This window comes from Acipenser ruthenus, chromosome 3 (genome assembly GCF_902713425.1).
Source record: "Acipenser ruthenus chromosome 3, fAciRut3.2 maternal haplotype, whole genome shotgun sequence".
Lineage (NCBI taxonomy): Eukaryota > Metazoa > Chordata > Actinopteri > Acipenseriformes > Acipenseridae > Acipenser > Acipenser ruthenus.
Window position 1 is genome coordinate 104,317,477 of NC_081191.1, and position 72,089 is coordinate 104,389,565.

Sequence of the window (72,089 nt, forward strand, 5' to 3'; positions counted from 1 at the left end):
AAAATTAAGTGTGACATACAGACAGAGACACGTTTTACCATAATTGGGTAAGTGTGTCTATAGATGTTAAAATGTCAGTGTGACATCTCGTGTTTACACATACAACTCTGATTTGAGCAGCCTTGGAGCCGATTGGATTAAACTATTCTCATCAATTGGGGCCACATGTTTACACTTGTGCTGTTCTCCAAGCTGTCTCTGGACCGGTATGTGCGAGCGTAGCCCCTGAACTAAAATGTGTGACATCAGACGTCATGTTTCCATGGTGACCTCACTACACCCAGGGCAAAAAGTATTTAGTTCCATGAGTTTACAAATTATTTAGACATTACTTTGTTTATTTTCCAGTTAGCACATCCCCTTATTTGGCCACTAATAAAACATATGTTACACAATTGTCTTTCTGATTAGCTATAACCTGATGCGTTTAATAGAAGAGCAAGAAAAAAGAGCTCCAAGCTTTCAATGTGGTCTAGAGTAGGTCACTTCTTAGATGGCTATAACTTGTATGGCTGGGTTTCCACTATGAACAAAAGGTATTCTAACAGACTGACACAATCATACAGCATCCATTTACTCGTTGATTATGATTATGACAAACCATTATATAAACTGGCATATAGAAAGACAGTTGGATGGATGAACAGACATACAGCCTCCTTACACCCATGAGTATGCATATTATTAATCTCCCAGCTGCTTCTGTTGTCCTAGTCAAGGGGTATTTTCAATCTGTTGTGTTTCATTTCTTAGTTTTTAATCACTGTAACGAGGGAGGTAAGCATATGAATAATTCAACTATATGATCAATATGCAGCAATAATGGAAAATAAAGGGTAGATGTAAAAACAAAAAGGCTTATCTGATCTATTTTCTTCTTTCTTGGACTGGGTGAAAAGCCACTCTGTCAGGAACAAAAAAAGACAATAAATTCATATACTAAGGGTTTTGAGAAAAAGAAAAGCTAGCTTTATCAAGCTGCCTGTTTAACCTCGGCCAGCCAATGACTTCAGTCCATTCAAGTCATTGATCCAGAGGTTGCTTCAAGTCAATGCAATTAAGACCCATCCCCCTGGGTTAAGAAATGTCATCTTCCTTTGATTTCAACCCAAGTTATGCAGAAAATAGAACTGAATAAGAAAAACATGTAAGGATCAGATTGCAACAATATTTTGACCTGCTCATTCTCCTACAAACCCAAGGGGGTTAAACATTGGGTAAGATATAGTGTGTGCTACTGTAATGGCATTATGGGGCAAATGTGAGCCATGACCATACCGCCCTATAACGTGTATTATTGGCATTTCTTTTAATGAAATAGATATACTTGCAGCTTCCTATCATCCTAGAACCTCAAACATTTATCTTCTTGGCATTCTTAATGCGATTGCTTCAGAGTTTATGGTTGAGTGTTTGAAGTGATAGATCAAATAATTAAAAATAAATAAATAAATAAATATTTCCCCCCATGGCTGCTTATGAATTTGGTGAATTTAGATATGCACAGTTGCTTCCATTACAAGCGTAAATAGCTGCCAGTGTATCAATGATGTGTTACTCTACAAAGAAATAAATGAGAGAAATCCTTGAGGTCTGCATTACATGGATGGCTCACTTTTTTAACCATCGTTTTTCTTTTTGGTTTCTCCCAGTGGATGTTACTGTAGCAATTGCTACTTGGAAAACATCCTGATCTTCAGTGCCAAAATAAATCCACCATGGATATTTGGAAGCAAAATGTAGGCTATTTAAAAACGGTAAACCTTTTACAATGCAATCCTCATAGATTATATAAACGTTTTTATAGTGCAGTTAAAACTGCTTTTATAATAATTGAGTTCACATCCAAATATAACATAAAGCTCTTTTGCATAGCTGTACAATACTTTCCCCAAGTATTACGTAATTATTTATTTTATGTGAAGGTAACACTATATTAATAACTTACAAAAAAACTGTAGTCTCTTTAAAAAAGCACACTGCCTCTATCTGGCTGTTTTGCTCTCATAGGAAAGATGAAATCTTGTAGATGTTATATCCAACTGAGTTTAATGGAGTTCAAAATGGTTCAATGCAACAGCTCATCTGAGGATTACTTTCCTACTATCGTCTTAAGAAAATACCTAAAAAGTAGTAGATCCATTATATTAATGTTTTAAATACACTTTAAAAATCGTTCTTACAATGTAATTTTTTTAAATACATATCAATCAGCATTGACCAGTAAAAATGTACAGCTTCACTGCCATGTTGTTCTAACCTCTGACCTTATCAATGATACAGTCCACACACACAATGAAACAGACTTGAAATAGTGTCTTCAGAGCTGTATAATGATTATCTCAATAATAATACAAAGTAATCCAAATTAACTGCTTTATTATTTCAAAAGGCTTGATAGCGCCTTCCAGTTAAGAGTCATTTAATTTTCAGAAAAGCTTATCGTAGCCGTTTGTATGTGGAAGAAAAATGTGATGGGTAGCACACCTTCCAAAATTAATTGATACCATTTTAAATCTAATTCCAGTAACAAGTCATGTATATTTCTCATACGATAGGTACTGAATGCTAGTCCAGTATTGGTGTTAATCAGGGAATGTGAAACCAGTGCTTTGTGTTTATTGTATCACTTTTAGGAGGAAGTGATCACATGCTATTTATCCCAGCATTTAGCAAGTGTAGCAAGTGCAATAAATACCTGGACAAGAGAATTTGCAATCCCACGCTGGTTCAGAAGGAGAGTGTCAGGAAAATGCTGCATTCTGCCTTAGTTTCTAAATAAATGAATAATGTATGTCCCATGTGGATTGACAGTTGAGTCTTCTTACTCTTTTTGCTTTCAAAGCACACTGTTAATTAAACTGGAAAATTCAGCGCTGTTACTGTAACTAACAGCAACACTTACCGATGCCATTGTATTATTGATTGGGATATGTACGTATGTATTTATTTATTTATTTGTTTGTTTTAAAGTAATCCTTGTGTAAAACACCTTCTCATACCTTCAGCAGTAAGTGGCTCCCCAATGCATTTTCATTTATTATTGAATATTTCACTCTATCTTATTTTAATGTTAGTACCTAAACCTTTACAACTGATTCTAGATGCTACCTACAGTATGTCATGTAATACAAAGGCAAGCCTTGTTGATCTCTATTCTGCAGTCTGGATATCTCAAGTTCACAAATTATTAAAAAAAAAAGAAATATATATATTCATTAAGTATATGGTATATATTTTTAGACTTTAAATGAATGTACTGCTTAAGGCATAAATGTATGACCGTGGCATACAATGTAATGATTTCCATGATTTAAAAAGTAGAGTTGAGAGTGAATAGTCACTGGTAAAAATAAGGAATGATATGACATACAAAGAAATTGATCTTCAAACTAGATTTAGAAGTGTCTTCTTATTAAATAGAAGAAATTCTGAAAATTGAATGTGTTTTCTATGTTATATCCAAACCTCCAGCAAAGATACCATGTTTTATTTGTTCATTTTTATATTTAAATTTTATTCACAATATGTGCCATTCAAAAACAGAAAGAAACCTGGTCAAATGTGTCATGAAAAACCAAACAATATTTATGTCAAAAGCAGACTCAGCGATAACGACTGAGCCTCTGGGCGAGTGTTATCCTTCCACTGCACATCACACATGTCATTGTTTTTCATATCTTTTTTATGATTATATGTTTATAAGTGTTTGGTGGCTACCCATCTCCTTGCTGGTTAGTGTGAAAATAGTAGACACTTGACATGCATGCACAGCATGAGGAGATCAATTACAGGGTGATTTCATGAAAACTGCAGTTCAGTCTGAAAGATAATGGAAGATAGAGCCTCAGGAACACACAGCCACCTACTATTATGAGGTGTAAAATAAGTGTCTAAGTTCAGATCAGTGTGCAGTGTCAGTATTGATTTTCTGTACCTGTATTTTGAAATGGATTTACATTTGAAAAGAAAACTGAATCAGTGGAAAGAAATTAAAGCTGATTTCTGCTATATATTTGTTACTAAAAAAACTTGAATGGTGGCGGTTTTGAAGGATTAATAGTCTGGGGATAATGTAGGCAAAACAAAGCTTTGATCTTTAACATCTATGGAGCCAATTGTTTTTCTTTTGTAACTTTAAACATTTTTGTGAATTCTACACATTTTCTAACTAAAGGTGGCTGTGTGGCTTTAGAGAGAATTTGTTTTTCATCCTCTGGGTCTACGAAATAAGTCCCAATCTAAGATCATTATTGGTTAACACAACAAAGGCCAAATATCTTCAACCAAGTACTTCACTGTCACATTTACAGTCCTCTCTTAGATGATTGAAAACCTCAGGTAACCAGTGTTTTAACTATTACTGTCACAGAGATTATTTGGATATCCAAGGAACCATATAAAGCACTTGTCTGATTCCAAGGATCCAAATGCAAGTCTCCTGAAGAGACTGATATCTCCAGAAAAGCAATGTTTCTAAGGGTCTTCCAAGAACCTATTATTAGCCCTGTCTGTCAGAACAGATGTCTTGTCCATCATAGATTCAACTTTCATATTACAAATGTCAGTATTACATGCCAAATAAAGTAATATGAGGGAGAGCACAGGCATTTCAATTTTTTTTACCAAACCCCTGTACATCACACAATCAATCAATCAATCAATCAATCTTTATTTTATATAGTGCCTTTCATAGTGGACCACCATCACAAAGCGCTTTACAAGATGCAGTAACAAAAAACAATGCATAATACATGAAATACAGTGAAAAATGCATGATACATGAAATACAGTGAAAAACAATGGATAATACATGAAATATTATTATTATTATTATTATTATTATTATTATTATTATTCAAATTATTATTATTTATTTATTAGCAGACGCCCTTATCCAGGGCGACTTACAATCGCAAGCTAATACAAATACATTCAAGTGTTACAATACAAGTCATACAATAAGAGCAAGAAATACAATATATATATATATATTTTTTTCAAGTGTGACAAACCACAATTCAATAATACAGCAGATAATAGTGAAAGTTACATCAGGATATGATTAAGTACAAAATACTACAGGTTAAACACTTGGCAGATTACAATATTCTGAAGTACAGGATTAAATGCAGTAAAATAGGGGGCAGATAAGAGCAAAATAAAGCATAATTAAATGAAGGGTGATAGTGTCCCAGGATACAACAGAGGAGTTCTACAGGTGCTGTTTGAAGAGGTGAGTCTTAAGGAGGCGCCGGAATGTGGTCAGGGACTGGGCAGTCCTGACATCTGTAGGAAGGTCATTCCACCACTGCGGAGCAAGGGTGGAGAAGGAGCGGGCTCGGGAGGCAGGGGAGCGTAGCGGAGGTAGAGCCAGTCTTCTAGTGCAGGCGGAGCGGAGCGGTCGAGTGGGGGTGTAGGGAGAGATGAGGGTCTGGAGGTAGCTGGGTGCAGTCTAGTCAAGGCATCTGTAGGCTAGTACAAGAGTCTTGAACTGGATGCGAGCGGTGATCGGGAGCCAGTGGAGTGAGCGGAGTAGTGGAGTAGCGTGGGCGAAGCGAGGCAGAGAGAACACCAGGCGGGCAGCAGAGTTCTGGATGAGCTGGAGCGGACGGGTGGCGGACGCAGGGAGGCCAGCCAGGAGTGAGTTGCAGTAGTCTAGGCGGGAGAGTACCATGAAATACAATGAAAAACAATGCATAATACATGAAATACAAGGCTAGGATGTAAAAAGAATTCTAAAACATTGTGGATGTGAGAGTAAAATAAAAGTAGCAACAACACAACAGCTAATAACAGATATCAGGCTTAAAGAGCATGGAAAGCAAGAGAGAACAGGTGGGTCTTGAGAGTTGATTTAAAGCAAGTGACGGTGGGAGCATCACGCACCAAAGCTGGGGGAGAGTTCCAAAGAGTCAGAGCCATGAAGCTAAATGAGCGTTCTCCAAGTGTGGTGCACTTTTGCTTGGCCTGTGCCTGCAAATCAGTGGAGGTTGGCCTAAATTAAGATAATAATTAAGTAACACCATAAAGGAGCAGGCCTGTATTCTCCTTGGTTACCAAAGCCCCATGCATTTCCAGTGGTCTCTAGCAGTGCCTGAGTAAAAAGATTTTAAATCTTTATACGTACACTGTTTTTTTTTTTTTAAATTCATAATGTGTGAGATAAGCTTAGGAATGCGTGACAGTGAGATAGCATGCTAATCTGTTAGTCATGCTGAATGCGGGAGAATTGACATGTCTGAAGCATACAAGCCTTTTTGCAGTTGTGGATAGACTATAGACTAGATTGCTTTTACATTTTTGAATAATAATATTTGTTTTCCTATATTACATTTCTTTCGAAAAAATTAACACAAAATATTCCAATATAAATATAAAAATATAAATAAATAAATCTATGAACACTAACAATTAATATCTCAATAAATATGTTTATATGAAATATTTCATACAAAGCCTACAAACTGTAAAATATGTTGCATGCAGTCTCTCAACAAAGGAGCATTTGTAAAACGTATTACAGAATTTGTGGCATCCAATAGTATACAGTAAAACCTGTCTAACCGGTCATCACATGGGACCAGAACAGTGTGCTCGTTCATAGAGGTAGCTGCTGTAAAATCTAACACAGTACCTAAATGTATGTATGACAAACAATCTGAACATGTTGTATTACAGAACATACAGTACTCTCCAGGTATAACCTGGAATTAAATCATTTTTAAATGTACTCTCCATTATGTAAACAATCATTTCAGAGGCACCATGCCCACAGGACATGTGCGCATTTACACAATATACTTGATTATAAACTTAGACTTCATGCTGGACAGCACAGTCAGATTTACATTGTTTTAGACAGACAAGACTTAAGATTCCATAATAGAGAAGTTCCGGATTGTAGACAGTATCACACCATTCATTTCAACTGGGATTTTGTTGGAAACCCAAAATGACGCCAACACAGAATACTGGTATGCAGAGTGACAGGGTTTAATTTTTAAAAGTACAAAAATCTATGTAGTTTTGTGCCTTGTACACTTGTATAGTTGTGTTCGGTGTACTTTGGTATGATGTAATGCCCATTTTATATTCACTTAGAAAATTGGCTTTTTTTTTTTTATTTCCTGGCATCTCACTGGCTAGCACCCTTGGCAGGGGCGTACATTCACTTGTAATAGATAACCAGGAATTAAAATGACCAGTTTAAGTGCCTTTTCACCTGGACAGATATCTTTGAACTACCCACTCATCAAATTTTAAACCACAAAACTTGTTTCTGTCTTTTTTTTGGGGTGGGGGGACGGTATTGGGAACTACTGGAACTTCTGGGGACTCTAAGGTCCTTCCTCTGCGATGTCGGCCCTTTGGCGGTCCGATATTGCCCAACACCACCCACCCTGTCGGGTCTCTTTGCTTACTTATATGTTGTGTTATTTTTTTTAAAACCTGAATCTTCAAATGGCTGTATTAGAGCAACTCCGAAGCTGTCTTTAAATAAGGACCTAAGTGACCTAATGCAGGTTCTACAATGCTACAATACCAAACAGCTGAGCAGCATTGTGAATTGTTATTTAAATACCAACATTTATCCCAATTTAGCTGAGGTACCGCACAGAACTTAGATTTAATCTGCCCTCACGTTGCAGCAAGATTGACTGTTAAACTGCGTAATTATTTTTTAAGATGCATTGCATAATTATATAAAACATGCATGTCAATTGCTTAATTCAAACTCATAAATATAACCTTGGTGTGCAATTGGAAACACACAGATGGGTTTGGTTTTGTGAACATTTGAAATTAGCAAGCAAATAATAAGACAACATTTTGTCAGGTATGCATGGCACTGTAGATTAGTTAATTTCACCCTCTACATTTTTTTTTTTTTAAGTAGCAATACAGAAATACAATGCAAGTCATAGCTGGTCCTGGAAAGAGTTGTGAACAGGAGTGAATTAATGTCTTGGCAATGCAACATATGTTTTTTACCAACTTCACCCTTAACATTGATACTGTACAACTATGGCCAAAACTTTTGCCTCACCTAGAATTTTAGGATTGAGACATATATATATATATATATATATATATATATATATATATATATATATATATATATATATATATAATGAACATGTCACATTTTTCAATTGATCAGTTTTATCAAGTATATGGAAAACTACAACGTGCTATGTAATTAAATATGTTAACGTAACATTATTCTGCAGGTTTAATTCGACTTTATGAAGCAAAATTAGTTCACTATATAGGCTGATGCTTTTGGCCATAACTGTATCTGTGGCGGCCACATCCCTTCATATAATTGACCCTGGTTTTGGATCGTTGCACCTAACTGTCACCATGGTCAAAAACAGTATGTACCAGGGTATGACCATTGCACCATTGCACCAGGACAGCCTAAATAACAATACGAAAATACTGCTCTTTTTAAAAATATATGCAATTATTATTAGGCTGCTCTCATTTGAATTTCAAACTCAATTCATCTGTTTTATCACCATAACGTTGCCTACATCCAACATCTGTTTTATTGTAGATACTGTATGTCTGTATTTGTTTTCTTACAGTAGGTTTCAGATGTTGGATTGATAAAGATTGTGTGAGACCCATTATAAAATGCAAATGTTGTAGCTTTGCTTCAAAGGTATTTTCCAGAAAAGCAATCTCTGTTGGAAATATATTTCTAGCCTGGTACAGTTTAACAGCCTGCAATTTTTTTTGTTGTTGTATAATAAATAATCTTGCACTGATAAATTGACTTTAATAGAACTCTGCAGTGGTGAAGAATATATTGTGTATTTTGTTTTTTTGAGAACTTCTGAATTATTATCTGTAAGGTCTGGATGTCTTAATCGAGATACGCACACAAGTCACTTTGTTTGCATGGTTATGAATTGATGGCAATATCATCTGCAGTCATCCTTATTGATCCACATTACACAAAAATGGGAAATGCAAGCTCCCCAACAGCTTGGGCCTACCCTGGAGATACCACTATCTTAAAGTAATTGTAACAAATATTAGCTACAGTAGGCCTCAAATGTGTGGTTTTCAAAGAAACACTTGCTTTAGCAAGCATGTCTTTTCTGTTTAATACTAGATATCTTGTTCTACTGAAACCAAGTTCTCCATGTATATGCCGAACTCCCAGATATCTGTTACACTGCACTTCCTGGGAAATTTGAAGTCATTAAAAGAGGCTGGGACAATTTCACATTCCAGGAGCACAGACCAAACAAGGGCAACAATAACTGGAATCATGTTTTGCAAACATATTTCTTTAACCAAGTGTAGTACCATATATCATGTTTAAAAAATAAATAAATAAATAAATAAAAAAATAAAAACATTGCAACGTGTTTGTTTCTTTCAAAAGTGGACATTTGAGACATACATAATGAATGGAAGTGCACAAGAAGGTTTACTGTTATTTTCTTAGCTAGTCACCAAGTAGCGATGGGAGTCTATGAATCCATTGGGCAATGGATAGGAGTGGCCAGCACCAATTGTGCCAAATGTTGCTGTGGCTTTGTAATGTTCTATATTTGAAAGGCACAGTATAAAAGAAAACCAGTTTTTGCAATGTTCATATAAGTGTGCTAGAAGGTAACTATTCCTGTTTGTTATAAGAGCATCAAAAATGTTATGCAAGGTAATCCAATACAAGCAAGCCAAAAAACAAAAACAAAACACACTATCTGAGTGAGATTGCCCATCGACCGTATACTATTAGGTGTCATTGATGTCTCCCATTGCAACCTCCAATAGGTCCCTATTTTGAAGTGTAAAGGTAAAAGCGAGTTGCTGTGAGAAATTCAACAGTGCAACATAATAGGCTTTTTTTCCCCAATTGTTAAAAAACTATTACTCTATGAAAAAAAAAGGCTTCAAAATAGGGAACAAAGAATTTCTGCTATGGCACAAAACTGCCTTACTAGGCGACAACAAAGTTATACACTAGTAGCTGTAAATTTAACCTTCCTGTGCTCCTTCCTGCAGATGAGATGTTAAATCAATGTCCTATTGGAAGTGACTCCGCATATAATGCACAGTTCACAGCCTACCTCTGTAAAGCGCTTTGTGATGGTGGTCCACTATGAAAGGTGCTCTCTATATAAGCATCAGACAAAACACGCTGGACCTCACTTAGTACTTTAATATCCTGTTTTCCATGACATCTTTATAGTAAATATAAATACAATTTTATTCTTTTTTATGGTATTTGTAATTGTGAGTTTAGCTAGATCTGAACCCAAGAAAAGGTCAATGAAGGTTGAAAAAAAAGTTTTAAGGTTAAATTTTGGACTGGATCACTTTGTCTGCTTGAAATTTGTCAGATGCTAAGAGTGCCCAACCCCTAATTTCTCAAGATTATGCAACTGCCATATATTTATATTTTACTATATTCAAATTAAAGACAAATTGTCAAATTAAAACTCTAAATTTTCCACGATTAGAAAAAAAATTGAAAATCAACATGCTTTCCCAGAGGCGTAAATAGATGCCTGCTTCGTTATTAAAACAACAGCACCAAAGACATATTACTAAAGAGAAATCATTTCATATAAAATTATTTATATATTATGAAAACTTACTGGGAAAAGGGTTGAAGTGATAAACAAGTAGATGGACTTATTGAAAGAGAGGTTGTGTGGCTAATACAGCGGCAGTCAAGCAGACATTAAACCCAAAGATGAGATCAGGGCTGGACTTTCAAACAGGCGAGCAAGTGAGAACAGTATGGGAGATGGATAAGGACATGTACAAAGAACAGTTGCTATCAAGTTATCCCTACGATGGTACCACATGTGCTTTAATGTGTTGGTAAAGGTTCCCTCACAATGTATTGTTCCCGTCAGCATCACGCTTAAATATAAAAATGGGAATAACTTCTTTTTTTTTTCAATCCGATAAAGAAAAACAGTTTGCTGCACCGGCAGCAATGTGGAGTAGTGGTTAGGGCTCTGTACTCTTGACCGGAGGGTCGTGGGTTCAATCCCAGGTGGGGGTCTGCTGCTGTACCCTTGAGCAAGGTACTTTACCTAGATTGCTCCAGTAAAAACCCAACTATATAAATGGGTAATTGTATGTAAAAATAATGTGATATCTTGTAACAATTGTAAGTCACCCTGGATAAGGGCATCTACTAAGAAATAAATAATAATAAATTCAAATACAAACCATAAATAGTGCTGCAAAACATTGTACAGTATATTCTTTATTCATACCTCTCGTCAAATGCTCCTTATGATAGGGAAATATTAGAAATCTGTTACTGCAGTAAAGTTGTAAGGTCATCTAGATATTTGGTGTGCAGTCTAATGGGGTTTAAACCTCAAAACTAGGATCTACTTTCAACCCAGATTCGAGAAGAGCTTTGTTTCCCTTTACTTTTCATGCTTTATCCCTACAAGAGGGTAATACCCAATCATCAGCTTTCCACTGATGAAACAGACTATTTAATTCATAAGAACATAAGAAAGTTTACAAACGAGAGGAGGCCATTCAGCCCATCTTGCTTGTTTGGTTGTTAGTAGCTTATTGATCCCAGAATCTCATCAAGCAGCTTCTTGAAGGATCCCAGGATGTCAGCTTCAACAACCAATGAATGACAACACAGTAACACACTTTCACTTTATTTAATATATAAACCAAAGGCTTGGATTGTATTTAGTGCTAACACAATAAAAAGGGGCTAGAATAATAATGCTAAAAAAATATGTTAGTTTCTCTTGTACAGGTAAAAGGCAAAAATGTCTCAAGCCACTTATTATTTAGTAAATTGTAAGAACAGGAGAATAAAAAAAGTTGAGCAACTGATGCGAGAAAAGTAGCAGAATATATACATACATACATCATGCCTTACAAGGAAAAAACATTTTTAAAAAATGTGTTTACTGTCACCTGATTTAACTATATTGACTACTGATTTGACTATATCTCACAGCTGCAGAAATACTGCAAAATAACCACTTAGTAACAAACCATTCAGTCTTCTGCCATCTACTAAAATACTTTACTACCCAGATCAAAGACTTTCTGAAAAAATAAATAAATAAAAAATAACCTCTCACACTCCTCGGTTGTATAGTACCAAACAACAATCACAAACAAATATGCTAGCCTTGGTAACTCAACATCCACCTATAAACTGGCTGTTAATTACCTGTAATAATTATAGGTAGTGATTTCAACTGAAAAAAAATGAAAAAAACAGAACATTTTAGCTGCTTCAGACTTTTTTTTTTTTTTTTAAAGAAATGTGACTTTAACTGTAGAGTGGCATGCAAGGTCAATAACAACAACAAGCATTTCCAGTATGTTTTAAAAACATCAAAAGCTGTCTGACCAAAACAACGCTTTTTCTTGTTCTTGCAATTCCAGAAGAAATGCATATAAAAATAGATCTACTTTATTTATAATGAATATCTTTGCCTGTATTGATGCAAAGAACAAGCCTCAGCAAGTGGCTGAAAAAACATTTTGGTGAATACAATCAAGGTTTAAACCAGTGCATGGAACATAGTATTACAGCCCTTGCAACAGACCAGCATGTTTTCTGTGTCTCAGCAGCACTATGCAGTTAAAAGAAATGTACTTCCAATTAGAGCGTCGATGCCTGGATGTTGAAGCTTTATAACATTAGGCTACTAGCGCTGACTAATACCACAAAGACTGATAAAGGTCTGTAAAAGTTATTCAGACACACCAATACTTGTTAAAAGCAACATTAACACTCAAAATGAAAACTGCAAAAGCCATGTAAACTTGTAACTTGTTATTATATTTAATGAACTTCACGCCAGTGTAATGCTTCCCTACACATTTACTATTTAATCCAGCGAAACTTTGCTTTGGTCCAAAAGTAGATGCTTGTTTGGTGGCTTAATAACCAATACCCCCCATCCCCTCCCTCCCTACTAATCCTCAATTTCAACAACACTCTGGAAACTCAGCTAACTTGCACCCCTAAAGAACATCACAGTTTCTTTCTCTTTACTTTCTTCTGAAATGTAAATATATTCAAATTGTTACACTGCATATTTTGTGACAAGATTAAATGCATAGTACTATTTGCTGTTTTTAACTGAAGTGTTTGGTCTAATTGCAGCCAGTGCCCTTTTTAAATCTCGTTGCAGACTACAGTGTCTAACGGGTTCACAAACACGTACCCATCCTCATTGTGTTAATATAGACCAACTGCTGAAAACATTAGTATTCACTTTCCATTTCACAGATATTATTGTAGTTCCTCTTGGCAACCCCTCATGGAAAGATGGAAGGTACATTTAAACACAGTATGTACAGTATTTAAAATGAACAGCATCACTGATGTGCTTTCTCAGAGCCCCTAAAAGCGCAGGATGTTGGAGGAAAAAAGGTTAAAATATACGACATCAAAATAGTAAAGGATATTTGAAGGCAAGGTGAAGAGTCACAATAGGAAATATTGCACCTGTCTCTAAGTTTCAGAATAACATTCCTAATTCAACAGTCTAGCACTTGAGTGGTCAAATGTACATCCAGGGCTTAAAGTTCAATAGTTAGAGAGAATGACCGAATGGTCAGTCTTGTTGACCAATAATCTGACAGCCATGGAAAAAAATTGTAACATTAACTAACAATTTTACTTTAAGCTGCACCATCTTGATAGCTGCATTATGGTACATGCATTTGTCTCCAGTTATATTATTTATTTTTCTTTTTTAAACATTAACCTTACTATTTCTGTAACAGGCAAGTAAATACACATCGACAAAGTTACTGGACCAATCTTTGTCGGTCTTTACTGAATCCTGATTGATATTGAATATATAAATAAATTAGCCTTTCAATTTAAAAAGAAAATCCTAGGGGGCGTTGTTTGGTTAATCAGTTTTCTTTTCTGTTGAGGTTTTTTCTTCACACTCCTCATCGCTGTACTCAGCTCCACTCTCTGGCTGCTGTTCGTCATTGCCATCTTCAAGTTCCTCCTCACTTCCCTCGTCTGTCAGTTCTTGATCTCTGCCTTCCCTCTTCAAGAGCTCTACTTCCTCCGAGCCGTCATCCGAATCGGCTGTACAGATTCCATAGCACATGATGCTGATGACACCCAGAGGCAGACCAAAGAGAAAGCATCCGAGAAGAGGAGAGCTCTTGATGACAGACTGTGGGGGAGGGTGGGGGGAGGATTTTTTAAAAATTTATGTTGGCATGTAAATATTTGGGTGGTTCACATAACGATGAAAACTCTGTAGCAAATATATTGTGAATGTTATTTTCTGAACAATTATCTTGCAGCAAAGAGAAATCAATATCACGGAACTAAAAAACTGTATGAAACTCAAAATGAAACCTTCTACTTTATTACGGTGCAAGGATTTACTACTGAGAAAATCATGAAAGCCATTTAAAAAATGGTGAAAGGCTGATTTGGAAATGAGGGAGATTAGCTTGTACTTACAACTACTGTGGACTTTGCATCATAAATAACTCTTTTGATGCGCTGAAGAATGCCATCACCACCTTGTGCCTGACAAAAAAAACAAAAGAATATTTAATTGGGTCGCCCAGAGCTGCGTTGTCCTCCGACGCTGTAGTTCTGAGGCGGCTGCATGGTGAGTCTGCAGTGTGAAAAGAAGCGGTCAGCTGACGCCACACGCGGAGGACAGAGTGTGTTCATCTTCGAGCTGAGCCTAAAAATAATTGGATATTCTAAATTGGGAGAAAATACAAAAAAGAATTGGTGACTACTAAATTAAATAAAAAGTAAAATAAATAAATAAATAAATAAATAATAAAGAAAGTTTATACTCTGCTGTGCAATTATTTAAATACAACAATACATATGGCATGATTTAAAAAATCTGATCATGGCACTAGATGTAGGCCTACCTGTGCTGTGCCATCTAGGACTTCGTTTATAAACTGAACTAGGTCCTCAATGTGTTCAATCGGCTGACTCGGAAGGAAGTACTGCTGGTTGGATGTATTGAGCACAATGATTGTTGGCACAGTCACTTCACTGAAAATGAAATAAAGGGTTTCAAATTAGTTCTATTAATATATGTGTGTGTGTGTATATATATATATTTTACACAAACACACACGATACATTCCTTATTAACATCTTAAATGAAGGAATAATATGTACTGCTAACTCATTTCAATAGCAACAACAAATGCAAATCCCACTTCAATTAAAAAGATGTCAGCTGTGTTGGCATGGCAACATGTGGTCTCCGATCTCAACTTTCTGAATTAAAAAAATCAGGTAAAGCATCACGAATTTCTCACTAGATACATTTTTAAAATGTAGGTCTACAACTTAAGGAGAAAATAAACCTCCCAAAACACATGTGCGAATATCTGTTTATAGACCTAATAAAAATCACCAGGTCAACAGGTTAAATTGGACATGTGGCTTTGCATAATACTACAGGGCTTTTCCAGGTATTTACTTAGATTGATGCAGAGATTGTGGGTGGGGAGTTTTTTCTCTTCTAAACCAACTTTATCCACAACACAAATAACACAGAAGAGCATTCAAAAGTAAACATAGTTGATAGTACCAAAGATTATAGTTTTCACAAAACACAAACAAAAATTTTTGCGGTCATTCCAGTCCAAGTGTAACAATGTGGGTTACACATTCTTACGTCAATGTATTTTTTGTTTGTTGATAAAAACCTTACAACGTGATTGAAATGATGATGTTATTCTTTACAACATGCTGTTTGTTTCAGAATCGTGGAAAACCCTATTAAAGCCTGGTTCATACAGTACTTCTATTTCAGATGAACGCAGTATGTCAGGCGCAGACAGCTAAAAGCTGTGCAGCTGCACTATTTTCTATAAAAGGACGCATCGCAGTCCTTTTGACTGCACAAAGTGGTCGCAGCTATTGTTCATACTGTAAATACAGACTGCATTTGCGAAATTGGATACATTTACATTGAAGTACTGTAGATGTGCTGAGTTTGTACCTCAATACAAGACGATTAAAAAACATCTTAAACAACGCTGTTGGTACATCCGTCCTCTCAACCAACAGAGAACCCAAAAGAGAGAGATTTTAGGTATGAAAAAGACACACGTCACAAGATTGTAGATGACGTAATTCCGACTTTTCAAAATCGGGTAAAAAATTGGCGACGACTAAATTAAAAAAAAAAAAAAAAAAAAGCAATAGCCTTTATATTATTGTTTTTGGTGTACTATTTAAAAGCTCTTGTGTATATTAATGTAGCTAAAACTACATTATTTGGTAAACTTTCTGTAAATTCTTGTTTTTTTGTCGCACCTCGCCCATGAAATGTACTAAAATAACCGTGTCAAAAAGTCACGTTTGTACCCCAATGTATTAAATTAGCATAGCTGGGAATTCGTTGTCAGTGGCTTTATTAAGGCTGTGGGCTATTGGCACCACCAGCCGTGTCCACCTACAGCTGAAGTAAAATCTCTTAACCCTTTAAGGACCAAGCGTTTTTCAGTAGGATGCTCCCCAGGACTAGGTTTTTTTTTTTTTTTTTTTTTTTTTTTACTGTAGTCGACTCTTCCTATAACAAAAAAAAAAAAAAAAAAATCACTATTTTTTTTTTTTTACAGCAGCATCTTAAATTGGTGTCCTTTTTTCAGAACACTGGGGAGGATTATAATGCATTTCAGAACCCATAAACTTTTTTTTTTATTTTTTTTTTAATTCTTCTTATTTATTCTGCTTTGAGATACATGTATAAAAACGTGTTATTCTATGACCCGATGGACCTTGCAATACTTCCTGAAAGTTTTATTGAAAAATATTGATGTTTGGGCAAATTACAAGACATTGTTTCACCTGAGTGATTGCAATGACATAATAAACATTTGTTCTCAGGGTCTTTATAATAATGGACACTACTCGATTGTTTTCTCAAAATAAATTCTTATAAATAAATAAGAACATAAGAAAGTTTACAAAGGAGAGGAGGCCATTCAGCCCATCTTGCTTGTTTGGTTGTTAGTAGCTTATTGATCCTAGAATCTCATCAAGCAGCTTCTTGAAGGATCCCAGGGTGTCAGCTTCAACAACACTACTGGGGAGTTGGTTCCAGGCCCTCACAATTCTCTGTGTAAAAAAGTGCCTCCTATCTTCTGTTCTGAATGCCCCTTTATCTAATCTCCATTTGTGACCCCTGGTCCTTGTTTCTTTTTTCAGGTCAAAAAAGTCCCCTGGGTCGACATTGTCTATACCTTTTAGGATTTTGAATGTTTGAATCAGATCGCCGCATAGTCTTCTTTGTTCAAGACTGAATAGATTCAATTCTTTTAGCCTGTCTGCATACGACACGCCTTTTAAACCCGGGATAATTCTGGTTGCTCTTCTTTGCACTCTTTCTAGAGCAGCAATATCCTTTTTGTAACGAGGTGACTAGAACTGAACACAATATTCTAGGTGAGGTCTTACTAATGCATTATTTATATTCAGTAATAAGGAAACAATATATACAGTTTGTTGTGTTACAACCTGAAATCTTGATGCATTTAAATGGGATTTTTTTCCCTTTGATTTACACAACATACTCAACACAGAGTATTCACCCCCGAGTCAATACTTGGTAGAACCACCTTTGGCAGTAATTACAGCTGTAAGTCTTTTGGGGTAAGTCTCTACCAGGTTTGCACATCTGGATCGTGCAATATTCGCCCATTCTTCTTGGCAAAATTGTTCAAGCTCTGTCAAGTTGGATGGGGATCGTTGGTGGACAGCAATCTTCAAGTCTTGCCACAGATTCTCAATCAGATTCAAGTCCGGGCTTTGACTGGGCCACTCTAGGACATTCACTTTCTTGTTTTTAAGCCACTCATGTCGCTTTGGCTGTGTGTTTGGGGTCATTGTCCTGCTGAAAGGTGAATCTCCGTCCCAGTCTTAGGTCTTTTGCAGACTGAAGCAGGTTTTCCTCAAGGATTTGCCTGTATTTAGCGCCATCCATTTTGCCCTCTACCCTGACAAGCTTCCCAGTTCCTGCTGATGAAAAGCAACCGCATAGCATGATGCTGCCACCACCATGCTTCACAGAAGGGATGGTGTTACCTGGGTGATGTGCTGTGTTGGGTTTGTGCCAGACATAATGCTTTGCATTTAGGTCAAATAGTTCAACTTTTGTTTCATCGGACCACAGAATCTTTTGCCACATCTTTTCTGTCTCCCACATGCCTTTTTGCAAATTCCAAGCAGGATTTTACATGGGCTTTTTCAAAAATGTGTTTATGTGCATGGTTGGTTTTGAAAATAACTGATGTTTTGATGATAAAAATACCGTTTGTATAACAAAGGTGTCTTTGCCAATACATATTTCTATATTCAGTCCAAAAATATATCAATAACAGAAAGAACAAAAAACTTCAATGTCTTACGTTTCTTGTGATATATATAGGTTTCATATAATATATATATTTTTGGGTGTAAAATTAAGTAATTTGCTACGCTATCTCAAGCGCTGTTATTTGAGTGTGACAACTGTGGCGTAGAGCACTCGTCGTGACGTAGTACTCTGAGGGTTAAATATATCCTGTTGCATTTTAATATTAATTAGGTTATTTGCATTGGGAAGGAGAATTTTTCTAACAAAAAGAAAGGTACATGGAAACACACACACAACCTGAAAGTACTACCAAAACAGTGAGAAAAAAAGATGAGGCATTTTTCTTTTTTCACAAACAGAACATTTATACATTTCTTTTATAGCACTTACTCCATAATTAGGCTGTTAATGTAATCATTCCCATCCATATGGCCAAACTGGAAGTCCCTGGAAATAACAAGAAATCTGCTTACAGTATTTGTATGTTTTTAGTCTGAAACAGCAATAATTGTAAAATACTAAATTCTTAAACCAACACGAAATCCAACTAAATGATCAGAAAGTCTATCCCATGAACCACTTTGATAAAATCAAACAAGTAGGACAACAAAGCAAGAAGTGGCAATGTACTGTACTGTACTGCATATTGAATTAACATTTAATGACAACTGAACAATTCAAGAGCACATCTCATTGTAGGGCAGCAGTGTGGAGTAGTGGTTAGGGCTCTGCTTGCAGCTGTGTGACGACAAGCACATACATCTGAGCTCCACGTACTTCTGACTCCAGTGGCTGCTTCAGGCAAAACATATATGCACAAAACAAGATCCTTGTGTAGGGAAAATCTTTTGAAAAAAAGTAAATCAGGAGATGTTCTGAACCTTTGCCAACTAGCTCTAGTGATATAAATACACTGAAAAACAATGTCTGTAGCTAACCCAACTCGGAAACTACAATGCCAGTAAATCAAATACAACCAAGTCAAGCTGCTAAAACTACAGGGGTGGTTTTATTAGATGTATTTTACTGTTCAACTGCAAAATGACTAATGTGCTTACAAGCTATGTCTTATGAGCAGTTCCTCTTACCTATTGAAGTGCTCCCTGTAGTCCTTAGCTACTGTTTGAATTAGTGATTTCAATCTGCAAAACAAAAAAAACACTGTTGTCGTTCAATAGAAACAACTCTTTCAAACGTAAACGTGTTAATACACCCTAAAGACATTTCATAACACTGGCTTTTATCTACACTAAAAGGGCTCATCTCCTTTAAAATAATGTCTTCCATGTGGTTCTTGTTGCATACATTCCAGACCACTGCAATATAGAGCTATACAGTTACCAAAATACACACACACATATATATATATACATTATATATATATATATATATATACATTATATATATATATATATATATATATATATATATATATATATATATATATACACACACACACATATATATATATAAATAGCTAGCTAGCATACAGTACTTCTATTATTAACAATTTACCTAATGCTCTCCTCAGATGGATTTTTATCATCAATGACTGCAATTCCCACCAATTTCCCTGTAATGGACAGATCAACAATAATTGAAAAATTACTTAAACAAAACAAAAAGTCTACTCTAACCTATTTTAGATTACATAATAAAACAGAGTTCCTATATTACTTTCACTGTATGTGGTACTCCTTCTGCATATGAGTTACAATAACATAATTTGACTATAGACAAGGTGTGCCACCTTGAGGCGGCATACCACATTATAGGGTTTACAATAATTGAATGGGCATTCAGAACAGAAAATAGGAGGCACGCGGTGATCTGATTCAAGCATTCAAAATTCTAAAAGGTATTGACAAAGGTATTGTGAATAAATGTTAAACTGTGAATCATCATGTAAATCAACATTGAATTCTGGGAAATTGAAACCACAGTCCTTCCTGTACCAGCTACTGATAATATGCAAACTCATTAAGCATACCACTGGTTAAACTAAGTTGGCACATTTTTGCTTAACATGTATCTAATACATAAACATGGATAATTAAACAGGATAACTGCATTGGAAATAGATGTCTACAGCTACACAAGAGATTACTTGTATCGGTACTGAAAGCAGGTGTGGGATATGTAAGTAAATCCTAATCATGTTCTGGTTTCAATTTGTGTGCAACCAAATGTGTATCTACCAGAAAACCATGCTACTGTATACAGTGTACTAGAATGCCAATTATTCTTATTGCACACAAATCAGTTTGTTTTAATGGATTATGTACTCCATACCTGTATCTTCAAGTTCATATAAAGTAAAGCCATCAATGTGTAGATATCCTTGAAATCTCTCCTTATTTATCCAGGAAGATAAATCACCATCTTCATATTCTGAAAAATAAATGGTTTGCAGGTATTTAATAAAAATAAATAATAATAATAATAATAATAATAATAAAAATCTTTATACGTTTTCATAGGAATGAAAGAAAAAGTATATGTTTCTGCGCTCTGACCATGCCTTTAAGACCAGTTTGTGTATGGATGTTAACTACAGACCAATAGCAATAGTTGTCCTTACCTGAAAAGGCAGTCCATATTAAACCCTTTCAATCTTAATGATCCTCGTGTTTTATTTTATATAAGTTTTAGCACCAATGCAACACTCCTGTAACTTTCTGAAATCAGACTGTATTTATAAATACTGATCAAGGAATAAAATTATGAACACCAATTTATTTACAAAAGGCATTTGATCTTGCTTGTCATAATCCATTAGGTTTAAAACTCTCATTACAGTTTCCACAACAGTGAATTAAATTCATATGCCTTACGTTTCCAACAGAAACACAAGGTAGAAGGTCGGATGTACTTTTAGCGAGTTATGGTGTTCCCCAGGTTCCGATACCTGGTCCGTTGTTACTTATGTTGTTCCTTAATGACCTTACAAATTTCCTCCTGCATGACAAAGCTTTTCCTGTGCTAAAAGAATAAGTTATGATTTTAACAATTCCTGGTTGAAAAGCAACAGGTTTCTTTTAAATGTGAAAACTAAAATGTCAACTGAATTCCGAATTTCATGTCTTGAACCAGGCAACTGTACTGAACAGGTGTCTTGTTTTAAATACCAGGGAGTTGCTTTCTTCTCTGTTATTTTTTATCCTTAACAGCTAATATAGTTATTTGCAGGCTTAGTACACTGGAGAGCATACCACAGTCTTGGTTATAAAGAATGTTTACAGCTGGTTTCAAAGGTTTTACCTCACTTTGTTTTGGCAGAAGAGATTTACCATGCCGCATCTGGGTTAACCATGAATGTGTTTTATAATAAAGTGTCAAGGTTTGCCACATTGTCCCAGACACTTGCCTATCACTGCTCTTTTTATGCCAAATTAATACTAGATACCACTATTTTTTTTTTAAGGGGGCAATATAATCATGATCTTGATCCGGAAAAATGTTATCTAAACTTAACCTCATGGTATCTAAAAAGCTCTCCACTTCCTCTGCTGTTGCTTTCAACAGCCTCACTCCCCCTCCCCCCTCCCCTCTGACTGTCGGTCCCTCAGGGCTCTGTCCTGGGACCCTTGTTATTCTCCATATACACCTCACCCCTTGAAGCTCTTATTTCCTCCTTTAACTTCCCCCATCATTTCTTTGCTGATGACACCCAGATTTTCTTTTCGTTCCCCTCCTTTACCCCTGACCTTGCTGCCCGTATATCAGCTTCCTTGGCTGCTATCCAATTTTGGATGGTGCACCGATACCTCCTCATCAATCCATTAAAAACTGAAATCCTTTTCTTCCCTTCCCACTCCTCACCCCCACCCTGTCCCACTATCTCATTCCCTCCCTTGTCCCTCATTCCATCCCCCTCTGCTCGTAACCTCGGCGTCATCTTCGACTCCACCCTCTCCCTCTCTGATCATATCTCGGCCATAACACGCACCTGCCATTTCCATCTATTCAACATCTGCCTCTCCATTTCCCTTCCTGCTATTAAACTCCTGGTCCACTCTCTCATCTTCACCTGTCTTGACTACTGTAATTCCCTCCTCCTCAGCCTTCCCTCTTACGCTTTTACACCATTACAACAAATTCAAAACGCCTCTGCCCGTATCATATTTAACCTCCCCCACTCCTTTCATACTTCCCCTCTCCTCCTCCAGCTTCACTGGTTTCCTGTCTATTATTGTTGCCTGTTCAAATTCCTTACCCTTGTGTATAAATCTCTCCAAGGTCTTGCTCCACCTTATTTGGCTGCATTGATTACCTACTATATTCCCTCACGTCCCTTACGCTCCCAATCACTATTGTTCCTCTCTGTCCCACCCTCGCCCTGTGCCCAATCTGTTTCCGTTCCTTTTCCCTTCTTGCTCCCCTTCATTGGAATAGACTCCCACTTATCATAAAACAGTCATCCACACTGCGTAGTTTCTGCTCCTCCCTCAAAACGCATCTCTTCTCCCAAGCCCATCCTACTGCTACTTCTGGCCCCTGATCTCCTGTTATGACCCTGCTTTCCTGACCCTGACCTAGCCTCTCGCCCTCTGCTTTCATTCAAGCAACTATTCTGTCTCCCCACCTTAGCCCAATAAACTTACATTCTTTTCACCCATTTTCCTGATTGTATCGCTTTGTTTAAACTTGTAAAGCGCCTTGGCTAAAGGCGCTATAAAAATGTAACTAAATAAAAATAAATAAATGTGTTATCAATGAATGCTTTGTGAAATTCTCAAAAAGAACTCGACACACAAAATTAAGTGTGGCACTCGGCAATGTGCTTACATGCTGGTCCTTCACTGTGGCATGGCGTGCCTCTAGATTTCAGGTAAGTTTGTTTGACCATTACACTGTCCCTAGTAAATGCAATCACAGACTGGACTGCGTATACAGGCATTTGTTTTTCAATTTGTGTTTTTGTATCTGAACTTATTGTTTTATCAGGGGCTACCGTACATGTCATGCACTCTTAAAAACATTTTCCTGTTTGCATAGTACACGATTTGCACTCTGTATTTGTTCATGTTTTGTATATTATAAGCTCTTCACCGCACACCTTTGTAATCTACTAGCATTAGTATTATTTACTAAGGAAGCGTACGTGCCTGTTCTCAAAGATTGCACACAGATGAAGCTGCATAGTGATGGCCTGATCCAAGAGACAGGTTTCAAGACCAACCGAAGGTAGACAATTCTGCTTTTTACCACTAAAATGAGTTTGTCTTTTGATTAAAAAAAAAAAAATGCTAAATAGGATTTTAAACTGAATGTAATGCTATCAAACAATAAAAGCCAACACATTATATATATATATACAGTGCCTTGCGAAAGTATTCGGCCCCCTTGAACTTTGCGACCTTTTGCCACATTTCAGGCTTCAAACATAAAGATATGAAACTGTAATTTTTTGTGAAGAATCAACAACAAGTGGGACACAATCATGAAGTGGAATGAAATTTATTGGATATTTCAAACTTTTTTAACAAATAAAAAACTGAAAAATTGGGCGTGCAAAATTATTCAGCCCCCTTAAGTTAATACTTTGTAGCGCCACCTTTTGCTGCGATTACAGCTGTAAGTCGCTTGGGGTATGTCTCTATCAGTTTTGCACATCGAGAGACTGAAATTTTTGCCCATTCCTCCTTGCAAAACAGCTCGAGCTCAGTGGGGTTGGATGAAGAGCATTTGTGAACAGCAGTTTTCAGTTCTTTCCACAGATTCTCGATTGGATTCAGGTCTGGACTTTGAATTGGCCATTCTAACACCTGGATATGTTTATTTGTGAACCATTCCATTGTAGATTTTGCTTTATGTTTTGGATCATTGTCTTGTTGGAAGACAAATCTCCGTCCCAGTCTCAGGTCTTTTGCAGACTCCATCAGGTTTTCTTCCAGAATGGTCCTGTATTTGGCTCCATCCATCTTCCCATCAATTTTAACCATCTTCCCTGTCCCTGCTGAAGAAAAGCAGGCCCAAACCATGATGCTGCCACCACCATGTTTGACAGTGGGGATGGTGTGTTCAGGGTGATGAGCTGTGTTGCTTTTACGCCAAACATAACGTTTTGCATTGTTGCCAAAAAGTTCGATTTTGGTTTCATCTGACCAGAGCACCTTCTTCCACATGTTTGGTGTGTCTCCCAGGTGGCTTGTGGCAAACTGTAAACGACACTTTTTATGGATATCTTTAAGAAATGGCTTTCTTCTTGCCACTCTTCCATAAAGGCCAGATTTGTGCAGTATACGACTGATTGTTGTCCTATGGACAGAGTCTCCCACCTCAGCTGTAGATCTCTGCAGTTCATCCAGAGTGATCATGGGCCTCTTGGCTGCATCTCTGATCAGTCTTCTCCTTGTATGAGCTGAAAGTTTAGAGGGACGGCCAGGTCTTGGTAGATTTGCAGTGGTCCGATACTCCTTCCATTTCAATATTATCGCTTGCACAGTGCTCCTTGGGATGTTTAAAGCTTGGGAAATATTTTTGTATCCAAATCCGGCTTTAAACTTCTCCACAACAGTATCTTGGACCTGCCTGGTGTGTTCCTTGTTCTTCATGATGCTCTCTGCGCTTTAAACGGACCTCTGAGACTATCACAGTGCAGGTGCATTTATACGGAGACTTGATTACACACAGGTGGATTCTATTTATCATCATTAGTCACTTAGGTCAACATTGGATCATTCAGAGATCCTCACTGAACTTCTGGAGAGAGTTTGCTGCACTGAAAGTAAAGGGGCTGAATAATTTTGCACGCCCAATTTTTCAGTTTTTTATTTGTTAAAAAAGTTTGAAATATCCAATAAATTTCGTTCCACTTCATGATTGTGTCCCACTTGTTGATTCTTCACAAAAAATTACAGTTTCATATCTTTATGTTTGAAGCCTGAAATGTGGCAAAAGGTCACAAAGTTCAAGGGGGCCGAATACTTTCGCAAGGCACTGTATATATATATATATATATACATACAGTGCCTTGCGAAAGTATTCGGCCCCCTTGCACTTTGCGACCTTTTGCCACATTTCAGGCTTCAAACATAAAGATATGAAACTGTAATTTTTTGTGAAGAATCAACAACAAGTGGGACACAATCATGAAGTGGAACGAAATTTATTGGATATTTCAAACTTTAACAAATAAAAAACTGAAAAATTGGGCGTGCAAAATTATTCAGCCCCTTTACTTTCAGTGCAGCAAACTCTCTCCAGAAGTTCAGTGAGGATCTCTGAATGATCCAATGTTGACCTAAATGACTAATGATGATAAATAGAATCCACCTGTGTGTAATCAAGTCTCCGTATAAATGCACCTGCACTGTGATAGTCTCAGAGGTCCGTTTAAAGCGCAGAGAGCATCATGAAGAACAAGGAACACACCAGGAGGTCCAAGATACTGTTGTGGAGAAGCCGGATTTGGATACAAAAAGATTTCCCAAGCTTTAAACATCCCAAGGAGCACTGTGCAAGCGATGATATTGAAATGGAAGGAGTATCAGACCACTGCAAATCTACCAAGACCTGGCCGTCCCTCTAAACTTTCAGCTCATACAAGGAGAAGGCTGATCAGAGATGCAGCCAAGAGGCCCATGATCACTCTGGATGAACTGCAGAGATCTACAGCTGAGGTGGGAGACTCTGTCCATAGGACAACAATCAGTCGTATACTGCACAAATCTGGCCTTTATGGAAGAGTTTCAAGAAGAAAGCCATTTCTTAAAGATATCCATAAAAAGTGTCGTTTACAGTTTGCCACAAGCCACCTGGGAGACACACCAAACATGTGGAAGAAGGTGCTCTGGTCAGATGAAACCAAAATCGAACTTTTTGGCAACAATGCAAAACGTTATGTTTGGCGTAAAAGCAACACAGCTCATCACCCTGAACACACCATCCCCACTGTCAAACATGGTGGTGGCAGCATCATGGTTTGGGCCTGCTTTTCTTCAGCAGGGACAGGGAAGATGGTTAAAATTGATGGAAAGATGGATGGAGCCAAATACAGGACCATTCTGGAAGAAAACCTGATGGAGTCTGCAAAAGACCTGAGACTGGGACGGAGATTTGTCTTCCAACAAGACAATGATCCAAAACATAAAGCAAAATCTACAATGGAATGGTTCACAAATAAACATATCCAGGTGTTAGAATGGCCAAGTCAAAGTCCAGACCTGAATCCAATCGAGAATCTGTGGAAAGAACTGAAAACTGCTGTTCACAAATGCTCTCCATCCACCTCACTGAGCTCGAGCTGTTTTGCAAGGAGGAATGGGCAAAAATTTCAGTCTCTCGATGTGCAAAACTGATAGAGACATACCCCAAGCGACTTACAGCTGTAATCGCAGCAAAAGGTGGCGCTACAAAGTATTAACTTAAGGGGGCTGAATAATTTTGCACGCCCAATTTTTCAGTTTTTTATTTGTTAAAAAAGTTTGAAATATCCAATAAATTTCGTTCCACTTCATGATTGTGTCCCACTTGTTGTTGATTCTTCACAAAAAATTACAGTTTCATATCTTTATGTTTGAAGCCTGAAATGTGGCAAAAGGTCGCAAAGTTCAAGGGGGCCGAATACTTTCGCAAGGCACTGTATATATATATATATAGTGGTAGTATTGCACAGTAAACAGAGTATACTGCTTGCCTTGTGCACAATGGGCAACCTTTATTTCTTCAAATCAAAATTCTTATTGTGCAAATTTACTTTACACCAATTGTCACAATAGAGTAAATATGTGATTTGTGTTACTACTTTTATTCAAGTATGTCTTCTAGAGCAGCACATTTGTTCCTTTGAATAAAATATATATAGTTCTTTTGTATGTCTAAACCAGCTATTTGTGTATATTTAAGTACTCTGTGGTCACTACATCTTTACCCATCTGTCTGGGAATGTCAAAAGCAGAGGCGGGTCCACCACTATCCCACACAAAAGTTCTCAATAATCATTGTAGCCTACAGAGGGGTACCTGTTTGCCAGATATCTATTTTTCAGGATGCTTATTTGTTGTTTAAATAATATATATATTTTTTTTAATTATTATTATTCATTTCTTAGCAGACACCCTTATCCAGGGCGACTTACAATTGTTACAAGATATCACATTATTTTTTACATACAATTACCCATTTATACAGTTGGGTTTTTACTGGTGCAATCTAGGTAAAGTACCTAGCTCAAGGGTACAGCAGCAATGTCCCCTACCAGGGATTGAACCCACGACCCTCCGGTCAAGAGTCCAGAGCCCTAACCACTACTTCACACTGCTAATATTAAATTTCTGAGGTTTTAGAATTGTATTCCCTTATACAATATAATATACACATCAATTATTACAATATACTGAATATGTAACAGTTTTTTCTTAATATTATGCAATTCTGTGCTTTAAAATTTGACGTATCTCTCCTGAAGGAGAGGTTAATCACAAGCTTTTAAGACCTCAGGAGGTCTCTTCAAGTGAAAGTAGAAGAGAGGAGATGTTTACATTCAAAAGGTGGCATCAGAACTTTAACAAAACTAAATCATTTTGAATCACTACAATTCTAATACCGTAAGGAAAAATGCTGTACCGAAAACAGGACATGTGGCCACACAAACAACAACAACAAACACAAAAATATAAATTATATATATATATATATATATATATATATATATATATATATATATATATATATGAATAAAATGCAAATAAGCAAAAGATTGTAACAGTACCCACTAAAAAATGGAATGAAATACTAGGTTATCTGTGAATGTTAATATTTTAAATAAAGTTGTTATAGGCAGAGTTAAGATCCTTGCTGAAGAAAATGTAACCCCTTCAGAACCTAGTCATGTCTGAAGCTTTAATCCAAAACGGTCCTGTTACTAAAAGAAGAAACTAGAGTACATGTGCGCTACGGTACAGCCTAAATCAAAGGTGCCAAACCATTTTGTCAAGAGCCATACCAATGACGAAGTATATTTCAACAAAATAAATTACATCATATATTAAATAGTAGCAAATAAATAGCCAAGTAGCTAAAGACATTGTCCTTGTAGTATCTTTCAGTTTCAAACTCGTTAGAGCCTTCATTTCTAAATAAAAAGAGTGACATTTTGAGCTCAACGAGCCAGTGCACAGCCATGGTCAACAACTCAGTTAAAATAAACAGTGGAAAAAAGCTGTAATGAAATATTCAAAATGAAACAGCGATACGAGATATGAATCTCTGAAAGCAGCTGATGCCTTTGTAATAATGCAAGCACTGTCTACCAACAGCATATGCAAATGAAAGTACCAATATATATACGGCAATGTTCAGCAATGAAACACCAAATACATTTTACTTTCCACAGCTGATATTTTTTCCTGGTTAACACTGCTGCTTGAAGTACACTGTATAAAAGGTAAGGGTGTTATTACAGATGACAATTTAAAATGCACAACAATTCATACAGAGTTCATAAAACACAGAGCTAAACCTCTCTGTGTTAAACATATTGTTAGATTTATTGTGCTTTATTAATGTATTACTGTTTCAAAACTACTGTATACACGCAATGTGGCAAAGCTGATAATTGGGGGGAAGAATGCATTTTAAATGTATGTTGTCGGTGCCTAAAATCATATACAACTTATTTCTAGAAAATTTAGTAAGCTATTTTTTCCTTAAATCACACATGCCAGGTTTACAGTAAAATAGTGTAAAAATCAGAATTTTTTTTCAATGTAGTTTTCGGTTCTAAACACATACAATAACATTCAGTGTTATTAAAACTAGAAATTCTGCATCGAACTGTGCATTCACAGTAAACTGGCAAGTGTGCGTAATGCAGTGCTGCAATGTTAACAGCGTTTTGCACAAGGCTGTAAGTTAATACGCTGCGAGACATTCTTGCTGTTCAAACTGCGCAAAATGATGTTTCTTATAATAATGTCAGACTCATGGTGTCTTCCAAATGACTTTCCATTTTTTTTGTATTACATTTTAAACCGTTTAAAACATCCCCAGTCCTGGGGACCCACTGTGTCTGCTGGTTTCCATTCCAAATGAGCTCTAAGTTACTTAACTAGACCCTTAATTGAACTGATAATTTGCTCAATTAGACCTTTTTAATTGTTATCAGATGTTAAACAGTTGCAGAGTTCAAGTTACTTATAAAATAGTACAGCTAACTTGAAATATGCAACTGTTAAGAGCTGAAAACAAATAAAAAGATCTAATTCAGGAAATTATCAGTTTAATTAAGGGTCTAGTTAAGTAATTGAGAGCTCAGTTGGAATGAAAACCAGCAGACATAGCGGGTCCCCAGGACCAGTTTGTGAACCACTGCGCTACAGTATTACAAGGTGTGCTAGAAATTTTACTCTTTGGCTATGATTGATTTCTTATCCTTGACTTACCATTCCGAGTACAAGAAGTGTTTGAAATGGCAATACAACACACTTAAAAAAAGTTGTGCATCACAAAACTGTATCTAGGACTAACCTATTGAAGCTACTATTGTGGCAGCTGAGTAATTTGCACTTTTATATTTTGCAGTATGTACAACACATTTCAGATTTTTGGTATTTAAACTAAAAAAGACAAACAATTAAAATAACCTTTTAGTTAGACTAAATAATGTAACTAACACTGCCTCCCACTTTGTTTTTCTTTCTCATTTTAGCATTAGACGGCTGCCGTCCATCTCATGTCTATTACGCAAGGCTTGGATATTTTGTCCATCAAGGTGCTTGAGGACGACGCAAAAAGCACAGTATTTGTTATTCAAATCAAATGTCAAAACCATGTCCTGTTGGATTACTGGCGAAGAAAAACCTTTTTTCATAACGGCCAGGTGCAACAAACAGATATAATATGTTCTGACCCCATGGACAGTATAGAGTTTGTACTGAGAGTGCTACATCGCTCAGTAACACTTTCTAACAGTGACTACTGGAGTCCCTTTGTCATTGGACTGGTGCTGGATGCCCTGTATTTTAACTACCAACTTCCACCCCACATAATGTGGAATGGAAATATCACTGAAGTGATGAAGGAAAACACCCTACTTATGAGTAAATGAAGCAGTGAGCTTCTTTTAAAAGAAGTACTGGGAAGTGTTGCAGTTTTAGTTGGCATGGATGCCACCATTACTAATACACAGATAAAAGACAAGTCCATGCTATTTACAGTATCAATGCCCGTCACACCACAAATGATATCTGACTATTCAATGTTGAACTCAGCTGGTAAACAACAGTAATCTGGAGGAAAGACAACCCTTTCAATAGCTAAGATGTAGGTCACTTCACCTTGGAGCACAGGTATTCACTTTTCTAGTAGTTCTGGATTATGAAGCACAAAGACTCAAATGCAAATATTTATTATTTTTCAAAAACTTAACAGGGTGTTTCAGAAGTCCTGGCCCAGTGTTTTTATGTTTCTTTTGCTTTGTTCCAGGTGAGATTCTAATGTGCAGTATACTATGGCCAGGATTTTGGAACCCCCTGTATTTTACACAATATACTGAACAGAGTATTTTCAAAACAAAGTGTTGGTTTGTCTTATTGGATATTTAAATGAGATTCAAATCAATTTGATGATCAGCTAATGACTGACACACAATTAATTGTTGGCATATTTGTTTTTGTTGCAATTAATAATTAAACATGGAAATAAATATATATATATATATATATATCTATATATATATATATATATATATATATATATATATATATATATATATATATATATATATATATATATATATATATATATATATATTGGATTCTGCCAAGTAAATGCCTGATTTGAACGATCCCACCCCACCCCCCCCCCCCCCCCCCCAGTGACTCCGCAGTATTTTCAGACACTTCAAGAGTTTTTTGTATTGAACATTTTAATGCTAAAGTGCTACTTTGGGTGTTAATGTATTATTTCGTGTTGTGGTTCCACACTGGACACTGCAATTTCTTACTTGCAGAGATGATGTAAAGCCTTTTATTTTATTGGACTGAAAACGTCATGTGTTTATATATTTTTTTTTTTAAATGCAGTGACTTATTTTAGCTTTTTTCACCTACAAATGTTTTTTTTCATGATATGGGTTTGCACTAGACACTGTAGCTTTTAAGTTTAATGTCTGTAATGCGAAACGATTTGAAATGACAAAACAGTTGACATACTGCAGCAGCTTTGAATTGTATTTCACCAGTCAGTAAATATGTTAACTGCACTTTTTGATTCTTTATCGTGACTGTGTGCTGAATTTTAAGCATGCCTAACTGTAAATGTATTCTATCTACTGAATGTTAAAAATACTCCCTCTGCAATAATGGCTGTAATTTCACCCATCTGAATCACTGCCCCACCTCCCCTTATGACAACTTTACGCCCCCCTGGGCGTTGACTCGGCAGAATCCAGTATATATTTTTATTACATGGAAGTCCATCATGACCAGCACAAGTATCACATGTATATTATATCAATTGTGTTGTGATCTGTGTATTGTATAGCATTGTGTCCAGTGTATTGTTCCGCGTTTGGTGAGATGACATTACCTAGGTATAAAGTCTGCTGCTTGGTTGCTTCTGTATAGTGACATGCAATATAGAGGCACTTACAGTAGTATTGAAAGAAACCTAGTGACACAATTGAAGAAACTCAATTCTATGTCAGTGTCCTGTGTAACATGTATACACATTTGTTTTTAAATCTAGTTCATTCACTCAAGAGATTATATTACAAGTTTATTGTTTCATCACCAAACCATGGTGTACTTGGAACAAAATTATAACCGTCTAGTTCTGTAAAAATGTTCCCCATACTAAAATGAAGTAATTAAAGTAATTTCTTTCATAAACTTTTTTGTACTAATGTTACTGTTAAGACCGTAATCAACTGTTGCATTTTTTCTTGTGTTAAACAAGTAGTATTTTTTTTAAATATATAAAACATTAATATGACAATCCTGTCTGTGTTTATATGCACAGGCTGCTGTTGTTGTCTTCTAACATCTTTAAATGACGTGGAACTTAGATTTTGCACTTATCATCCCCATCACCAAACTGGTACAAGTATGCAGTAAGGCCCGCCAGGGTGTTCGTATATGTCTAATATACAGACGCCTCGGGATGTTGTGCAGCATGAGACAAAGTCGAGTGCCTCCAACCCCCGAGAAGTCCATACATTTAACGTTTACGGACACCCTGAAGGGCCTTATTCCATTTATAATCCAAGTAAAACAGTGGATTTGAAGAAAAAAAAAAAGGATAAATCATACTTTTTTTTTTTTTATTTCCTTATGCCAATAACTCTGAACTACACACTAAAGTAATCTGAGGAAACTGATTTTATTAAAACATGCAAAAGAAAGTACATCTATTTTTTATATTGTGTACATTGCCATTGAAAATATACACCAGGGGTTGAGACGGCGCAGACTTATTTTTTTTCGTGTCACTGACAGTGCAGGCACACTGTTTGAGCAGAACAGACGGGAGGAATAAAAATATATTCAACAACGTCTCAGATTTCAGGAATTTGTTCAAGGTCTGTGTCAGAGGGGTGGATAATGTGCAGAACTGTCTTTTTGTGTTTTTTCTGTAGCGTTTACAAACCGCTAAAAATACATTACTTGAAGTGACAAAGTCGGGGTGAGCGAGTATAAAGACAGCAAAAAAAAAAAAATGTTGGTATTTTTTTTTCTTCCATTTCATTGAATTGTTCTTCATCCAAATCAGCATGTCTACTTACTACTTTGGGATTTGCAGGTAGTTGGTCACTCAGTTTCATAGTTATTGTGTACATCTGTAACTAAGAAAGATGGCTACTGATACTTTAAATTCTGTGAGGCAGCGCAGTAATTTAGCATATGTGACAAGGCTCCAACTGTCTGTATCCATCAAATATACGGACAGCTGGAACCTTGCTCGACCAATCACATTGCTTGTTTCACATTCCATGCCAGCCCTGGATTATAAAGTAATATAAACTCACCATCATAAACAAAGTATGTTCCATCCTTGAAGACCAACACAGCAGGTAACTCTTGTAATGTCACATGCTAGAACACAACATTAAAAGAATTAGCAAACTCTTCCTCCTTTCTGTTAAAATGATTAAAAGTTGGGAGAGTTGTAATGGCACCATTTTAAATCATTTAAAAAAAAAATCAACCTTCCTGCACATTTCACACGGCAAAATGTAATGCTCACTGAAACTGCAAGAGTTTTAGAACACATTCGAATATAAACCGTAAAAACAGACATTAACAAGAAAACAAAATGAATGCTCTGTTTCTTAAGATAAATAAACAACAGAAAGGATGTGAGGATGTGTTGTCAAACACAACACTGGAAGACTTCAACTGTGGCGAGATTACTGAGGTCAGTGCTTTTTGTATATGGACATACATACCTTAGGCAAAACTTCCTCTAAAGCAGAAAAGAAATATGTGTACACAATCAACTCTGATGCCACTTCAATGTACTTCTCCTAAAAAAAGAGGTGCAGCATCATTTGGCACATTTCATTCAGTTCTGAAAAAAGTTATTTTAAACATAGCAAAAACTAACACACAGTTGTTTTGATAGGGATTCAGCAACAATGACACATTAAGCTATTCACCCAAAGGGGCAAACGCAGCAGTTTAGTTTCTTCTACTTATTATTGGTAAAATCGAGTCCAGCTTTTAAAAAAATATTGTTGACTACCAATTATATTATTTTAGGAAGGACCGTTTCATATACACATTGATGCAGAAATGAAAAAAAAAAAACACACACAACTCAAACCTTTAATGGTGATTCTCCACCAACATAAAGAAAAAGCACATTGTGTCTCTTTTGCACATGTTCAAACATCTGTTGGCTGGGAAGTGAACGAACAACTGGCCTGAAAAGGGAACAGAATTAAGATTATTTTTTTTTTTTTAAATATAAAATGTATTGAAATAATACTGGTTGCAATGATGAGGCTAATGTGATCAAAATGCTTATGGTTGTACTGACAGAGCATAAGATGTAATTTCAGGTAAGAAATGTGATTTTGCAGTATTGGTGAGCACCCCTTTAAATGCATTTTAGTTCATTTACAGCAGCTGAATATCCATTTGAATGAATAAAAAACAAATCTTCCTAGGACTAGGCTTAATGTTGATAACACCAATTTATGTAATTCCATAGTAACATTTTACATTAAAATAAATATTTTTTTAAAGTTCACTCGTCAATATTCATATTACATGTGATTAGCACCCACTTGTGGGCAAACAAGTGAAATACATCAAAAATATGTAGATTCAGTATATATTATGCAACAGATTATACAATAGATTACTACTGAGCGCCACAAACTTTTTTTTTTTTTTTTTTTTTTTTTTTTTAATATTAATTAGGGTTAAATCAGATTTCACCTCAAAATTGAGTCACTAATACCTGACAAAAACTGTTCCTGAACATGCTATATCTTTTTCAACATCACAGCTGTTACATTTATATTGACAAATCTATGTTCATAAATTACTATTGACCCATTTTCTCTGTATGAAGGGAATATATGTAATTTCTTTGAGTATTTCCTGTTTATTTATTGTCTCGTCTGGCTCAACTATTACCATGTTCATTAACACTTTTAAAACAAGAAAAAAAAAAGTTAGATTGGCAATAAAGAAAGAAAGAAAGAAAGAAAGAAAGAAAGAAAGAAAGAAAGAAAGAAAGATCCTTTTCAAAGCTGCTTTATCAGCATGAAACACACATTGTGGTCTTCTTGTAGGGCAGAATCAATTTCAGGATTTAAGATTTCTTAAATACTCTTCAAAATGTAATGTAAAATTGATGTATTGCCCCCTATCCCCATCCTCCGTGTAAAAATAAAACCTTTACTTATTTTAATTCAACATTTTTTTTAACCAAATATCTGTATAGAAATAACAAAATCAGAATCAGTATTCATAGTTCAGTGTCCAGTTACATTCAAATGTATATTCTACGCAGGAGGGAGAACTTACCCTGCTACTCTATTAGCAAATTCTATTATGTCGTCTTTGGTTCTTGGTCCTCTGTAATTGTAAGCCAAGTCTCCCTTCAACCTTTGGGATTGAATAAAAAAAAAAAAGTCCAACTTGTCAGTTTTAAAGGATAAACCTTCAATCACTTATTAAATAAAATAGAGATATATAACAAGCAAAATATATGGGATTTTTTTAAAAACAAATTAAACAACTTTGCAGTTTCTGGTGTTGCTTTCATTATACCAACTACCACAGAACAGGGTGATTTGCCCAGTCATTCTATTACTGGATTTTAATTAATCCAATTCCAAACTTCGATCCAGAGCTGATTCTGTTTATTAAAATAACTGATAGAGATTACCTATCTATAATCTATGTCTATATCTGTATCTACACACACACACACACACACTAGCTTTCCTCTTCAGGTGTAACACAAATTTTACATAAGAAATAAACAACCAACAAACACCTACTTTTAAAAAAAATAAATAAATCACTACATAGCGAATACAGGAACGTTTTTCATGCTTTAACTCTCAACACTTGTGGTGCGATTATACCTACAGTTTTATAGTTGGATAACCACGTACTCCAAGTTCTGAGGCAACACCTAGAAAACAAATGTATAACCATTACAGAATGTTTCCATGCTGGTATGATCACATCGTTTTTCACATAGGAAAGGCTATTATAATTGTCTACTCATTTTTGCACAGCATGTGCATGTATACTTTCACCTTTCTGTGCGTTTGCTGGTAAAATGGGAAGACGAAAAGTAGTGCGTGTTAGTTAACTGCTTATTGGTTATCTGCTAAAATGGCGTACAAGGTGGATTAACACACATGACCTGAGCGAGGCAAGTGACGCGAAAAGCAAAAACAATATTGCTTACCACGTATTTCAATGTGAGCGCCAAACACTGCTGTGAAGAGACAGCAGTGAAATACAGGCAAGGCCTTTTTAGATTATTTTTCGTGTCACACGCCTCATTCAATCGTGTGTAAAAATCCCCCTTAACACCGGATTTCAGCACCTTGGAGCTGGAAACACTACAGAGCGACTGTGCTGAAAATGTAGCAAAATGCCCTGACTGATGGTGAATATCCAGTTTTGAGAATTAACACTCAGCAATCACTCTGATCAAGTAAAAAATACCACCCGCAACTGCTGGACACAAACCTAGAAGATGCACTAAGATGTGTGTGTCTGATATGTTCATGCCCAAATTACAAACTCTGTTGAAAGAGAAAGACTGCAAAGTTTCATACTGAATGGTAATAGATGTTTGTTAAGTAATTATACATGTAAACACAGACTTCGACACAGAAAAAAAAAAAAAAAAAAAAAAAACAACATTGGTGTTGTTGCATGTTGATTTTGCCAAAAACTTGTGTTGTCCCTGTTTGAACACCAGAATTGTGTTACATAGAACACATTTTTTATTTTACAGTGGTGAAGTACATTTATCTGCATTGTGTAAGTGTATGCAAGGTGTTTTCTACTAAATGTGCACGCGGCTAAAACGGCATTGCCATATCCAGTTGACAGCTTCTATTGGACAACAATGGTCTAGATACAAGGAGTCCTCAATGACTCCCTTAGTAAAAGCACTACTGCCTGCAGTGGTGGGCGAGTCATGCAAAGTTGGTTTGAATCCCGCTCACACCTTCTCGATCTTGGCTGTGGACCCACAGGGAGTGCTGCATTGGTCTTTCAGCTCCCGAGGGGTTAAGGGGGAGAATCGGCTGGGGGCAGTTCACATCATCATGTGTTAGTGAACCCTTCTGGTCAGACAGACACTTCTGTATCAGTGTCTTAACTTTTCACTCCAGATTTTTCATAGAATATCCTCTTTTTTGAAGACACGTGTATTCAGAATGTTTAAGTCACATGAAATAGAGGTTTCATTATACTTGCACTTATAAGGGTGTCCCCTTAAGAAACAGGCAAGTCTTTATTATCGTGTAAACAATGAGAATGGTAAGGGAATATTTCCAACTTACTAAAGACTGGATGAATAAACGTGTCACTGGTACAAAATATGCTGATGTATGTTTTTCATATTATTTATGTCCAAATTGAGCTGGAAACCTTGTTTTCCTGCACCCAGTCAGTCTAAGCAGGGTTTATCTGTTTACCAGCAACAGTCAAACATTTGGACGGACAAGTGCTTCCAACATATTCAGTGGTCTGTAGGACAAGTGCTTCATAAATATAATTTAACAAAGTCTTGTATAATGAAAGCTGATGCTTCCTGTATTGCTGTGAGCCGGCATCTATGCAGTGGTACGGTAGGTAAAGGTCATAAATGTTGGGAGCCAGCAAATGTCACTTATGCAGTGTGCATAGCAATATATCTCTTATGTCTTACCAATCAAATTGCAGTTTCAGTCAGCTGTATTTCATGTTTGAAATGTTAAACAGAAATGCAATATGAAAAAGGCAATACAATCTGTAAACATGGCAAGCTTAAACACAGATTTATAAATTCAGGTTTTATCTCTAATATCACTATTTAGTAAATACACCCATCAGTGAATGTTGATTGTGAATTAAGTTAGTAAGTTACCAGTGTTTTGCTAAATTAACTTCTGGAAGAATGTACCAAAATGCATACAGTAAAATAATCTGCGTTGAAAATCAGTGTCTGCCATTTACTGATATGCAATATTGATAATATGAATCAGCCCCCAAAAAACACAATCTGTGCATCCCTAGCTAAAACTGCCACGCAAGATAGGTGATGTGCAGTACTACATATACTGTAGTATACTACTGTACATCTGCCAAATGTAAAGCGCTTTGTGATGGTGAAAGGCGCTATATAAAATAAAGATTGATTGATTGAAATGTAACCTTCAATTTTAATGACCAGTAGATTTTACCATAAAGTCGCCACGTTGATGACTAAGCATTTACAGCAATAAAGGCTTTCTACTTCACTGTCAGAATCTGCACCGCCCTGTTGATCTCTCCGAGCCAATCCTTTTGTGGAACAGGAGTTAAAATAACTACACAGCTTAAAAAAAAAAAAAAAAAAAAAAAAAGAGATCTGTGCTGCAGCGCTACAGGCCATTGAATTTCCCTGATTCGCTCGGTTGATCAGCTTAGACGCCACAGGAAATTAAAGAAAAAAAAAAAAAAAACTCTCAAAATATCTCTTAATTACCCTAAATAAAATGTCACAGAAACTGAAGCAACAGTAAAATTTATTTGCATCTGGATTTGGAAAATCCACATCTGCCAAATCCTTGAAAATGACAATGTAAAAAGATGAAGAGGCGGAGTTAACAGTGTTAGTATTTTAGCCAGCTTGTCTATGACAGTAACTGAAAAATAAAGAAATATGTTCACTTCCTTGGAGTTTTTATTTAGTTATCTTCCTGGCATCTGATTAATATAGTTATATCTCCTGGCATTTTATGTATATACATCACTCACTGGCATTTTATGCACATAGAAAATAGTTCCCTGGCATTTCATGTAAATATTTCCCTTGCATTTAATGTAAATAGTTCACTGGCATTTCATGTATACAGTTACCTGGCATTTTATACACAAATATAGTTCCCTGGAATTGTATGGAATTAGTTCCCTGGCACATCAAGTGTATATAGGTTCCCTCGCACAATTTGAAGATAGTAAATAAACACCTACTACATGAAAACAAAGCGTGCATATACATATACATGTCTCCTTTTATTGTCCTCGTTTGAAAATGTTGGCCACCATAAAAGTTCACTTGGCCACTAGGTTTTGAAAGCTAGTGGCCAAATGGCCATTAGCTTACAAAGTGATTTGTCCTACCCTGAATGTGCATACCAGGCACCATATGTTTCATCAGGAAACGATTTTGACTATGTTTACAGTCTCATTAAAAGGATTTAACCCCTTCCATATGTTCCACTATATCAAGCAAGTCTCATCCTTTATTACACAACAGGGACCTTACCTTAGTCAAGCCATTTAATTAATTCCCTGGAGGAATACTGGCTTAGAAATGGATATGCTAGAGCATAGATGTTTCCAAGCAAAAATATATTAAAGAAATGAGCCCAGTGACTACTTCATGGAACATAAATTCACACGTGACATTTAGTCAAATCTACTTTTTTAAAATAAAGGCACTTACCGGTGTAAGAGAACTGCTGATAAATATTTTTTTTTTTTTCCATCTAAAATAATTAATTTTATTTAAACAAACTGTAAAACTAGAGATTCTCCAACTATTAAGATTTTTTTTAAAAATTATTTGCACCATGTCACAATTATTTATTATAAATCAGTGTACTTAATTATAAATTTTTAGAGAATTAATAAATTTATGTATCTAAATATATTGTCACCAAATAAATAATTCATTTTCAATTATAAAACCTCCATGGGCCTGGATTTAAATTGAAATAATAAAACGAATACAATCCCCATGTATTTTATCCATCACAACTGGATTTAGATAAAGGATAGTTATCACACTCTTGTGTGTGATGCATACATAAGATCTGCTAAGTATGAAACTTGCGTAAAAAAAAAACTGAGGGCAGTTAGTTAAACAGATACGATTCAAAGAGACAGAAGTAACTGTCCTTACTGGAATAAGCAGTAGCATCTATCTTCCCAACTCGCACAGGTGAACCAGAACTGCGCATTTCAGCCCCCACCTCGTGCCACACGGGCTCCAGTTTCTTGCAGTGGCCACACCAAGGAGCATAGAACTAAAAGAAGGACATATTTTAAAATAGCAGCACAGCTAGCAAGAAAATGAAGAGTCATTCTGTTCACTGCATCAATAAAATATAGCACGTATTTTGCTTCACCCCCACCCCAACAAAGTAAAACCTTTTAACTGTATCCCTAAGGTCTGATGTTTCTTCCAGTTACACATGTGCAGCTTAGGAAGATGTTATTATACTTAAGGGTACAGTAACTGAAATTCAGGAGAGTTGGAATAAGATAATATAAAAGAGTAATTTGTACAGAAAGTTGAGACTCCACACCCCAGTTATTGCTAAGAATTCTCAATAGATTTCATTAGGACTGTTTACGAACAGACATCTCTTGAGATCCTTCATCTATTTCTGCTAATGAGGCTGCTAACAATCTACAAAACGTTACCAGTAGCTAAGAAACTGGGTGAAGTGTCTAATATTTAACATGACTTTATAAGCCCACTTTAAAAAGAAAATCAGAAACAATGTTTAGGAATGTAAAAAGTATAGTAGATTGTATGAACATATTCAAAAACTACAACATACATACAGTACTTCCAGGACTCTTTGTTCTTCTTTACGCTGAAGATAGTTCTTAATGACTTTCGCTGTATGTTTGGGGTCGTTGTCATGCTGCAGAATAAATTTGGGGCCAATCAGATGCCTCCCTGATGGTATTGCTATTGGCAGCAGTGGTATGGGCAGCAGTGTGGAGTAGTGGTTAGGGCTCTGGACTCTTGACCGGAGGGTCGTGGGTTCAGTCCCAGGTAGGGGACACTGCTGCTGTACCCTTGAGCAAGGTACTTTTCCTAGATTGCTCCAGTAAAAAATCCTGCTGTATAAATGGGTAATTGTATGTAAAAATAATGTGATATCTTTAAACAATTGTAAGTCGCCCTGGATAAGGGCGTCAGCTAAGAAATAAATAATAATAATAATAATAATATTGCATGATGGATAAGTATCTGCCTGTACTTCTCAGCATTGAGGAGACCATTAATTCTGACCAAATCCCCAACTCCATTTGCAGAAATGCAGCCCCGAACTTGCAAGGAACCTCCACCATGCTTCACTGTTGCCTGCAGATACTCATTCGTGTACCGCTCTCCAGCCCTTCGGCAAACAAACTGCCTTCTGCTACAGCCAATATTTCAAATTTTGACTCATCAGTCCAGAGCACCTGCTGCCATTTTTCTGCACCCCAGTTTCTGTGTTTTCGTGCATAGTTGAGTCGCTTGGCCTTGTTTCCACGTCGGAGGTATGGCTTTTTGGCCGCAAGTCTTCCATGAAGGCCACTTCTGACCAGACTTCTCCGGACAGTAGATGAGTGTACCAGGGTCCCACTGTTTTCTGCCAATTCTGAGCTGATGGCACTGCTGGACATCTTCCGATTGTGAAGGGAAGTAAGCATGATGTGTCTTTCATCTGCTGCAGTAAGTTTCCTTGGCCGACCACTGCGTCTACGGTCCTCAACCTTGCCCGTTTCTTTGTGCTTCTTCAAAAGAGCTTGGACAGCACATCTGGAAACCCCTGTCTGCCTTGAAATTTCTGCCTGGGAGAGACCTTGCTGATGCAGTATAACTACCTTGTGTTTTGTTGCTGAGCTCAGTCTTGCCATGGTGTATGACTTTTGACAGTAAACTGTCTTCAGCAACCTCACCTTGTTAGCTGAGTTTGGCTGTTCCTCACCCAGTTTTATTCCTCCTACACAGCTGTTTCTGTTTCAGTTAATGATTGTGTTTCAACCTACATATTGAATTGATGATCATTAGCACCTGTTTGGTATAATTGTTTAATCATACACCTGACTATATGCCTACAAAATCCCTGACTTTGTGCAAGTGTACCTAGAAGAATTGATGCTGTTTTGAAGGCAAAGGGTGGTCACACCAAATATGGATTTGATTTAGATTTTTCTTCTGTTCACTCACTTTGCATTTAGTTAATTGATAAATATAATCTATTAACATGTCTATTTTTGAAAGCATTCTTACTTTACAGCATTTTTTCACAACTGCCTAAAACTTTTGCACAGTACTGTACATACATATACATATATATATATATATATATATATATATATATATATATATATATATATATATAGCCTTATTGAATCTTCTATTTTTTTTTTTTTATGTCTTGTTTAAGTTACCAGATTTACTCAAATGAACCTCAAAGTTGATTTTTCCCCTTTGCACAGCACACATGTCCCAAACAGCACAGTAAGCGAACTCCTCTGAAAACGTCAGTACAATTGTTATGGTCCCATTTAGTGTCACCAGTATAAAAACATGAATGCATGACTGATTATTCCTTAAACAAACACGGACAGAGTATAGTTCCTGTTGGGATAATATAAAGTAAGCCCAATCTATCTGGGACAATCGCAACTACAAAAAGTGCTTCCTGTTCTCTGAAATAAATCTACTTTGGATAGAATTGGGAATAGCCTGTATACTTACATCTATTAACCAAGTATCACCCATTCTTGAATCCTTAAAGCTGAAAAAAACAAAGCAGAAACAAAACACACAATCAGTGTATTTGCTTTGATTATCATATTAAATAGAAAATACATTCAAACCGTTGACACATGGCTTCAGAGTGTGTGACAATACAATCTACAATTCAACAGCAGTTCCAGCAGAAATGTTTTCAAGAGCATGTGAAACGAAATTTTAGCGAAGTAAATTCCTTGATAAAGCTGCAGTCATTATCAAAGTTGCTAACACGAGGTAACTATATACTGCGATTGAAAAAAAATATGTAGGCTGCTAGAAACCTACCAATGTCATTTTCGACCTGATGACATGAAACAAAATAATGTCTGTAACCTAAATTGAAAATAATAATTCTGCCGCTACCGATAATTTAAATAAACACGTCGCTACAGGTACCACTAACCCATCCTAGTACCTTCCTCCTGCCCTCCAGTCATAACCACACACACGACTTGACAACACCAACGACTTAAAATAATAATAATAATAATAATAATAAATCAATCGAATTACTTACGAGTCATCCAGCTCTTCTACAAAAGCCGAGACCACTGCAGTGCAAACAGCGGCTGCACAAAATAAAGATAAAATGCATTTCAATAGAACTGGAAATTAAAAATGAAAGCGAACATCGTAATAGCGATGTGTATACACATAATTACAAGAGGCATAAGAAAAAAATCACAGTTTTAATACATTACCTGCATAGAACAAACTGATCTTTACTGTCATCTTTACAGGAGGAAGCACCAGGCAGGAAACCGACAACTAAACCAAGTTTACCAAGCATGCGCAGACGTCACGTCATCGACACAGGGTGTCTGGAGTGGCTACAATAAAATCTCTGGGTGCGTTCACGACACGCAGACTTTCGTCATTCTGCGCAGAATTTGCACAGAATCCGAGCAACTAGCCAATGAATTTTCAGAATCTTTGCAGAATCTGCGCAGACTTAGCAAAGTCTGCCTCTCGTGAACGCAACGTCTGTGTCAGGATATTTTAGTTTGTAACAACCTTCTTTATATTTCAGAAATTATTTTGCAAGGAAGGGTGTACAGCAGGTTCATAGTGTGCTAACGAAAATGATTATATTTCAAAATTACAGAAAGTTTCAATATGTACGCTTTACCAATTTAAATACAGTTTGGCAAAGCAACTGGTGGACTCGGGTTTTCTGGTCAGTGTTAAACATACGAATTGCATATATAATTTCAAACGATTGGAAGCATTGAAAACTTGCATTATCGGTCCCGATTATTTATCAGACTACTCTGATGTGTAAATAACACCGGTTCTGCGGCGCCAGGCATACTTGCTGTTGACAGAAAGAAAGCCATTTTTAGAATGACAGGTGAAAGGTTTGGCGATCTGTTAAAATAGCTTGGGACCGTTGCTTCAACGCAAAAAATACACTTGAGATTCCAATGACATCCGCAGAAAGACTTCCACACACTGCACATTAGAGCAACTGGCAATCAGGTTGCCAAATGTTTTTTTTTTTTTTTTACAAAAACCCGCCCAATCAGGAGCGTATGTTGTGACATCACTCCATTTTAGCCTTCTAATTGTGGAATAACGCAGATTTTTTAAATTTTTTTGTCGAATAATTTTCTCGAAAAACTAGGATCCCTGGTAATTACTAAACATTCACCTGAAATACGGTCAATTAATCGTTTTTCTTTAATCAAGTAAAACCCTTGACAACAAATTCTCATTTGAATAACACCTGTGCCTTTTAGAAATTGTTTGTAGCCCAATACGCTACCCAAATGCAATGTACGTCATATCCACAGATATTGATACTTGTTATTGTTATAATGTGTGATAACAGTGATGTAAACACTACGGGTTGTGTATCATATAGCTTAGTATTTTCCTTAAAAATATTGTTAATGGGGGCTCCTGAGTGGCACATTCAATAAGAGGCGCTCCACGTGGAGTGCAGGATACGCGCCATAGTCTGGACATCGCGAGTTTGAGTCCAGGCTATTCCACAGCCGACCGAGGACGGGAGCTCCCAGGGGGCGGCGCACAATTGGCCGAGCGTCGTCCGGGAGGAGGGAGGGTTAGGTCGGCCAGGGTGTCCTCGGCTCACCGCGCACTAGCGACCCCTGTAATCTGGCCTGGCGCCTGCGGGCTTGCCTGTGAGATGCCTGAAAGCTGCGTTGTCCTTTGACGCTGTAGCTCTGGGTGGCTGCATGGTGAATCCGCAACGTGAAAGAAAAGTGGTCGGATGACAGCACACACTTCGGAGGACAGCGTGTGTTCGTCTTCGCCCTCCCGAAATTGGGAAAAATAATTGGCAACGACTAAATTTATAAAAATATATATGTTGTTAATACGTACTTGCCAACATTTGGAAACTGTTCAGTGGGACAAAAACAAACAACAAAAAAAAAACACAATCATGTAATAATAGACGTATCCATCATGACAGTAAACATAGACACAATGAAGCGTTCTTACCTTTGTATACCGGTAAGTTAGTGATCAACAGATGTGTCAGCCGCATGAAAAGCACAGGGTGTGGTTTTCACTAACTCTATGGACATATGCTAGGAAATCGGGACTTTCCCAACCATATAGGGACTGTTGGCATGTATGCGTGAACCCGCCTAATCTGGCAACTGCTGGCAATTCCCAGTAGTGTGGCCACAAGCCTCTGACTCCACTCTTTACTTCAGGGTTTTCTTGCTCTTCACAAATCTATCAAGAGGCTGTGTGGTCCAGTGGTTAAAGAAACGGGCTTGTAACCAGGAGGTCCCCGGTTCAAATCCCACCTCAGCCACTGACTCATTGTGTGACCCTGAGCAAGTAACTTAACCTCCTTGTGCTCCATCTTTCGGGTGAGACGTAGTTGTAAGTGACTCTGCAGCTGATGCATAGTTCACACACCCTAGTCTCTGTAAGTCGCCTTGGATAAAGGCATCTGCTAAATAAACAAATAATAATAATTGTCTCCATGCTCACAAGCTGCTTTATTTTTTTTTCGGGCAGCAGTGTGGAGTAGTGGTTAGGGCTCTGGACTCTTGACCGGAGGGTCGTGGGTTCAGTCCCTGGTAGGGGACACTGCTGCTGTACCCTTGAGCAAGGTACTTTACCTAGATTGCTCCAGTAAAAACCCAACTGTATAAATGGGTAATTGTATGTAAAAATAATGTGATATCATGTAACAATTGAATAATACACACCAATGCTGTTTCTATTCTAAGTGAGGGGTTATAGGAAATTTCTTCTATTAAATACTATTTTATAGTCTTTTGTGCAGCCTGTAACTTGCTAAATTACATTCAATAGTAAATTCATACAAAGGTTTTGACGTGTGATTTTTTTTTTTGTGTGTGTGTATTTATTATTATGCTAAGCAGTACTCTTTTTATGGCTTAATTGCAATGACATTAAACACCAAGGTTAGATAATAGTGTCCGCTTTACAAACTCCATCAACTTAAATTCAAATATCTTTGCTTTTGGACTTGACTACTTAAATGGAAGAGAATGGTTAATAAATGAATGGGTTTCAGTAGGACTTCTATTATTTACCATTTCCTAAACAATTTGCCATCAGTCGATTAAAATGTTTAATTTGGTCTCCCCACACTCCACATTGACAGTCTCCATGGTGGCGTCCATGTTGTTTTAGTGAATCTCACCAGCTTTCTAGCCCAGTGAATCTGGTGGTTCATCGGTGAGCTTAATAACAGTTCGGGGAGCGTCAACTGTTGCCTTTAACAACCATTCAGTGACCACAGAGTGCCACCGGGTGAGCTAATGTATATGCCCATATTCACATCATGACACTTACGATGATACACTGTGAAAAATAAAGCCTATACATTTAAATTGATTAAACTTCCACAAGCTTTCAGCTTTATTTTTCAAATTATATCATTGTTAGTGCCCTGATGCATGTAAACAAGCATGTTACTTCTTATTGTATTCACTTTGTGAAGGAAAATGTGTATTTTACTGACTTTACTGTGTTTAATTCTAGATACAGGTACCCACAAAACCAAACATTTCTTCATAATACGTATCAAAATACGATCACAGGTTATGTTTGTAGATATGTGTGAAAAATAATATTTCTGACAAAGTTTTATGGCAATTAGGCTTTTTTTCACATTTATCCCACATAAATTATACACTTTAAATGTCTTTTCACATTATAGCACAAATATAAAAGTCTGTTTGTATTTTGGAATCCACTGCATCTGTTTCTCTCCTAGAGTTCTGTCAAAGATATTCTTTGGTTCTGTTGTCCGTGTAACAATCCAAACTTTGTGTTGCTGTTGTCTGTGTCTGTTTGAAGCTGATAATAGGGGCACTGCCTACGAGTGTACGTGGCAAACTTGAGCTGACTCAGGGAACAATGCGTTCGTAGTAGAGCACAAAACAGACCAAAGCTGTCACAGAGCCCCGCTCTGGAGCAGGCCACTTTTGAGATGGCTAGACCTGGGACAACTGCGGTTACACACACACACACAAAAAAACAAACAAAAAAAAAACTAAACCTTGATTAAAAGTGGCTAGTGTAAACGGGGTATAAATGACTTTGGTATCATTCTGGACATACTAACAACAAACTCCAACAAATGTGCATTATCTTTCAGCAGCAGTCTGGAGGATGATTATCTAAAAAGACAAAGACAAAGTATTCTCAGAAGCATTTCAGAATAACTAAGCAAAACCAAATGAATATACTGAAACATGGAAATATAAGCTGTTGCTAAGCTATTTTTTCTAGCCTCCAGCATTTTGTTGTTGTTTCAAAGTATGGAAACTGTAGACAGGGCATTTACTGTAGATCAGTGTTAAAAACATTGTCTCAAGAAGTCAAAGCTGTTTTCCAGTTCTGGAGGGCTTTATTTCCAAATAAAGATAACTGTTTAAAGAAAATGATGTATGAGCATGCTTTTAGCATTACCACCATAGCAGTAGCATTATTTGTAAATTGTAATCACTATGAATCACAGTGTGCTGTCTGAGCACTTTAGTTTAAGTAACCCATGCACATCCAGCATATTTCTACATTTACGATACGCTACCAGCGGGTGGCAGTGCAGACACAATACATTATTTTAAATTTGCAATGGTCAGACTTCCCTTAACTGATACATGAAATAAAACACTCTGGCTATTTCTTATTAACCCCTTTGTCAAAAATGCCACCCCACAGCCAGGCTTTGTATTACAATTTTTACCACACTGTCTTTAAGATGCTATAAAAAATATTTGAGACAGTAGCATTACATTTTTTTCAGAACCTTGCCAGAAGTACTACATTTTCATCCTTAGAAAAAAAATGTTTCTGCTCTGCATTTTTCTACTCTGATGCATTATGAGCATCAACAATTTACTCAAAGCCTCCACTAGTGTTTTTTTTTACTATTATAGCAACCCTGACTTGCATAAAGAAGGAAAAACATTTAGAGAAATAGCTTGCATCACTTGATTTTCAAGGTGTGGTATCCGAAGCATAATCAACAAGTACAGAGAAAAATCATCTGTAATTGACAAACCCAGGATTGGAAGACCCAAAAAGCTGTCTAACAAGGATGAGCAATACTTGAAGATAATATCCTTAAGGAATAGAAAGAAGACAAGGGTTGAATTGACAACAGAACTGGCAGAAGGCACAGGTGTTGTTGTCCGTCCATCAGCAGTCCAAAGCACCTTTGACCATTGTTCCATAGTCCAATTTCTGTGTTCTTGTGCATATATTTAGTCTTTTAGTCTTGTTCCCCTTTCTTAACAGAGGTATTCTTACTGCAACACATCCTTTAAGTCCTGATTTCAAGAGAGACCTTCGTACTGTTGACTTGACAGACAACGACACCTGTGCCTTCTGCCAGTTCTGTTGTCAATTCAACGCTTGTCTTCTTTCTAGGATATTATCTTCAAGTATTGCTCATCCTTGTTAGACAGCTTTTTTGGGTCTTCCAGTCCTGGGTTTGTCAATTACAGATGATGTTTCTCTGTACTTGTTGATTTATGCTTCAGATACCACACCTTGAAAATCAAGTGATGCAAGCTATTTCGCTCAATGTTTTTCCTTCTTATGCAAGTCAAGGTTGTTATAATAGTAGAAAACACTAGTGGGGGCTTTGAGTAAAATGTTGATGCTCATAATTCATTAGATTAGAAAAATGCAACATGTCTAAGACTTTTGCACAGCATTATATATACTGTGATAGATAGATATATAGATAGATAGATAAAAGTATTAGCAACCAAATGAATATGAGGATTGAAAGTCAGTTTTTCGTCAATGATACAAGGTACATTTAGCAAAACTGGAAAGTTTTCTTCCCATGTTAATCCAAGTGCAAAAAGGCAGCAACGCAAGTCCATACAATATATTCACATAGCAAAAATAAACTTTGAAAAAGGTTTGTGTGGTTGTGACTAACATCTTGCTACATGTGTTTTCAGGGTTTGGTGACTCCAGATATTGTTGAATCTTGTGACATACTACAGTACACTACATACATAATCGTGGAGATCTTCAACAATATTAGTGATGGAAAGGCTGAGTACATTTATTTTTGTTACCGGTACATTAAATTGATGTTAGAGCTGCATGGAATAGTGGAGAATAGTGGAGTATGTCCTAGTTCCTGACAAGATTGAAGCAGAAACATGGATTTCAGAACCCCTGTTCCCACCTGGCTGAAAAACTGTAATCTGTGTTTACACAGACATGAGTTTATGGCTTAGGCATCTTTATGAGGATTGCTGTTGTAGAGCAGTCACTTGGCCACTGCGCACTGCTGTTGTGGAAAACAAAACATTCACTGCAGAACCTTGGATGAGGATGAGCAACCCTAACAAGCCTCAGGCGTGGTCTCAGGCAATTAGTGTATTCCAGAGAATCAGATTTTTGAAAGTCATAAACCAAAAAAAAACATGCCCAAATGTACCTTTCAGTTCAAATATTATGGATATATATACAGGTACTGGACAAAAAAAAATGGAAACACCAACGTAAAGTCACTTAATAGGGCGTTGGGCCACTATGGTATCCTGCTCTGTGGTATTTGATGAAACTGGCTGCTCGCACCCCAGGTTGAAAATTGCGATCAAGTCATCTGCAGTTGCTAGCCTGTTTTGCTTTGCACTTCGAATTAATGCACAGATATCACGATCCTGGAGTATGCGCTTCCACCCACTGTTCCATGCTGACATCACCTTAGACACCGTTGCTCGTGAAACATCAGCAAGTTGAGCTGTCTTGGTCACTGAAGCTCCTGCCAAACGCGCCCCAACAATCACCCCTCTTTCAAAGTCACTGAGGTCTCCTCTTGCAGCCATGCTAGCCATAATTATAGGCAACCAGGCCTGTCCAGCATTTTTATACATGACCCTAAGCATGCTGGGATGTTATTTGCTTAATTAACGCATGAGCCACACCTGTGTGGAAGCCCTTGCTTTCAATATACTTGGTGTCCCTCATTTACCCAGGTGTTTCAATTTTTTTGTCCACTACCTGTATATCTTTATATGTTATCAGATTTTTCTTTAGATACTACTCCATCAATTTATAATAAATAATTAAATGTGACTACTTAGGCTACATTTTATTCTTAGCAGCACATACAAAGGTTTTTTTTTTTTATCAGTGGTTCCACGAAAGCCAAGATTAATATACACTGACACAGTCTTAATTAATTTTCACTGATGTCTGATATAATCCACTGGTGATAATATGCATAATTACTAAACTCATTTCTCAAGGCTTAATGTAGGATATTATTGATATGCCTGCATCTTATGCAAGGACATGTGTGAGTCACCCACAAGATATTTCACTACAGTGCCTGCAATAAAAATAACCCCATAACAAGTGAATTCACATTTTGGTACTTAAACACATTGGCTTCTTGTAAGGTAAGTCATTTTCTGGGAGTGCTATTTTCAGTATAGATACATGACAATTATATAGTATTTAATGTTTATATTGTTGAAGTACAGATGAGTCTGCATTCCGTAGGAATTCTTTGTTGAAACCACAATAAAAAAGTTTACTAAAGAAGGATTATGCGTTATGACCTTTTATTATCTTTTAATACCAAAAAACGGGCCTGCTAAACTCTTAGCTGATCACAGTTGCATCTGGTAAACAATGAGTTGTTGTTTATTTAACTCAAGTTAAACTGTGGATACAGTTGGATACCTATGGGCCTGATGGTCAAAAGGTTTGATAAATAGATTAAAGACTAAAGAGATAGGTGTGATGATGTGTGTACTGTAAATTAGCACAAACTGACTTAAAGAATGCCAAATCTTTATAAACTGGGTAGAATTAAAAAAAATAAAAAAAATGTTTTTATCAGACACCAGATGTTGCCTTTCATGGATACTGAGTTAATTTAGCATGAGGTGTTTTTTTTTCAACCCTGAAACTCTCAGACAGTTCACAAGATAAATTATCTGAACATCTCTTGACTTAAGTTATTCCAACATATATGGCAGAAGACCTCCAATTTCACAGGATCTAACGTATACAAAGCAATGAAAAACCCTTTATGTGTCAGTGTAAATTTTTATTTAAAATGCAATTGATTTTAAAACAGCCAAGAAATGGTAAGGACGAGAATAAGTGGTCTTTTAGCTTTCATTATCAAGAGGGTATGGCATATTTACATAAATTTGCTACCCCCCACTTTGGGAATGAATGGTTTAATATTGGTCTGTTTAGTCCAGTAAAACAGTTGCTTTACATTAATGGAGATGCCGGGGTTATGTAAGGAATAACACACAAGAAAGTGTGGATTGCATCTGTTCCTTGTGAGGTGCATTGTGACGCACGAGGCACAGTCAAGTGTCCTTAAGTGGGCTTATAAAATAAAATGTTAAAGTAATACACATCACAGTTCAATTACACCTTATCATAGCGTTCCTACATTATTTTAAAATATTAAAATACAATAATAAAAAGCAATCTATACTGGAATGGCATAGATGGACAAGATGTTTCCAATATCACTAATAATGAGACAACATAATGTAACCAAAGCATGCAAATTAGGTCCCGGTAACAAAAAGAGAACTACTCTCTGATTGGTTAATTTCAACCAGAAATATCATTGGCATTACTAGAGTCCTTCTCAAAAGATTGATTTCAGTTTGGATTTGGCTTTGACCTATGCAATCTTAGCTTCATCCTTTCCAATCTCGATGGAGACCTGCCAACTGTGGAGAGACAGGGGTTTGCAGTGCTCAGATCAGAAGACTGGCTGGTGACAGTGGAGAGACGTATCGATCAGCTACTAGATGAACAAGTCTTTTTGGGGAACCCTCAGGAGCACCCCAGGCAAGGGATATAGCTGGCGATCACCATCCTGTATTTTGGATGGGTGATGGCATAAATGATTGGGTTATGAATGGCAGGTGCCTTGGCAGTTATAGCAGGGATTGAGTTAATGTAGGGAGTCAGGATGTGAGCATAACCAGCAAAAGCAGTGAGTGCTGCAGTGGAGTAGGGTGACCAGGAGATTACATAGAGTAGTATAACAATCAAATCCATTTTTGCCATTTTCCAGTCGATCTTCATCCTCTGGTACTGTTTCTGGGACTCCTTGAATGGCCCTGAGGATAAAGAAGTAGCATTATATGATAAGGATCAGCGGGATGATGAATATAAAGGTAAATAGCAGCATGGTGTAGGCACACACTGAAGGTGTAAAGGTTATAAAGTCACAGGTACAAGATGTTAGTAAACCTTCAGGAACATAGGCACTCCATCCGAAGAATGGTGGCAGGCTCCGGGCAAGTGAATCGAGCCAGACCCCAGTAAGGGTAAGCAACACGCTGATGGATGCAAGTGGTTGTGTGATTACAAAGTAACGATCCACTGCAATCACCATCAACGTGATCACACAGCAGATCCCAAAGAGCGCACCACATAACGCATAGACCTCACTGCCCTTTTCTACGAATTGCTTGTGGAGACTGGTGATGAAGAAGATGGGTGCCTGGGTGACAGATATTGCCAGATTTATAATAAACATATTCACTTGTGTCCACAAGCTCTTACTCCTGCAAAAAGCATCAATCACCAGAAAGTTACCCAGCATGCCTGTTATCCCCACAGCGAGAATGACAGCCCCTATGGTGTAGCGAGCATGATCTTGAACATCCACTGTAGGAAACAGTTACGTGACCTCTGGCACCGTTGGCAATGTAGTAGCAAGCGGGATCAGATCCACAAGCTTGTAGGCCTCAGCTTCTGAATCATTCCAAGTTGAGAGTGCCTCCACAATCCCACTGCAGTTGGGGTCCTTAAAGGGGCAAGAGAAACCCCTTCTAATAGACGGAATACTCATTCTCTTATAATATTACTACAAAACAAACAACAAAATATGTGTATACATTATAAGAGTCTGAAAGCAAGCCAGCGCTCTTGATAAAATACTACAATCCTCCTTTCCCTCTGCTCTCTGTATTCACTGGTCTCGTTGATCGCAGGTTTAAGATGTCTTTCAGATCAACGGCAGCGAATGGTAAGCCACACACCATATTCCTTCGAATTTAAGACGCACTTTTAGGGTTTTCAAAAATAGCCTGCGTCTTAAATTCGAGTACAGTATAGTGATGCATGTATTAAAATCGCCAAGCACAAATTGGGAGAAAAACAGGTGTGAGTAATCACGACTGGAAATGAGAAGCAGAACATAACTGTAATGCCCTGTGTGACAGCAGACGCACGCAAACTGCCTCCATATGCGTAATTGAGGTTGTATCTTTGTAAATGCATATTTAATTGGATGTTTTTTCCTCAAATTCAGGGTGAGAAATTTGAGTTGCGTCTTAAATTCAAGGGTGTCTTAAATTCGAAGGATTACGGTATATACTGTATATATATATATATATATATATATATATATATATATATATATATATATATATATATAGTATATATGTAAGAGCCCACATATGTTCAGTCCCTCCCACCATGCTAATTATGGTTACCATTTAATTAACAGATTGAAGTTCATATCACACTGACTACCCCTACCCTTAGCCCAATTTATTTCACTTGTCTAATATAATTAACTATTAATCCATGTCTTATATTGTGATTAGTAGTGGTTAATTCTAATCCTTATCTATTGAGAGATCAACCATTTTTTTTTTTATTTGTTGACCGAATACAAAAAGATCTGTTATATAGGGCAGGTGAATAAGACGTGGGGAAATGGATTGGGAGTTACCATTCTTTAGAAAAAAAAGAAATAGGACATATATGGGCTAGACTCATTATCTGATGAAAGCATTAACCATTAGGATACACAGGATTTTGTTGAAAGTCACTTGAAACATCTGAAAATAATGGTATGTTACATTCTTCAATTATTAAATCCTCTTATGTTTTAGTCTTTAAATAGAATATATTTACATACTCCTTTTGTTCTCTCTGACCCAGTAATATCTGGCAGCTTAGATGAGACCAGTTCTAGTGTTTTTCTAAAATTGAGAATGTTGCTATGTAACCCAATTGCAAAGTTTTCTCATGCGAACACTTGTCTGTAGCCATACTTTCTATTTAGCAAAACTGAGAGTGCAATCAAGTGATTAGAAAATGCAATATCATTGGCTAAACACACATAGCACATAGAAAAATTTATTGAAAATAGAGCAGCGGTCTATTCTAGCAACTCGAGTTGTCAATTAGTGACACACGGTCAATTTTAATTGTCAATTTGAGTTGCCAAGAAAAAATTGCTTAAAAAATTGCTTGTGTAATAAAAAGAATTAATGTTTATGAATGTAACGAAACACTGCTGTCACATATGCAAAGAATGTTCAATGAATGCACATAAATACTACTACATACTGAATTCATAAATGGTGCTAAGGCAATAAGAGCAGCTTTTTGTTCATTAAGATCCTAGCAAAGGCATTCACTGGGATTATCATTTTCTTAAAGGGAATGTCAGTTGCTCCTGCTTTGCTAGCGGCTTTTGCCTTCCACTTTTTCTTCATTGGTCAGTGCTAACAGAATTCCGCCAGCACCCAGCTTAAACTCCCTTCAAAATCACAACATGAAGGGGATGGCACCGCATAAAGCACATTTGTCCTTAAATTAGTATTTTACCCTGTTTCCTCAAAATTGGGCCCTACTTATTTTGTTGTGGTTGTCACTTCAGGAACAATGTTAGCCTTTCTTGACCGTCCTAAATGTGACCAACTCAAGAGCAGGTTTGAGACACTTTAAGTTTGTGGAAAGACACAACATTGACCTTTATCTGAAATAAACAAAAAAAAAAACCTGTAGAGGATTTTTACAGAATTCACAGCTATTCAGCTAGACTTGCTGATTCGGACCTGATGGGCTTTCAAGCTGAGATTTCACAACAAACAATTTACTTTCAAGGATTGAATGGACTCACCAGTCCCTGCAGATTTGAAGTACGTAGCAACTTATTGTTAAAGAAAAAAATACATGACATTTCTTGACAAATGGTATAGGTTAGATAGGAAATGACTTTATAAATATCACTTTTTAACACTAACCAACATTTTTATCATCATTCTTTTGATATTATCAGTTCAAAATACAAAGTTTAAAATGATTGAGTGGCACATCAACTAGCATAAAAATCAACTGTCACAAAAATGAAAGGAATAAGACCACTCAGTGACAGCGAGTGGTAAATTACTGACCTTATCTTCTGAAATGGAAAAACCAGAACATGCTTTACATTTAAATTAAGCCATAACACACACACATACAATGACCTTTCTGATATTTGAGGATAACTTGTTATTATTAGTAGTATTTTAATTATTTAATTCATCAGATTTGATAAAGAAAAGTTGAATGGCATTTGAGAGAAAAAAAAGGTACAGCACTTACGCCTAAGTGTAACACAGAACTTCAGTGAAGAGTAAAGTAACCTACCAGAGAAAAGGGCGTTTACTGTACTGTTGGCTTGGTTGAATTGGCTGCCTTTCATTTAATACATTGTTATGAAAAGCTAACAATTCAACCAATTGAAACGTACCTACTAGCCTTTCCTGTGTGACTGAAGCCTATTCACTGTGAGCTGTTTGACAGTCAGGTTAATATTAGACTATTCCCTCTGACAATTCAGGGTTGAAGCCATGATTAAGGATTATGTGTTTGTATTAATTGAATACAAAATAAGTAAATAATAATAAAATAAAAAGAAACGCTGGCACTACACCAATGCTGTTAACCTATTGGTAAGCTAGTTGTTGTAATACACGAAAAAACATGCACCTTAAAATAAAGCTTGACTAGAAAGCGACTGTGCTGTGGTAGAAAAAAATAAATGACTTGCCTGAGCGTGTACAGGTCTCGGAAAACACATTTCCACTCAACTTTTCTGATACACTGTCCGATGGTTCTATGGTTTTTTGGTTTTTTTTTTTTGGCATTTTAACTGTCTTCTGTAATAGGAAGAGGTATAATTTAGGGGATTATGTTTTAATAAGTTCACACCCCTGTACAGCAGCATTAAGTTCCATTACTCGATTGCTGATACAGTTTTGCTCTTCCAGATATTGTGTGCCATTATTTCACCCATATACATATGACAGTAACACGGTTGTTGGTTTTATATTTTGTTTTGTGTGACAGCTTACTTCCTTTCACAGATAACCATACCTTCTGTTTTTCCACTGTAATAAATTACAATGCATGGTGGGAATAAATATACTCTGGGAGCCAAAATCATTTCATGCTTCATTACATCGAAATCCAACTAGACATAGAATATAGACAAATTTGGTTGAGAAAATCCAACAGCACAGATTGATGCAGCACTGAAAGCATTTATTTTACTATTCACTATTATTAGAATAATTTACAGTGAAAATTGCAAATCCGTACGAAAAGCTCCGTGGTAAGCAGTGCAGCAATTTATGGATTAGGAACTATAGCAGTGAATACTGTGTGCTACTCCAAAAAAGCACCTGATTACCTAAACATATATTTAGGTCTAATTGGTTAGGACTCTGTTAATAAAAATACCTTGCAGGTTTATTTTCATTTTTATTATTGGGCTGCTTTGGAAACATTTTGCGGAGCACACCTGGGTGGTTAGTGACTGCCAGTAGTACTTGCTGGTGTTCTAATGCTGGCCAGGAGGCGGGAAGCCATGGCAGATTAAAAAAAAAAAAGGAGAATATTGGAGTGTGGTAAGAATGGCTTTGTGGTGACGTCAGACCAGGAAATAGAAACACACACACACACACACACACACAGTACTACGAGTGAAGCGCTGATGCGCGGATTTATTAAAATCCAAAGTAACTAATACGTGGGAAATTACGTGAGTCTTCACAAATGGCATCACGTGGAGATAGTTGGAGAGAACAGGAAATGAAGGGTCACATACCAAAGGGAAAACTCAAATCTACTTTTGGGTATAAATTAGACTCGGAAGGAAAATCATTGGAAAAGAAAGGGTGTTCTGTTTAATTTGCAAGCAAAGCTTTTGGTACAAGGGGAGTGTGAGTAGTTTGCAGTGTTGTTTGCAGTCATCCCACATTACTTTAACCATTTGAATTGGTCATTCTGTTACTACAAAGTATGTATAGCAGATTAATAAACAGAATACTCTAGATGGCAACTGATATTTTTTTTAACCCTTATATCTCTGTGAATACATATAACAGGATTATAAAAGGCAGGTTTTTTCCCAGTATTATATCTGAGACGCATAAGTAAATAAATTATGTATAGGCTTTACTTTACCACTACACTTTTATACAAATCGTTTGTTAAAAATGCGCTTGATATCTAGTAATTTGTCAACAGAAGATGAGAATTTCTTTGAAACGGATTTCCCGTTTGTGGCACAAATCCCTAAACAGTAGAATTATTATTATTATTATTATTATTTTTTTTTTTTTAGATTCTATAGACTTTAAATATCAGGCTACTATGCAGGAAAGCCACTATAAGATCGTTACCCTTATTAAAAATGTGCACGGATTAATCTACCAATTAATCTACTGGTTAATCAACTAATGCCCAGAAATTAGCCGATCAAAACAGCCCTAGTTATTACTGAATCTGCACTTGTCAACACCCCCATGGTCTTAAATTAATGTATTTAACAATGCCAAAATAATGTTAGGGTGAGAAATAAGGAAACAAATATACAGTATCCGGGGCACTATTTGTGTATTTGTCCAGTGTTGAAGGTTTTTGTGATTTGGGTCACTGTAGCATGTCTGTTGCAAGTAGTGCTTGAATTGCCATTCCAAGACCACCTGAGAGACTTGGTGGTCCAAGTAGTCATGTCACTGAAGAACATGGCTTTTGCTTTGACACTCACTATCATACAGCTTTTCCATGATTGTTGCTGAATAGTTGCACACCAATCTCATACAGTAATATAGTTTGAGAACACATGTGACCTCATACATTTGCATACATTGCATACAGCACACATTTAACTTTCATTCTCAAAATAATTAAGTTAATTTGTGGTAGGCCACACATATTAGTGGGGGAAGGGTGAACAGGCACAACTATATAGGATAATCTTTTCACAAAAATGATAGTAAATCAGTAGCTCTCCCTAAATTACATTTTAAGAGACTTATTCTGGTTCTACTTTCATACAGCTGCCTTTTTATCTAGTTTCTTGGGTGACCATTTTTGCCATTAATCCGAAAAATAGTGAAAGTGTTGCAGATTTGTGTCAGGTAAAGAATTGATAGACTAACTACAGGAGTTATTGCTGACGACGCTGCACTGATTTGAACCTAACAGTATTGAAGAAGAATCACCAGTGTGCATAGACTGTGTGATCAATCTCTTGCACAGTAAGTGTATTAAAATATACGTCAGCTTGAATGGTTTTATGTAGATTAGTTTGTACAGTTTGTCAGTCTGATCTAGGCAGCAGTGTGGAGTAGTGGTTAGGGCTTTGGACTCTTGCCCGGAGGGTTGTGGGTTCAATCCCCAGTGGAGGACACTGCTGCTGTACCCTTGAGCAAGGTACTTTACCTAGATTGCTCCAGTTAAAACCCAACTATATAAATGGGTAATTGTATGTAAAAATAATGTGATATCTTGTAACAATTGTAAGTCGCCCTGGATAAGGGCGTCTGCTAAGAAATAAATAATAATAAGATTAACCATTTATTGAAATTCCTTTAAAAATAATTACTTAGTGAAGTCATATTTTTTGAGGATACTATAATTGTTAAAATACTGATCTAAATGTTGAGTATGTGTGTCTATGAGTCAAATGTTCCCTCTAGGGGGAATATGGAAAATTGCGTATGTTTATGTAAACAAAATGTCTCTGTATGTTTTAGTTTTCCAGGAAATAACCTTTTACTTACCAACAACTTTAAACATTTAGACAGACTGTTCAACAAGAAGTAATTTATAATTTAAAAAAATAAACAAATTGATAAACACATCTTGTCAAAATGTTTGTTGAAATGTATTACTAGTGTTCTGGGTTTTCTGTTCAAGACTGTAAAAACTACAGTATCTGTACCACAACCTATTGGGCACTGTGGTACAGATATATTTTCTCCATGTCATCTATCAATCCACATCACCCCTCCTGTATTTACCTGTCCTAGCTGCGCCATCTACAGTACTAGCCAACAGCACAACCCCAACAAAGCTTGAACTACAAGGTAATTCTTGACATAAACCCCACAGAAAACACTGAAGAATGTGTGGAGACTTTTGTGAGGTCCAAACCAGACTTACACTTGCAGGTTCTCCCATCCACGGCCCTTCCTAGTCACTGTACTAGTCCATAACCCAATGATGGCTGCCCAACCTGACTGGAACTGTGTGAGTTCATACACAAAACAATGGAAACATTATTAAAAAACAAATTTGTCTTCTCCAAGCCATTGTTGTGTATGGTATATTTAACCTGAACTGTGAAATAAACATTCAAGGCCCGATTTTGATGAAACATGGTAAAACATAAACGTGTAAGACAGAGTGCTTTATGCGAGCGCAGGATTTGCTAGAGCTAAAATGATGCTTTGCATCCATCTGTCTTTCCTTCTGTCCATCCTTCACACTCCATGCCCAGTGTTTGAAGTGTTTTGAAAAAGGTGCCGGTATGCACAAAAATAAATGTTCAGGTGGTTGGAAGATTTTAACACATTCAGCTATGGATTATGTATTGTTTTGAAATGCAATCTACAATATGCTATTAAGCTTTTTTAAAGGACTTGTTAGTATTTTAATGTTATACAATGAAAACATAAAATAGCTTTACTGTAAATTGCTTTTAGATTACGCATCATAAAGGCCATAAGGAGGCTGTGTGGTCCAGCGTTTAAAGAAACGGGCTTGTAACCAAGAGGTCCCCGGTTCACATCCCAGCTCAGCCACTGACTCATTGTGTGACCCTGAGTAAGTCACTTATTGTGCATTGTCTTTCAGGTGAGACATTGTAAGTGACTCTATGAAAGGTGCTTTATAAAGATTATTATTATTATATCAATTAAATATTTTAAAAATATTTTTTTTAGTGACTGCTGTTGAAGTTTTGGGGTGCTTCCAAACAGGAATATAATACATGCTACCCACTGAGGGGCTCATAAAACACCTTGAATAGACAGTATTTCATTTATACTACATGCTACCCACTGAGGGGCTCATGCAACACCTTGAGTAGACAGTATTTCATTTATAATACATGCTACCCACTGAGGGGCTCATAAAACACCTTGAATAGACAGTATTTCATTTACACTACATGCTACCCACTGAGGGGCTCATAAAACACCTTGAATAGACAGTATTTCATTTATACTACATGCTACCCACTGAGGGGCTCATGCAACACCTTGAATAGACAGTATTTCATTTATACTACATGCTACCCACTGAGGGGCTCATAAAACACCTTGAATAGACAGTATTTCATTTATACTACATGCTACCCACTGAGGGGCTCATAAAATGCCTTGAATAGACAGTATTTCATTTATACTACATGCTACCCACTGAGGGGATCATGCAACACCTTGAATAGACAGTATTTCATTTATAATACATGCTACCCACTGAGGGGCTCATGCAACATCTTGAATAGACAGAATTTCATTTATACTACATGCTACCCACTGAGGGGCTCATAAAACACCTTGAATAGACAGTATTTCATTTATACTACATGCTACCCACTGGGGGCTCATAAAACACCTTGAATAGACAGAATTTCATTTATTTTCATCACCACAGAACCTTTCGGGAAAAAAAGCTATTTATATTTCCATTTGTATTCCAGACATTGTTGTTTACTCCAACAATCAGGGTAATCAACAGAACTAATACTTGCGGGGGAGTTTCTTTGCTCTTGTCCAGATATTGAAGATCCTGGCTGATGAGAAGTTTGCTGATTTAGTTTGGGCTTGGTGCAAACTTCTTTTTAGGTCTGATGTATTTGTGTTGTCCAAACTGTCAGAATCGTCACTCTGTGATTGCTCAGTCTTGGCCCCGTCCACACTGCATAACCGATCTCGAGAACCATACTCAAAAACGGTTTAATTAATCCAGTACAAAACGTCCACACTAAAATACAGTTTCATGTTTAGTCAGGGGGCGAAATCAACAAAAAAACAGAAGGGAGACTACATCAAAACAAGGGCAACAACTCAGGTAAGATAGCTGTTAAATGTATTTATCTAAATGCTAGAAGTCTCAGAAACAAAATGTTAAAACTTGAATATACTGCACTAATAAGTAACTATGATGTGATAGGCGTTACAGAAACTTGATTATCCGAGAGTGATGTAGACGAATATAATATTAGTGGGTATACACTGTATAGGAAAGACAGGCAGGACAGAAGAGGTGGAGGGGTAGTGCTATACATAAGAAATAGTCTTGAAGCCCAGGTGTTAAATCTGGAAGAAAGAATACAATGCAGAATCAATATGGGTCAGAATAATGGACAAAAATTCAAATGGCATAATAATAGGAGCATGCTATAGACCGCCAAATTCAGACGCCGAGCAAAATAATCTGTTATACAATGACATTAGAAATGCGTGCAGCAAAGGAGAAGCCATATTAATGGGGGATTTCAACTTCACCAATATAAAATGGGAAAACCCAGTGGGGAGCACGACATATGAAATTGAACTGGTTTAAATGACAAATGACTGCTTCCTAACACAATTTGTCAAGGCACCGACTAGAGGGGAGGCATGCCATGATTTAGTCTTTTCAAATAACGAAGACAGAATAACTAAAACAGAGGTCAGAGAACCATTGGCAAACTCAGACCACAACATGGTCTCATTTGAAGTGCTTCTCAAAACCCATAGACAGAGGTCAGAGAACCATAGGTAAACTATGAAGTATGAAACAGAGACTAACAGAAGTAGATTGGAGTAAAATAGAGAAAACATCCACGGAAAAAGGATGGCTGTTTTTAAAAAATGTAGTACTTGAGGTGCATAACAATCACATCCCAAAACTAGACAAATCTAAATCTAAAACAAAATTGCCAAAATGGTTTAATAGATCAATTAAAAAAAATATTCAGAGAAAAAAGGCACTTTACAGAGCATTTAAAAGCGACCAAGAACCAAGTACACAGAAAGAGTACTTGGAACTTCAAACACAAGTCAAAAAGGAAGTTAGAAAGGCCAAGAGAGAGATAGAAATGAGCATTGCTAAGGGGGGCTAAAACCAATTCCAAAAAGTTTTTCCAATATTATAACAGCAAGGAGGAGAACATTCAAGGAGGTAAAATGTTTAAGAGATACAAATGGCAAAATCATAGACGAAGTGAAAAAAAAATATTACTTTTCACAAGTTTTTACAAAGGAGGATACGGGCAACATGTCCCACATGTCGACCTGTTCCTATCCGGTTTTAAATAACTTTAGCATAACAGAGGCAGAAGTGTTAAAGTGACTAGGCGCTCTTAAAATAAACAAATCCCCTGGGCCAGATGAGATCCTCCCAATATACTCAAAGAAATGAAAGAAGTTATTTACAAACTGCTAACCAAGATCATGCAACAGTCTCTTGACACAGGGGTTGTACCAAAAGACTGGAGAATTGCAAACGTAATACCGATCCACAAAAAGGGAGACAAAACCCAACCAGGTAACTACAGACCAATAAGACTGACTTCTATTACATGGAAACATATGGAAACTATAATAAGATCCACTATAGAAAATTACCTACATGGTAACACTATCCTGGGAGACATGGTTTTAGGAAAGGGAGATTGTGTCTAACTAACCTTCTTGATTTTTTTGAGGATGCAACATCCGACAATGGATAATTGCAAAGCATACGACATTGTTTATTTAGATTTTCCAGAAAGTTTTTGACAAAGTCCTGCATAAAAGATTAATTCTCAAACTGAACGCAGTAGGGATTCAAGGAAATGCATGCACATGGATTAGGGAGTGGTTAACATGTAGAAAACAGAAAGTACTGATTAGAGGAGAAACCTCAAAATGGAGTGAGGTAACCAGTGGAGTACCACAGGGGTCAGTTTTAGGTCCTCTGCTATTCCTAATCTACACCAATGACTTAGATTCTGGAATAGTAAGAAAACGTGTTAAATCTGCAGATGACCAACAATAGGAGGAGTGGCAAACTCTGTTGCAGCAGTAAAGGTCAATGATCTAGACAGCATTCAGAACTGGGCAGACATGGCAAATTACATATAATAGAGAAAAGTGTAAGGTACTGCACACAGGCAATAAAAATGTGCATTATAAATATCATATGGGAGATACTGAAATTGAAGAAGGAATCTATGAAAAAAATCTAGGTGTTTATGTTGACTCAGAAATGTCTTCATCTAGACAATGTGGGGAAGATATAAAAAAGGCCAACAAGATGCTAGGATATATTGTGAAAAGTGTTGAATTTAAATCAAGGGAAGTAATGTTAAAACTTTACAATGCACTAGTAAGACCTCACCTAGAATACTGTGCTCAGTTCTGGTCACCTTGTTACAAAAAGGATATTGCTACTCTAGAAAGAGTGCAAAGAAGAGCGACCATAATTATCCCGGGTTTAAAAGGCATGTCGTATGCAGAGAGGCTCAAATAATTTAATCTATTCAGTCTTGAACAAAGAAGACTACGCAGTGATCTGATTCAAGCATTCAGAATTCTAAAACGTATTTACAATGTCGACCCAGGGGACTATTTCGACCTGAAAAAAAGAAACAAGGACCAGGGGTCACAAATGGAGATTAGATAAAGGGGCATTCAGAACAGAAAATAGGAGGCACTTTTTTACACAGAATTGTGAGGATCTGGAACCAACTCCCCAGTAATGTTGTTGAAGCTGACACCCTGGGATCCTTCAAGAAGCTGCTTGATGAGATTCTGGGATCAATAAGCTATTAACAACCAAACAATCAAGATGGGCCAAATGGCCTCCACTAGTTTGTAAACTTTCTTATGTTCTTATGTAATGCATACAAACACTCTTAAAATAGTTTGGTTACAGTTCCTAGCAGCGTAATGGACTGTAGGATTTAATATGACATTATCCAACCATTCACTGTATTTTATGTTTACAACCCGCTGAATATGGAGCCTGTGCCCAGGGAAGACATAGCGCTTCTTAGCATGAACGTTATGGCTTTGTTTCTTATTTTTTAATATGTGCTTTTCATTTTGAACTGAAGTTCTCCTTGACCGATTTCATCGCTCCAGATATAAATATGCCTTGATTTAGGCATCTGATCATGTCGCTTCATGATCCGCCATTTTACAACAAGCCTCAGAAATTGTATACGGTACAGCAGTATTGATAGTCGTTCTCAACTCCTCCAGGTGCCTGTTCTGAGTACTGTGTTTGTAATGCTGTTTTCATTTTGATGTCATAAAATTATTACACAAAAATAAAACAGACAAAATTGAACACAAAACGTATTAGTAGGATTTGACTGGTATGATTTCCAACACACATAAGTCATGCTTAAAATTTGTGGGTAGTGACCTACAGGGGAAGTGCTTCCGGAGAATAAGGGCATGACCTGAGGTGAAACATATTCACGCTATGTAGAGACACTAAAGTCAACAGGTAGGGTGTTTTGCAGCAGTATAACATTTATATCATTCCCCCCCCCCTAGATTTCTTTTTCTTTTGCTGGTATGCCATACCTTCAGTTTTTTCTTACCAGTATGCATACCGGCGTATACCGCCCCCATTTTAACCACTGTCCATACCTTACAAACTAAGTAGGTTATGGAGGGCATAGTCACATAGGTAGACTTTGGATTGTGGAAAAACTTTGACTTTTGACCTCCAGGTAAAGAGTTAGTGTCACAAGTGACGAATTATAATGGGTTCCTGTGTGTTTATATTGTATATTTTAAATTGCGTGGAATCTGCTCCTCTTAAACCACTGCTGTTTTTTTTTTTTGCTGTGCTGATTCATGGACAGGGTGCTATTCTGCCTAGCAACAGGAAGCCCTGCCTGGTTAGTGCCACGGCCAATGGCGCTCCAGGTGGGACTATATAAGGCAGGGAGTTGAGACAGGAAGGAAGAGACGTGGAGGCAGAAAACAGAAGACTGGACAGGGCAACAGGAGTGCGTGCAGGCAGAAGCGCGTAGCCTTGGAGGAATCATCTCGGGAAATCGACTGTTTCCTGGATTATTTTTCTTGTGGCTGGAACGCTGCTGAGGGAACTGGCCAGAGTTTCAATCATTGGATCCAACGGGTTTGGAAAAAAACAATTTTTTATTCTTATCTTTTTGTGCGGGAGAGTATAGGACGGAAGGCTGGGAGAGGGGTTATATTTTGAATTCTACCCGCGCTGAAAGAAATAAGAAGAAAGGATTACTTGTGTTATTGTTTACACAGACGGACAAATTCCTAGTCTATTTTTTTTATTGCAAAAAAAAAAAGGAAACTACTTACCTACGCTGGTTGGCCCCGTACCACCCTTCTGGGTGTATTCGAGGCCTACGGTGTGTTACTTACCTTACCTCCAGGTTTTCCAGTCCAGCTTCCAGGTCGGGCGTGGTGGCAGTACACAGAGGATCGGGCGAGGTCCGAGGGCGTGGTAGGAACGTGGGAGAGAGGAGAGAAATGCGACGTGAAAGACTGGCTGAAGGGAAGTGACCAGAGCTTCTGGGTGGAAGTAACGATTTACTTACCTGTGGTACAGTTCCTGACGGCCCCTTTTTCTTTACCCCGCTTCGTGGTCGCAGGTTCTTCGGGGTGGTGGTCGATTGGCCGGGAGAGGTCCAGCAGAGAGTGGCTGTCCTACCAGCGACGAGGAGTCCGACCAAACGAGTTGGTCCAAGCGAGTTGGAGGGGGAGACCCCGGGAGTGTGGGATTTACCCCCGGACTATTTCTTTCTGTTTCGTCCCATCTTTGTGTTACGTCCGTGACTGATGTTTTATGTGGACTTTGTTTTTTTGTTTTTATTTTTTTCTCAGAGCCAATGACCGACAGGAGGGGATTGCCTTAGTGTGCTGTGGATTTTTGCTTTTTTCTGTTCTGTTTTTGGCATTCCCTAGTGTGGTCCTTTTTTTATTTTAGTCTAGCAATCTCTTTTTATACCGTGTTTTTAGTACCCTGTTGAGAACAATAAAATTTGTTTTACCCGATACGGTTTCATTGTGTGTGTGTGGGAACCTGGGGATCAAAGAACCTGAATGGGAGAGTATAATTATCATTCGGTTACTAAGGTCCTTGCCTTATCAAAAACAAGGTGGCGTAGTTGTCAGCTACATAGATATTATCGTCAAGGTTATCTCAGGTCACCCCACCCATGACATTAGTAGCGGGGTTCCAAAAAATATAGCCATGTCCCCATGTTTTGCTACAACTGTTAAAATAACATACCTGTAATTTTTCTCTTCATTGTTAACATCCTGACAACGTTTTACACCTAGAACTTTAAAGTCTGTTTCAAAGCTCTTTTCAAAATGTCCGCTCAGATCTGGATGTCATATAATAGAATTGAACAGGTAGGTACTAACTCGCTGAGTACCAGTGACCAAGAACCAAGCCCATTGGTCCAACTAAGGATTCAGATTAATTGTGAAAACTTTCAATGCATGGACAATTATAGACCTGTTAGATAAAAGATTGTTCTACCATTTGCAAACGCTATAATATAGTAGCCAACTTTATGATAAGGAAACCAAGACTACAAATTTGCAAGTTAAAGCAACGGTGAACTTGAAGATCTTTTGTGGCAAGTTAAATAATTATTTTCAGATCTAACGCTTCTGTACAGCATAAAAGCTATACAAAACTAAAAAAGCAAATGTCTTTTTCTCTCTTCACTGCTAATATCCCCAATACATAAACATAATTGAATACAACAGCAGTTACAGATTTGCACTGTTGTCAATACTGGCACTGGGTTGCTGTTTTCCTGTTGGTTATTAAACAGCTTTTTGTTTGGCCAGTAAAATGGAATTTACTGCAAGTGTGAATAAAACGTTGGAACCCTAATGTTTCTGTTAACATTCTGCTGACATGCACTGTTTGTAAATGGTTGCATAACATTTGCACAAAGAAGACACCACTAGGAGTGCAGCTTTAGCCAACTAATCGATATGCATGAAGTCCCTCTATAGTCAGAGAAGATTTTATGTCTGAACATTATTTACCACTTTATTTACATTAGTATGCTTTTGTAAAATGCACAAATAATCCATGGAGATGTGTTCTGCTTCCTTTGCTAGCATTTGAAAGAAATCCTTTACTAAACATATGTTGTTGAAGCTGACAAATGTTGTTGAAGCTGACACCCTGGGATCCTTCAAGAAGCTGCTTGATGAGATTCTGGGATCAATAAACTACTAACAACCAAAAGAGCAAGATGGGCTGAATGGCCTCCTCTCGTTTGTAAAATTTCTTATGTTCTTATGTTCTTATATTACACACAACTTGATGTCTGCATGAGTTTTATTTTTTTAAACTACACTGTCATTTCCATCAGCTCTTATTAATGGGCAAAACAAATTGTTCCTATGAGGTTGACTATAAGCTCAATGTTTATACATGTTTACACTGCTGTCAGCAATTTATATTTTTCTATTGCTATAAATATATCGCAATGTTCACAAATATAAAAATTTAAAACCAACACAGCTGTATGATACACAAGATCATGAGCCATTGTCACAGGAAATTGGTAGACCGTGAAAAAGGTAGATATATCGCCTTTACTGCACATGCACGGATTTCTGAAATTAAAGAGAGGGTTCACGCCACCAGCTGGCATTTTCTGTCTGTGAACTTTAATCGGTGAACGCCATGTATATCACTGCTTTTGTTTTAAATTGGTTACCATAACATTGTAAAATATAGCAAACTGTTTTAAACCTAAAGAATGTTGCCCGAATCTTTATTAAAAGCTACATTTTACGAGAAAAAATATTTCACTAATGTACTACAGACATCAATCACATTGTTTTAATAATAACACTTTTTAATATGACATACCGTAAATTATTTAATATAACAGACTGTATTTTTTTTATTATTATCTATTAGTATCATTTAATCATACTTTACTACTCTGTTTACAACGGGTGGTAAGGTAAAGTTACATTTGTAAATGCCGGGAATTGTATGTTATTATTTTGCGTGGTACAAATATTAAAATTTTAAAAAGCATTGTTTGTTGTTTGTTTTTGAAAACTGTAATTTATTAATGTTATTATTTGTTAGAATTAAACACATGTAGAATATTTAGGTTGCTGTTTCACGTGTTATTTTATTCTGAATACAGCAAAAATGATGGTACTCTGTTGTGTACTGCACAGCTAATGCGGTAGTGTAGTTTAATTGGAAGACTGACGTGCAATGTGATGTTATTATTTGTTTATTTAGCAGACGCCTTTATCCAAGGCGACTTACAGAGACTAGGGTGTGTGAACTATGCATCAACTGCAGAGTCACTTACAACTACGTCTCACCCGAAAGACGGAGCACAAGGAGGTTAAGTGACTTGCTCAGGGTCACACAATGAGTCAGTGGCTGAGGTGGGATTTGAACCGGGGACTTCCTGGTTACAAGCCCATTTCTTTAACCACTGGACCACATAGCCTCCAATGTTGCTGCTCACTGCTTGAGTTACACTGTGTTTTCAGATGATCTTCAGATTCGGTTCGGGTTAAGTGAAAGATTTCGGTGTTTTAAAATTAATTAACCTCAACCCTATGTGGTCGACCCGATCTAGATGGGGCATTTTTCTTTTTTTGTATACAGGGCCAGCCTGAGGCCTCCGCTATGCGACCTCAAAGGGCCCTGCATATTGCTTCCCTTGGTATTGAATTTGGATGCTCGCTCGCACCGCACCGCACCACTGTCAAAGTTTTGTATGTACATTAGGCTATTGTCGCTTTAAGGAATTATCCCTCTGGGCCCCGCCCCACACAAACGTGGGTAAACCTTTCTTATTAGGCATCGTTGTTGTGTAGTTCAGTAGCAGAACAGAGAGCCCCTTAACAAACAACCCAGACTTTACGTTTTGGGAGTCTGCACGTCTGTACTCATTGCTTGTATTTTTGAAATATACTTGTGTGTGTGTGTGTTATAAGTAAGGTTGTATTTGTTTCATGGTAAAAAAAAAAAGCTATTTCACAGTATTTGACGGTCTAAAAATAGGTTCAAGTTATGAAGAAAGTTGGCATGTCAATATGTTTAGGAATAAAAAAAAAACATTAACTCATATTTTAAATTATTTATTTAACATTTAATCATAATGTGATGTAATTTCATTCTTTTTCTTTTCATTAAAAATACAAAAAGTGTGAGTAAGTCATTAGACTCATTTAATTTGGGCAGCTGCTTATTCAGGGTGTTTTTCCTTCTCCCAAGGCATCCCGATAAAGCTGCGACGACTATAATGTTAACTATTGTGTTATAGGGAAACAAAATGGGGTTCATACCAACCCCCTTCCCGGAACTTGGCCCCCCCACTTGACTCCGCTTGAGAAGAGCATAAGTGCCTAATTAGTATGTTAGTAAGTAATGACAATAAATGCCATTTAATAATAAAATTATGGTACTCCAGGATGTTGTGATTTGGTGAAATATCACAATGGTGTGGGGTTAGATGCCCTCCACCTACGTTATATTAAGCAGTTGCAGTTACTGTATAGGAAAACAATTTTGAGTTGTTTCCAAAATATGGCGTACAGTACGGTGTTTATCGAGCCGAGCGGTGAGGAAACCCCCTATTTTAGTCGTACCACTTTATATCACGTACTTAGTAAAAAAATAAATGCTTGCATTATTGGAAGAGAATGTACCATTCTTTGTAAACATAGCCCATGTTATACCATACATATAGTAGTTGATGTTTACTGCAAATTAATTATATATTAATTAAACCATTTAGTAGGGATTGTTTAAATTCAAAAGTAAATAACATTATAATCATTGACAGCTTTTATGGTTGTGTTTACTTCTTGCTGTGTATATAGTAGATGTTTCTTCCAATGTAAACTTTGCTTCTTTATTGCTTATTCTTCATGTCTTATACTCTGAAAGGTTTGTTCAGTAAATGAATATTTTAGTATGTCATGTAGGTATCGGTAAGCTTTTACTAAAGTTGGTACAGATAGTGTATCTAAAACCAATAAAGTTTTTCAAAGACAAGAGTTTTCTTTTTAATTAATTTATATAGTTAGAGACATTAAAATGGCTGACAAAGACAGTCTGATATTTAAATTAAATAATAGGTACTTTAAGTGCTGCCACAGTTCAGTGTGCTCAGAATCAGTATCAGAGACGTTTGTGTGTGTGTATTTATTGGAACTGTTGCACCCCCCCACCCCCAAGTGTTAATTGTTGCGAGGGACTGGTTGTGAAGCTGCTTGGTTTGCTTCCCCAAAAGCAGAGGTGCTGTTGTAAAAATCTCGAATGAAGTAAATTTCTGGGTGTAAGAGCTAACTGCCAGGTCATTTTCTGCCTGTCACTCAAGTTTCCTCTCACCTCAGCTTTCAGGATGAGGTTCAGAGGGCACAATACAAATACACTCAGCTGGGGACATGAAAGTGTTCTTTTCAACAGCATAGCTTCCACAGCAAATCCAAGCTAAATAATACATGAAGGGTACAGGTATTTATAGAGCTTTTGAAATTAAAACAACTGCAACAAAGAGTCACAATCCAACAAGACATCTATTTCATATTGTGAATAAAGGTTATTGGTAATGTAACAGAAAAACAAAACACTGTGCACAACTATTCCACAAACCTAGGGTACTGTATATATGTATATCAAACCTAGGGTACTGTATATATGTATATCAAACCTAGGGTACTGTATATATGTATATCAAACCTAGGGTACTGTATATATGTATATCAAACCTAGGGTAGTGTATATATGTATATCAAACCTAGGGTACTGTATATATGTATATCAAACCTAGGGTAGTGTATATATGTATATCAAACCTAGGGTAGTGTATATATGTATATCAAACCTAGGATACTGTATATATGTATATCAAACCTAGGGTAGTGTATATATGTATATCAAACCTAGGGTACTGTATATATGTATATCAAACCTAGGGTACTGTATATATGTATATCAAACCTAGGGTACTGTATATATGTATATCAAACCTAGGGTACTGTATATATATTTTTATTAGAATTGTAATATGTACCTGTTAAGTCCTGTTCACACGAGCAACTTTTGTTGACAGCCTCAATACAGAGCCTTTAGCCTGCATTGTTGCCTTGTAAATGCTGTGGTCACAGGACAAGCAAGCCAACATTCTGCCAACAAGATAATGTAAACCAATCATTATTCCTTTTTGATTGTCACATGAATAAAACTTACCATGTGAAAGCGAAGAAATCTGCTGCTGCTGCTGCTGTAATACTTACAATTTAGATGAAGAAGAGGAAATTATAAAAAAGCAAAAGTTCTGTGATCGGCCATGGATTGCGAGACGAGATCATATTTACTGTATGTATATATATATATATATATATATATATATATATATATATATATATATATATATAAGGAATATATCTCTACAGCATTGAACAAGATGGTACCATAAAACATAAGGGAAAAAAATGCTTTTTTCTAATAAAATTTAAAATACAGAAAAAGCTATATGAAATACTGCAGAATCAGATTGACTTAATGCCGTACCGGTACATATTTAATTGTTTTATTTACCAGGATTAATTACAAGACAGATGTCTCTTTTCAATGGTATCCTGGGAGCGGAACTTGCAGCGTCATGTCAAATAGCCTGTACCAACACATCACAGCCAGTTATGCTTTCATATTCAGTGTCATGTGATTAAGTTACTGACATTGTATTCTGAATATAAAAGCACTGTTTACCATGTGACATGATTATCAGACATGACTGTCTAGTATTGAGCTTGCTATCGTTGTATCGCCAGCAAAATAGAACAGTGTCCTAAACTGGGCAATTTGCTGACTCGTCGCTGGGTTGTCGACAGCATGCTGACCAGCGTGATCACACAAGGCCACACGCCACCTACATACGTCTCCCTCGTGTCAACAGAAGTTGCTTGTGTGACCTTTAGGTTTCACAAACACTGTAAA

The 72,089-nt window shown here is 36.9% G+C and overlaps 1 protein-coding gene and 1 pseudogene across 1 annotated transcript; both read right to left on the reverse strand.

The window, feature by feature from the left end:
- Window positions 1–11,652: 11,652 nt before the first annotated feature.
- On the reverse strand, window positions 11,653–43,368 carry LOC117435341 (protein disulfide-isomerase TMX3-like). The gene is made up of 16 exons (XM_059020404.1): window positions 43,253–43,368; window positions 43,069–43,120; window positions 42,513–42,552; window positions 39,930–40,053; window positions 35,903–35,948; window positions 35,333–35,413; window positions 34,119–34,218; window positions 33,742–33,819; window positions 33,322–33,388; window positions 20,643–20,741; window positions 19,866–19,923; window positions 19,439–19,492; window positions 18,741–18,797; window positions 14,902–15,031; window positions 14,471–14,539; window positions 11,653–14,174 (listed from the first exon to the last, which is right to left on the reverse strand). The coding sequence occupies exons 1-16, from the start codon at window positions 43,281–43,283 to the stop codon at window positions 13,896–13,898; spliced, it is 1,365 nt and encodes a 454-aa protein (XP_058876387.1). The 5' UTR covers window positions 43,284–43,368; the 3' UTR covers window positions 11,653–13,895.
- Window positions 43,369–51,851: 8,483 nt separating this feature from the next.
- Window positions 51,852–52,878, reverse strand: LOC117394593 (melanopsin-A-like; annotated as a pseudogene).
- Between the last annotated feature and the right edge of the window lie 19,211 nt (window positions 52,879–72,089).

What these genes read in the sequence shown, in the direction of transcription:
- LOC117435341 (XM_059020404.1), bottom strand. Translation starts at nt 43,283, where the DNA reads ATGACAGTAAAGATCAGTTTGTTCTATGCAG. An exon ending in AACATACTTTGTTTATGATG is followed by an intron (nt 20,742 to 33,321) that starts GTGAGTTTATAT and finishes TTTATTTTTCAG; the next exon opens with AATATGAAGATGGTGATTTA. An exon ending in ATATGAACTTGAAGATACAG is followed by an intron (nt 19,924 to 20,642) that starts GTATGGAGTACA and finishes TGTCCATTACAG; the next exon opens with GGAAATTGGTGGGAATTGCA.